This window comes from Alligator mississippiensis, chromosome 1 (genome assembly GCF_030867095.1).
Source record: "Alligator mississippiensis isolate rAllMis1 chromosome 1, rAllMis1, whole genome shotgun sequence".
Classification (NCBI taxonomy): domain Eukaryota; kingdom Metazoa; phylum Chordata; order Crocodylia; family Alligatoridae; genus Alligator; species Alligator mississippiensis.
Window position 1 is genome coordinate 148281450 of NC_081824.1, and position 72089 is coordinate 148353538.

The window sequence follows — 72089 nt, forward strand, 5'->3', positions numbered from 1 at the left end:
AAAAAATAAATAAATAAATAAAAAGGCTCCACACTCACCAGCTGCAGCAGTGGCGATTGGGGCCTCTTGGCGCTTGTGGCACAGCCCCCCTGTACAGTGTGGGGCAGTGGGGATCACCCCCCGTGTCTAGCACCTGCGCAGCAGCTGTCTCATGGCACAGATGCAGTGTGGCTTGACAGGGTGCTGTGCACTGTCTGGGAGTTTGGCCCGTGGGGCTGAGCGCTGCCCGGCTCTGGGCGACTGCTCCAGCTAGTGAGTGTGAGGTTTTTTGTTTTTTTGGGGTTTTGTTTTGTTTTTTAAGTGCTGGGAGGCCGAGGCCAGGCAGGGCAGCCATGGGGGCTTCACCCGCAGTTCCCCCAGCCCGGGGAGAGGCAGACACAGCTGGAGGAGCTGTGGGAGAAACTGTAGCCGCCTGGCTGTGTCTGCCTCTCCCTGGCTGATCTGAACCTCCAAATCTTTTCCGAACCAATTCAGAGCTTTAAAGAGTCTCCCGATTCAATTCGGAGATCTGGCCCGATTTGGAGGCCAAATCTCCAAATCCGAATTGAATCGGTGACCACAGCCCTACTTTCTACCACCACACAAATGCCATTTATAGCGACCTCTTTCTCTGTCCCCTCCCTACAAAATATATTGTATCCCAAGCAAAAATTTCTGTAATCAAAAAAGAACACAGGAAACTCCACAACAAAAAGTCCACTAAGGCTTTTAAAACTACCAATTATTTAACTCAGAAGATGCTTACAAACCCTACAATAGGGCAAGAAGCAAGCATAGTCTGGATCCCTTATAACTGCACATGGTCTCGGGGGGGGGGGGGGGAAGATTTGAAAGGAATTGTAAATTGAAATTGTAATTTGAAAGGAATTGAAGTTTTGAAAGGAATAGTAAATAGCCTACAGTATTTGGAAACTGTTCTGCTAAACCTGCTTTCAAAGAGGAGGCCATTTCATGTCTCAGCTGTCCCATGTTAAGATGACATCTTATGGAGAAGTTCTGTAAATTTCTTCTGGTTTCACCATAAGATAATGGAATGTCATTCTTCAATCAAAAAGAGAACAGATAATAAAAATGTAGACAACAACATTGCATAATATTCCTATGGCTGCTGTTTACCCTATGTTATGCTGGTCTTTGGTAGAAAAAGAGCTAAATTGAATTTTGTAAGTGTAGCAGCTTGAGGTTATAGAAATCAAGGTTTGGCAAAGCAAAGCAAAAAGCCACAAGGTACCAGTCTCACCTTACTATTCCCTTTATAGATTATTCCAGCCTCCCTGATTTTGGAAGATGTAGAGAAACAAACTAAAATACTCCTCCATCAGCACTCAGTAGCGCACACATAGGGTGACCACAAGGAAATCTGGGACACCCAGGACACTGCATCCCCCCCACCCCACTCGGTGGCACTGCTGCAGACAGTGACAGAGGTTGGCAGGCAGAGGCATAGGTGCAGTCTGGTTGGGAGGTGGAGCTGCCTGGTGCACCATGAGGCTCCACCTCTCTGCCAACCTGCACCCCTGTGATTGTGGGACTCATAATTTTTTGCCAGCCAACTAGGACTGGCCTTCAAAATCCGAGACTGTCCTGGGCAAACCAGGATGCACGTTCACCCTACACATACAGGCTTTGGGATTCACTATTCCTTCAGTAATATAGTTGGAAGATTTAAATCCATATAAATCCTCACAGAAAAATATTAGCGGGATGAACCACGAGCTTGTGGCAGAGATCACCTACGGTTCTAAACTATTTGAACTCTGGCAAGTGGCTTAACTTCTGTACCCATCATTATGTCTGTAAACTGAGATAACTTTCTCAACTTCGTAAAGTGCTATAATATGATCATCAGATGGGTGGTGCTATACAATTAACAAAAGCCAACTTCTGCTTGGTTATACATATGCAACTCCAAAACGAATTCAACACATTACAAGCTAGAATAACAATATAATAGTGCAACAGCTGGAAAACTATCATTTTAAGAGTTAAATTTTATGAAGAGTCACCAAGATCATTTAATCTTACTGAATTCAATGTACTATAATCAGGAAATCATACTTCTAGCTAACACACATGGCCACTCTCACGGCACTAAGGTGACAATTGCTCAATTTTTGGAAGATTTGCAGACTGCAATTTAAATGGCAATCAGAGGATAGTAGACACACAAGACTGTCCACTATTTCACTGGCATTGAGATGATAATATTTTAATCCAGGTCCTATCAAGTTTCATTTTAAAAAGTGTTTGCAGGGGAATAGCACAAGCCATTACAACTGCCAAAATAAACCAGCATATTCTTTTGTTCTTTTAGAGTGTTGTGCACTGTATTTCAAACTCAGTGGGAAGCTGACAGTTATAACTGGGGAATGGAAAAATTAAAGTGATATTTTATTTAAAACAAACAAACAAACAAACCCCACCCCCCTCAACTGTATTTGAAAAGAGCAACCTAGGGAAGCAGTCATGCACAGCCCACTTTAAACACAAAATCCAATTTTAGCATAATGCAAAGGCACATCAAATTGTCTTCAACCAGCACAGTAAAGATCATATATGTTTGAGTTAACAACAAGGTAAGTACCACAGTGTTACTTCTTTTGGCATCATTCAGTGTATAAGAGTTGCACTAACCAAACTGCTGCTTCTACTACAACATGAAGGCCAGATCTCTTTAGGGTCTTCTATAATTTGTGAAGAGGAGCTGGACCTAAGTCAGTCTTCTAGACCTTTCCAAAAACTTTTAAATGTTCATATATTTGTAATAATACAATTTGTTAAAAATTTCCACTTTAAAACCTCTCCCACAGAAAATTAGACACCACCCACTCGCATCGTAAGATACCTAGAACACGTCACTTTTTCATTTGTATGTGTCTAGTCTTCCCAAATGCCTATTAAGAGAAGTGGGTTTTGCAGTTTTCCTGGAAGTATCAACAACCCATTATGGGAAAGAAAACATACTCCCTTCATTTACAATGAGACAGATCTCACTCAAATGTTGCTGATCTCGGTTATGCATTTCTCCCGACTGTACTTCCAGTCTTTCATATGACCCGATCCCAAAACTATTCTCAGATCTTCACAGGTTAAACCGAAATCTGAACTCCACTCAGCAATTTTTTATTTCTTTCTTCAATTTTCAGTCAGAGTTCCTAAAAACACAGTAATTTGTTCCACTGAAATAGCCAGATCTGATGTGTTCAGATTGTCTTCAGCGTGCTATGGCACTAACTTTTTGTCAGTTTAATATTTCTAAATAGATTTAAATTTCAACTACAATTTCAAGCCAACCTATACACCCCTTGCAAAACTGAAAATTAGTCATTTTACTGGCAAATGAAGCTATCTTATGATCTGTGAAGTGCCCTAGGATCCTTCTGGATAATAAGAATCTACTCCATATACAAGATGTGAAGACAAATCCAGCTAAAGGGACAATAAGAGCTTTCGATCCTTTCATCTTTTATTCTGGTACCTGGCACATGTTACACTTAAGATGCGAATAACCTTGTAATCATGTCTCAAGAAGTTACCCGACTACATGTTAATACAGTTAATGGTGTGACAGAACAAGGAATAAGCCACAAAGTTATTACACAAACCAGCTAATGTCCTCCAGCCTCAGAGGTGCATGGTGTCCCCACATAGCTGGGAGCCCAGCAGCTGATGAGGATCCCAGCCATGGGAGCCTGGTACTTGCTGGTTCAAGAGGAGCTCCAGATCCATATCCTGGGCTCCCCCTATACCAGCAATAAGGTGTGATGGGATCTGATGCTTGATCCCACAATCATACCTCCTGCCATGTCCATTTGGCATGGCTGGAAATATAACTGGATCACGCATCAGACCCCATCACAGCTTTATCTGCATGCCTGCCAAGGGCCCTTAACTGAAAAAACCCTAGAGCCACAGAGTCCATTGCACCAACCCTCCTCCCACTCAAATGATACAATCAGAAAGACAGAATTCATTACATATTTATTTTAATCATGTTAAATCAATTCTTCCATATTGTAAGATTTATAATAAAAATAAAGACATTTTCTTTGTTTTTATTCTACAATAAAACATTTAGAACTCTTCAAATCATCTTCCATACAATGGAAGGACTGGTATATGCTCTCTTAGGTGGTGTTTTTGGTCAAACAAGTCTGTATCTTGACAAAAGGTGCATTGACTTGTTGCAGGAGATACGTCAGGAAGCACTTTGTTGCTATATAGCATTTGAGAGAGAACAGTAAAACAATTCTCCCGTCTTTTGGAGACATGGTTCCTCTTCATATGTTTTCCAAAATATTTAAGGCTATTCCACAGCAGCCTGATCCTTGGCAGCTTGAACAAGCTCTGTGAGAGCTGAAAAACTTTTTATGTCACTCGTCTGCAATCCCATCTTTTGCATCTAAAAAAGCCATAGGAAAAAATATTAAAATGTTGTCCTTTTTCTGCTTTTGTGGGATAAGCAAATGACACCTTGCTAACTGGCATCATATTACTAGAAAAAACATTTAGAAAAGACCATATGAAACTTTGCCTTATGCTGACCTGAAGCAAATGCCATCCCAGCAAATGCTGCTCTCCATAAAAAGGCTCCTCTCCAACTTTGTTCTGTTATCTCTTTTCAGTTAACACACACACATTTTTCAGGCAAACATTTACATTTTCCAGGCAATCCATAGCTAGAGCCAGTGGGGATTTTTCCAGTCAAATGCTTTCGTTATGAAATGCTGATGACACTGATTTTAAGGAAGCGTGCAACGATTTTTAATACAGCTTCCTCAGCTGAAATTTCTGGATAGAGCATGAAAGACAGAGACACCCATCCAGCCCAGAACAGGCAAGCAAAGGTGGGGTTTGAACCTGGGAACTCTGGTACTCAGGGGACTGCCATAACCACTGGCTGTTCTGGGAACAGTCTCTTACTCTGGACTTTCAGAAAAGTATTTTGACTGGCCTCAGGTTTGCCCCCACTGGAACAGGAACATTTATGATAAATCTGACAAATTTCTGCAGAACAGGAAAAGCTCAAAGGTTTAAAGGAGAAACCTCATCCAGCACAGACATCTCTACTGAAAGCTCTTTCTAGTCAATTTGAATAAAACTGAACAATTAAGTTAGGCCACAAAATACTCAGTAATGGTAATTCCATAACAATGAAACTTGCTACTATTGCACCTTACCTGGTCCCCAAAGTACTCAACATCCAGGGCTAACTGTAGTCTGATTTTGTTATCATCGCTCATGCCCCCATTTGAACCAACACTGTTTGAAGTTACAGTTTTTCTGGCCTGTTTTAGCCTTTTCAAGCTCTCTTCCATTTTCTTTACAGAGCTCAAAACATCTGATACAGTTTCATAATACCTGAGTAAAGACAGGGTAATGAGAAAGAGAGTTAAGCTCCTACATAAATGTGTACGTCATACAACACACCATATATACAACAGTGCAAAACAAAAACTCCCACCAATATCATTCCTAGACTTCAAACATTTTGAGATGGCTGATACCTGAATCCTTTTCCATTTTCAACTATGAAATACTTAATGAAACACTAAAAATATTAAGAGCTTCATTCCCAAATCTCAAAGCCATTTTAAAAAAGTGGGTAACCATTGCATCCAGTTTAAGATGAAGAGAAAGGCAACACAGAAAGGTTAAGGCACAGATTTTTAAAGGTACTTCAGTGCTGTCTGCTAACAGTCAGTGAGGGGTTCCAGAGCACTTCATTTACTTCTGAAAATGAGACAGGTTCTTGTGTCAGCTCAGCACTGCAACACTAAGGCTCCCTCCAAACATGCAGGTAAAGGTGCAACTGGAACTAATGTGTGAACCACACAATTGTTCCTCCTGCCATGCTACATATCTGCCAAGCCATGTGATTGTGGATTGTATATTGGACCTGATTCATGCCTTATTGGCAGTGTAGGGGGAGTCTGGTTCTGGGCTCCCCCTGCATGGGCAAAAAGCAGCCACCCATAGCTGGGAGGCCCCTTTGCTGAAGTGGGTTCAAGCTATGAGGGGCCATGTAGACCAAGACCCAGAGACCCTGTAGTTGATACGGCTTCAGGTCCTCACTGTGTGTGAGGTGCAGCCAGGAACTGGGACCCTGTCAGCTGTGGGGTTTCTGGGTCCCAGCCACGCAGGAAGCAGAGCCAAGACCCAGAGCCCTGTGTGTGCCTAAGGGGCTTTACACACCCCTGAGCCCTGGGAATTGCAGCAGCTGTGGTCCCCAGGGCTCCAGGTTTGCACCCCTGAGGCTGGGAGCCCCACCAGCTGATGGGGCTCCCAACACATGGGAGAGAGCTCTACATGTGCAAATTAAAGCTCGGTAGCAACCAGCTATAAAGTTAGTATGCGTTTTTGAGGTCTAACTTTAAAGCTGGTTGGAGATGTTTATTGTATGATAGTTATTTTGTACCTATAACTGGTCTCCATGTAATTATGAAATTAACCAATTAATTGCGCTAAACCTGTAACATGTAGAGAGGGCCTAAGCAACGCGTTCGTGCTTAAGCCCAGGTTGCGCAGCTTGCTGGAAGCAAAGCTGTGAACAAGAATCCAATCTGCCGACTCTCAGGCCTGCATCCTGTTTATATAGACTACACAATGTTTGCAGAGATATACTATTATGACAGAGCAATATATTCTTGCCTTATTTTTACAACTACACTAAATTATAGATCATTTTTCAGACATGACAAACCAAAACGCATCAGAATTTCAGCTAATAATGTGATTGCTCTATATACGACTACTTCTTTTTTACTTACTTCTGTGTACTTTCAGAGAGGGCACCTTCCAACCACTGACGAACCATGGGCTGTTTCAATATATCTTTGTACTCACTCTGCAGCCGATAAAAAGGTTTCAGAGCACTGTCTACGTACGGTGAAGCTTTAGTTGGTACCTCCTGGTAGATGATGTGGAAAGCAAGGTGGGGAAAAGAGGAGATAAATATTCTGTTATTTAAAAACTCTAGTGCCAAGTATTACCGCGTGATGCAAATGCAAGACATATAAGCCCAAAGGCAGACTTTGTTGATGACAATCTGGCAGACAAGATTCCATGCTCAGGAAAGGGAAAGAGTCACAAAATTACTCAACAAACCAGAAAATCTTGAGTGACATTAAGTAGCAGCAAACATGGAACCTGCTGGTCATAGTGATATGGCAAACTACTGTCTGAAGAGCAGTGCCCCCTCCAACTAATATTTGCTTTCCACCCACTCTTGGAAAATGTGATATTCCCTAAATCTGGCCTGTCAAAGATACAACCTGTGGACAGATCAGTCATAGAAACCATCTGACCCTTTGTGCTGTCTCTGGGTCTGGAGTTGACCCACACACAGCACGTGGTATATGCAGGGCCAGGGCACATGGTGCCCATTCCAGCTGACCTGGAACCCATGCTGCACATGGTACACCACCCCCCAGGATACGCTAGTGGAAGACATGTACAGTGGGGGGTCCTGGATTATCTGGAGCAGGCACCATGTGGCACGTGGCCGACCGGCCACAGCAAGTACCACATGTGCTGGGTCTGGCTTGTGAGGGAAGCGGGGGGAGGGGAAAGAGGGGGTAAGGGAGGAATAAGGGAAGGACCATGAGCTTGACACTCCTGCACCAAATGAACAGGCTTGACAGCTCCACAGTTTAAAGTTTCTCATTTGTTCACAGAAGAGGGAGAACAGTGGTAGAGCAGATGCACTTTCACCTTCAGCTCTGGAGAAGTTTGACTGGGAAGATGAGAACCAAATCTGAGGAGGAGATGGGAGGTCACTTTCTATGACCACGACAATCTCCCCTCTTAGCAAAAAATATCTACAGGTATACAGATGGCTGCAGTACATTGGACAAAACTATACATCTGGTTCTGAAAAATAATAGTTCTTGAAGGTTCCCACCCATTGGTGGCTTAAACACAATTATTACAGAATATATAACATCACATTTTACTATTTACTAAGTTTATTCCATAGTAAGGAAAAGATACATGACCAGTCCTCCTAAGCACAGTGCCTGGCAGGGGAGCAAGTTTGCAGTGACCAGAAGGTTGGGTTACCTGAAAACGATTAGCAGAGTGGATATGTGACTATATACCAGTGTACAGTTACTCCTAACTTTCTGCAGGGTAACTCTACCCCAGGAGTGGAGTGACTTACACTAGTGTAAGGCTGTGCATTGGGTGTCCACTTCACTTTTCTTACAGAATGGAGCCAATTTACTCCGTGACAGATGTATTGTACTCCATGGGTGACAGTAGGTTTTAACTATTTTAATAATTGAGCCAGCTGATAAATATTAAGTACTTATAGAAGGGGGTTATTGCAAGCTCTTATAAATACGTTTGATAGGAACTCTGAATCATCGTCTGATTACATTCACAGTCTAAATTTTTCATGAAAGCATTCTTTTCACAAGCATTGTTGTTACCTTATTGGTTCTCCTGTAGAGCCTTGGAACTTCTAAGGCACTTTTCAGGTAACTGAAACAGTTCTCACTTAAATCCTGAATAATCCTATCATTCAAAGTGGGCGTGCAGGCTGATAAAGAAGCCTTCGAGTCTTCTAAGGCTCCTGTTGAAGTACAAAGACTGAGGTGTAAACTAAGCTACCCTGCTCAACCACAAAAATTAGCAAACTGATGCAACCTTTCCCATTCCCAATGTCCCAGAACAAGATGTAACACCTTCAACACACAACCCTGGTATTACTGCAGTTGATATCTATATACAGCATTACACAATTTAGGAGAAATATCTACTAACAGCTCATTTCATAGCCAGTTCGGTTCCAACACCCGACCTTCCTCCCCAGATTAGTGGAAACTTTTCTGAAGCTGAAGGTTCCAACCAGGACCATTAACAGCTATGGCTAAAAAAAATTAGCAATGGCTAAAAGTCAAACCCACACCTTTACCTGTGATACAGGATAGATTCTTGAAGCCAATCATTTCAAGTTTTGGTTTGATTATTTCTAAGAGTTCAGGAAGCTGAACAAAAACACACATACAACCACCTGTTATGAATGCATTTGGATCTGTTTCTTTAAGTTCTGCAAATATGTCATAAATTAAAAAGAAGAGAGGGCTATGTTAATCAATGTCTATATTTTAATTACTATTAGATGGGAATTAACATGATCAAAGTGTGATGACAATAAAGTATTACATATTCAGTGCCCTCTCCCATTTCCATCCCCAATGCAAAACATCTCAAGCTAATAAAACAACATTATTCCAAAGCAAGTCTGTTCATTCAAGGGTTTGGGAAACTTCTGCTGAATCAACTGAAAGTACAGCGGATCTGCAAAATGTAAGCTAGCTGTAAGACTTGTAAAACAGTAAATGTCTGTCTAAACTACTAACGTGTTGGAACATGGAACCCAATTGTGTATGGTGTCCCTGTATACCAGTCTTTCTGATAATCGATGTCACACAGGGAGAGGTGAGAGCCTGGCTCGTTCATACCAAAAAGGAACAAAATTCCTGGTTTCAGCAGCTGGTATAGTAACTATCAAAACAGTGTTATACTGAGAAGCTAGAACCCTTAAAATTATCTGTACCTGAACTAGTTTCTCTGAGACAGGTAAGATCCAAATTAAATAAGACAGTCTCCGTAAGGCTTCAGTCCTTTTAATATCTCCTAAACATAGACTGTGCTAGTTTCAGCACTGGTAAATATTTAATAAGTTATGAACACTGCCAAACAGTATGAACATGCGGTCAAATAAAGCTTTCATGTACGTACAGTAACACACAAACCTGCTCTGGAAGTTTCTCCAGATCTGCAGCTACATACACCAGCTGAATATTGGATATAGAAGGTAACGGCTGTGTTTCTGGAGAAGGGACACTTCCCTGATCCTCACTTGAGTTCAGGTTTACAGCAGATTCCTTGCTAATGGTTGCCACAGATTTTTTGTTGTCCTTTGTACTTTCATTAGAGATAGGCCTGAGCAAAAGCTGTGATATCAGAATGAACAATGAGCATCCTTCTTAGAAAAGGTTTCACAAGCTGGATATGCAACTCTGATGTGGGCAGACCTCCCATCTTTTCCCCCATCCCAATAACACACACAAGTTATTAGCAATCAACACAAAGCTTATTCCTGTTTTCTCAGGATCATGTTTTTTAAACACAAACTTAAGACCTCAAAGAGTCTGACCCTTCACAGCATCACCCAAGAGTTGCATTACATAAAACTCAAATATACCTTCTTTTAAAAAGACGCATGTAAAAATTTGGTATTGGAGTCAAGTCAATAAAATGGGATGTTCAAAGTTATATAAGTGCTCGAGTTCAGACTACTGGAAGAAGGCATGAGGGTCATGAATTCGATTATGTTTTTTTCCATTTTGTAAAGAAATGCAACAGTTACTTTACTTTCACCTTTGTAAAAACATATCGTATCCCTCTAACCCAGTGGTTCTCAACCTTACGCTCATGGCACCCATCAGAAAATGTAAGCCCTTAGCTTTCACTCATCTTTGGCTCTGAGGAAATAATAGAGCAATTCTTCTGTTGCAGAGCACTCAGAAAGACCACAACAGGTCAGAATGATTCACAGAGATTTCATACAGGAGTCCATGGTGTTGAAAACACATATTGGTATTTGCACACCTAACAGTGCACCCTTAAAAGGATCTCACAACACCCTGATTGAGAATCATTGCTCTAAACACTACAGGCTATAATAAATAATTTCCCAGCAATAAAGTGACAGGGTCAGCAGTTTAGATGTTTCAGCTATAACACAGAACTGAAGTGAATACTATAGTGAACAACAGAACTTTTTTTTTTAAGATGACCAGCTGGTGAACAGGCTGTCAAGAACTTCCTTGAAACAGTACTGACACAACAGCAACACGGAACATGTTTTGCAGTGGTACCTTTTTTAGTGTCATGGACCTAAGTAAAAATGCAACAATAAGGATTTCTTCACCTAAAAAGGTACTATTTTCTTACCTCATTAATGAACACAGAGTAGCGTGCTAAGATTTGCAGGGTAAGTTTCCACAAACGGTGTGTTAGTAATGGTAGAAAAATCTGATCTGACCAACACTTCAAAAGACTCACCCACACCATGTGAGTGGCTAACAGACAGTATGAACTTTCAGCTAAAGACAAGAAGAGAGTAAAGGTTAAGTTACTAATCACGAGTCAAGATTTTGTTTTTTAAAAGCCTATAATAATTTATTTAAACTGTTTTATTATAGACTTTTAAAAACTGAAACATTCTAAACTTCAGCAGTCACAAATTATTCTGAAGGTGGCAAAAACTGAGTAAGATTGTTTAAAGGGAACTATTTAAGTTCAGATCCACATTCCTCTAGATCAGCTGTCCAACTGGTAGCCCGTGAGGGGCCAGCATGTGGCCCATGGGCCCCTGCAACTGTCTTTCTCACTGCTGTGTGGCAGGAGAGGGCCCTGGAGGTCTGTGTGTCACCCTTGCAGCAAGAGGCTGTGCACCACCTGTGTAGCTGGTGGGTCAAGGGACCACATACCACCAGCTCTGCCCATGTGGCAGTGGGCTGATTGAGGGGTGGGAAGGGAGAAATCCCAGGAGCCCAGGATATAACTCATGTAGCACATGGCCAGCCCAAATTGGACAGCCCTGATGTAAATCTCAAAGATCCACTATTTTGTGTATGAAAGTGCAACATAAAGGCAACAGATAAGAGTACCGCCCTTGGCAAATGTGGTGAGAATGCAAATCAGGTCCCTGATGATCTGATGGAATAACAAAAACCAGTTCTGGAAATGTTATCTAATCCCAGGTTTCACAAGGGACATTATAACAAACCCCCAAAAACTACAATGTTGACCAAGTGCATACAAGTTGCCAATCAAAACAGTAATCCTTCCCTGTACTGACAACTGCAACAAGCTATGGTGTTGTAACTGCCAGTACTAGGAGCCTACTTCAAATATTTATTGATGACTCATAAAAGTAACATCCATAATGTAATACTTTTTAAGTAGCTTTGATACAACTGTTCAATAGTTTACTATTTGGGGGCTAAGTACTTCTCATTTAGTTTCTAGATTAATGCATAAATACTTGAAACAAAAGCAGCGTGTTCCATCCACAGCCTGGCTGTCTGATTTTCAACTCAGTCATACACTTAGAACATCTAGTTCATTTTATAAAAGTGCTGATTTTAGCTGGCTCTTCTTCATACTCTTTCCACTGCATGAAGGAACAGCTTCTCTAGCTTTAATGCTTTATTCTAAAAGCGCATTAAGTCCTACTCTTATACCACCAGCCAGTTTCCTTCAATCCTATTTAATATTATTCATCCTCCCAGGGGCATATCCAAGGAGGTGCACTGGAGCACTTGAACCCCTCTTTGATTCCTGGTCCACCCAAGGTTTAAAACCAATTACCTGGCAGTGCCAGGAGCATTTCTAGTCAGGCAGTGCTGAGGGAGTCTCCTGACTTCTTGGCTCTCTATCTGGCCCCTTCTAAACTCTTCATTTCACAAATGGTTACGCTCCTCTCTTCTTTTTAATGATTCTGATGTTCCACCAATCAAGCTAGCCTTTGTACTGCAATGCTGCTGTCTGTTAGTTGTTTCTAGTAATGTAACTCCTATTTCACAGCCCTGCAGACAATTTTTAGCTCATTCCAAATAAATTATACTTGTTTTTGCTTCAATCTTAAACTAAATAATACAGACCTATGCCCTAGCATATTAGTAAAGCTTCTATTTTATTCCTAACTGGAAAAAATGTGTCGTTTTATATGGGATGACGCACCTCACCATCTGCACACTCCTTTTCAAAATTCTAGATCTGCCCATGCACTGTCCTAAATTCACTCCACAGATATGAATTTACTGTTACTTCCCAATTTACAGCCAATGTGGCATACAAATAATTCCTTGGTATGACACCAACATTACCAATTGTAACAAGTACAAATGCTGCATAGAATCTGCTATTTCCTCGTTTCCTACTTAAAAACTTACAGCTGCTAAAGCAAGAGGTACACACAGATGGCATAACCTTTTCATTTCCCCCATAGGAGACCTACACTAATTTAGAAAGGTCAGCTGAATTTTATAAAGAAAGATCATGCTGCACATTTTACTGACTTAATTTAGCTTTTTCATCTGACTTACTAGGAACAAATGTGATTTTAAATATTTAAGATTTGGTCATTAACAAGCAGTCTTCATCATTACCTGGTAACAATTTATAGACACTATAAAAATTGGTAGGCGCTGCAGGAAATTTACCTGGTGCTTCTTCTAAGCTATCAGAAAGTGCTGCTTCTAAGGCCCCTGCTATTTCTCTAAACCTGATGGAAAGAAAAATATTCAATGTTCAATGATAAAAAACAATTTAAACTGGTATCTAAACATATCTTACATGTCAGCTACATAAAAAACCAAAATGTTGTTTGTGGTTTGGAAAAGATTTGAAAGAGAAACAGTGGTATTTCGCAGGCTGAGATATAGCTTATACAGTATAAATGGGAAGTGATAAAAGTTATAATTTTAACCGTGCTGAGAAAAAAATGGCATCTTACAGACATTGCCAAGTCCCCAGCTTCAGTGAGAAAAAAAAATGTTTAGTCTGAAGTGTTTTCACATTGAAAAAGTCAACACATCTCACATTTGCTTTAGCTGACCTTCAGGTGCATCACATGATTATGGTGCCTGTAGCTTTCTACATGTTTGCTAATGAACAGTGGCACAAGGTTCTGCAAACAGGTCTGTACCTGAGAAAAATCAATAGTTCCTTCCAGGATGCCTTGACCTCTTTTTCCAAGAAGATATATTTTTGGGTTATAAGAGGAAAAGTTGGGATTAAAACCTTCAGTTCCTTCCTGCAGTCCAAGATGTGTTACCTCAACAGGATGCACAGGCACAAGGTACTTATCTGTCTAATGCATTATGCAGCTCCAGCATCCTATTTTTCAGTGTGTTGGTTCTTACCAAGATTTTCTTTAATTACCATGAAGCAAAGCTGCTCTTTTATATTTGTCTATTAGGAGAATTTCTCTTTTGTATCATTTGTGATTTGCCTTTTTTTTTTTTGCTTCAATTTCCACAGTATAGACTTTTCCATGCAACTTTCACCAAAAAAGTTCATTATTACCCAATACAAAGTTTGCAGTAACTTTTGAAGTGTCATCTATGTGCCAGTATCATCTATGACAAATGTGGGATACTGGACTGGACCACAGCCCTGATCAGAAAGAGCAATTCCCATCTTCTCACAATAAGCTGTATAAGCTAATATTCTCTCTTGTCATAACCAATTAAATACTGCATTCCCAACACTGCATTATTTTTATGAACTACCAAGTTGTGACAGGCATGTTCACTTTTTCCAAAAGCAAGAAACATAATTTAATAATGCTAGACAACCACTAAGACCTACTATTGTCAAATGTGCCATGAGGCAGAAGCTCCCTAACGACATCTTAAGCGTTTATCTCAGCCCCAGCAACTCCTCTGTGCAGTTTTCTCTCAGCTTATACAGTCAACAGAAATCTTAACTTAAAGAACACATAGTGGTTTCCACCAAAAAGCCTGTTCAATTTAAGTGTGTCAATGAATTTCAACGCTTAATCTAAAGCTAAAATCATGCTTAAACCAATAGTTTCCCTGATGTCCACTCATGACTTGAAATTAATGTATCAGTATTTTCAGAATCTGTGCAAAAGAAATGTTCAATAAATATTCAACGATCTTCCTGAATCATATCACAAAATTCAGAAGTGATATGAATAACTTTATAACTTTCACAAATGACTTCCATCATTTTATCATCTTTTACAAAAAAGGATGCTGAATGGCTAAGTAGCAACCTTGAACAAAAGCACAAAGGTCTAAAAGGAATTATTTTTTATATTTGTTTTAACCAGTGGAAAAAAGTTCATCTGATCTCAGGTGTCCTACAGGCAAAGCATTTTCAGACAAAGGGATATGCCAAAGCTCCTTCCCTGTTTTATTGAAACAATGCTGAAAAAACCTCAATTTTGCTTAAAGAACATTTAATCAAAATTACATTTTAAAGTTTACGAAGGAAATGGAGCTGCTCTGTAAATTTTATATATCTCATAAGCAAGAAGGCAAACAAAGTTTTTAGCTAGCTATCTATAGGTGGATATTACAACAGACAATGCAGAAACCATGCATATCTGCTAAGCTCATGGCACTAGCTTGGGTAGCTTGGGTTAAGCACCTGAGCTCCCTCTTCACAGGAGAACCAGAGTCCAGGAAACCAGAGACGAAGGACTTCAGGGGTAAGAGAAAAGATGCTGCTAAGAAAGGGCACACAAGTGTTTGAAGGGAGTAAAGTGAGAACAACCCACCTACAATTCTTGTCAAAGGATGACAAGCTGCTAGACAGCAAAGTCATGAGTGTGCACCTGTTTTAAAAATCCTCTCTTAGACATGCTTTGGAGAGAGGCACGGATTTCTTCGCTATCTTTTATTAAACCAACTGGGTAGTTGGGATAGAGCTGGACAAGCGTTTGAACGCAAAACATTCTTTATCAACCTATGACCTGACAAAGGATGTCTCGAATTCAAAAGCTTGTCTAACTTTATCCCAGCTATATAGTTGGCCCAATAAAAGATATCACCCTAAGAAATACTTGCCTCTTAGATTACTGACATCACTCTTACAGTACCTATGTTTTGGACTAATTGTTAAGATGAAAACACAACTTCTGTTTTTTAAGAAGGCTGCTTTGGGTCACTAGTCCCAAGCTCTCTGAGTAAAGGACCACAGGAGTCCAATTAGACCTGCTGAATGAATAGCATTGGTACACAATTGATACAAGGTTCTGTAAGCCCAGGATTCAGCCTAAAAGTGGGAGAACAGCAAGACTCCACTCTGGAAAAAGCAAGGGCATAGCACTACACCTCAGGAAGTGCCCAGATGTGATCAGAGCAGGAGGCAGAGATGCACTGGGATACAGAACTGTGACAAAGCTCTCAATGTCATATTCAACCCTTCACATCTTCAAAGCCCTGCTGACAGCAAATTTATTGTCTTCCATGAACTTTGCTCAATCAAACACTCTATTTCCAGAAATACTAGAGAAGCAAAGGTTGACATGCATAAGGTAAACAAAAGGTCTGAAAGCTAGTCTAGACCAGCACCTGGCAGTCTTATCGGCCGTGTACCAATGTAACTAAAGCACAGTATAAACTTGGCCGGTTCTGACTGGTTTAACTCAGTGACACATATGCAAGATAACTACCATACACTGGTGAGCAGTGCAGTAGACAAGTTCTTCTCCAAGTTTCAATACAGCTCTTTTTAACTGACAAGTGTAAATTCCAAGAGTAAAAGAGCTTTGACCTAGGACTGGGCTCTTTAGCTAGAGTTCAACTTTGCTTCTTCTCCCTCCTTAAGAGTAAAGAATAAATACTAACCTTATTTGGAAATAAACGGGCAGATTCCACTTATTGTTAAAGCTATGGTAGGTAGGGTGAGATCTCAACCTTTTCACACTGGCCTGCGAGCCGCACTGTCGTTCAAATTTCCGCACAAAATCCATGCTTGTGGTGTATTTCTGTCAGAAGGAAAAACAAGTTCTGACAATTGCAATTCATAAATCTCCTATTAAATAATGAAACCCATAAGCATATCAAGTTACAGTTGCACCCATTGCTCAAAGTGGTCATTTGGTCTCCCTGCCACCAGATCCCTGGAGTACAGAACTGAAGGACACATTCAGTACTTTCTTTTACATTGAAAAGCAGATGTGTCAAACATATGGCCCATGTACCACATCTGGTCCAAGGAGCCCCATTATCTGGCCCGAGGTGCTGCCCCGTGGCTGACCTGACCTGAACTGAACTGGCCCCACAGAGAGGGCTTAGAATATGTACTGCAGGTGGTACCTGTTCCAGCCACTCCAGGGACCGCACTGCATGTGGCACCTGTGCTGGACGCTCTGGGATGTGCACGCCACCCGGTGCCTGCTCCAGCTGGTCTCACATGCCTGCATGCAGCACATGTCCCAGACTAGCTAGAACAGGAGCTCCATGGGGCACAGTCCCAGATTAGCCACTGGGGATGCTGTGTGTGTTATGGATCCTGGAATGAGGGTTGTGTGTGGCATGATGCCTGTTCCAGCTGGTTTTGGATCTGTGATACAAGTGACACCTTCCCCAGCAGGACTACACCAGCCACTCTGGGGTCTACACCACATGGGGCACCCACAGCATACAGTGGGTGCTGGATCTGGCTTGGAGGTGGAGCGAGGGGAGGCTCCTGGTCCATGGACCAGTCCAGTGTTACTTATCCAGCCCACGGGCCACCGTGAGTTTGACACTACTGGTGAAGAGAAATGAAAAAATGACCATAGTGAAAAAAAAAAAAAAAATCACTAGCATGAAAGTTCCCTTTTGTTAGAGCACTACTCTGTATACTCTGTTTGAGCTGGTACACTGAAAGATAAGAAGTGAAGAATTTACGAGTCACTTCAGTAGCTGGCTACCACACTGCACAGTCCTGAGAAGAGAGGAAAGTGGAAGCAGGTGGTAACAGAACAAGATCAGTGCCAGACAACTGCAGTGAAGTTCAAAAGGAAAGAACAAGGATAGAAATGTAAGACGACAAGAAACTGACAGATTTGGAGGGGAGGATGCAGTTCCTGCTTTGCTTTGTCCCTTATTTTCTCAAGGTTTAAAGATATTTCTGGTTCCACACACACACATTTTACAAAATAGTTATACAAATTATTTAGACTACCTCCCTTGCATACCTCAAGGGGGATGTTTAGAAATACTATACTTTCCTTTGCTTCCATTCTGTACTCAGTCTCAGGAACAGATCATTAAATGACCCAAAACCAATAAAAATAATGATCATGGACATGTGTTCATTTCTACCAGTAAGAATTTCTCTGAAATTCTTATCAGTAGGAAATACCCAAGAAGCTGGAGTCCCACATTTACTCAAATATAAGATGAGGATTCACCCATCCACAATTAACATGGTGGAAAAAAGCCCCTCATCTTACATTTGCATAAAAGAAAACCTCACTAAAGACATGGTCTATCACTAAACTGCTGCCAAAAGCACCATGAGCTCAGTAATGGAAACCAAATATAAAGCTGACTGAATGCAGCCAGCACTGAGTATGATTATAAAACACATAGATCATATTGGGCAAACATACTTATGGAAACCTTTTTTTTTTTTTTTTTTTTTGTATGTGGCCCTTAAAAAAAAAAAACACACACAAAAAAGGACAGTTGCTTCCCTAGGAGGGAACGAGCACTGGGCCTGGTGGTGCTGTAATACCGGGTCAGCACTTGGAGAGGCCAAAGCAAGCTGTGACACTCTCCCCTGGTGCCAAATATACAGATGGAAACCTGCTCTCTTCCCTGCCCCGCTTAAAAAAAAAAGGAGGTTGTTCCAGTTGCAGGGAAGTTGCACTGGGCCTAGAGGCACACCACCACCAGGCTGGCACTGGGAGGGCCAGAGCCCGCCCTGACACCCTCCCCCTGGTGCCAAAAATTTGATTTAGTAGAAAATGTTAAAGTTCTAATAAAAAAATTCAAAGCACAAAGGAATACAGAGGCCTGAGTGGAGGGCTACATAGTAGAGGATGGAGGCAGTGGTAGGAATGCAACTAAGTTGCATCTGAGACATATAGCCAACTCAGCCTGGAAGTAGGAAGGGAGAAAGGGAAGAAGGGGGTGTGACAAAGCAGAGAATACAAGGATATCCCGCGCAACAATATTGCATCCTAAAAGAGAGATGGTTCAGAAAATGCACACAGTTACAAACAACAACATGGGGGGTACAACTGAGGGGGCGAGGAAGTTTAGGATTCAAAGTCCTTGAAGGCTGCATTTGATCTTAGCCAAAGAAGCCAAGATACTGAATTTTTTAAAATTTTAATTTCGTATCTTATGCCAAATCAGTTCTGAATTCTATTAAATGAGTGGGGGTTTAGGTTGTAGCCGTGTTGGTCTAAGGACATAGGCAGACAAGGTTCCTTGGGTGAATTTGATATCTTTTATTAGACCAACCCAAATGGTTGGAGAATAGTTATTAAGCAAGCTTTCAGGTTCAAAAACCCTTCGTCAGGCTAAGGAGGCTGCAGCAGTTGCTGCATGCTCTTCCTGGATGGGATGAAAAGTAAACAAGCCAGGGGCTGGGCTGGGCTGGGGAGTCAGTTGCCAGGCAGATTGTCATGTAATGAGTGAAGCTCAGATGTTTAAGTGTGTGTGAGGGTACCACCAACAAGTATCCTACTTCCTAGACTCTTCAGTCTGGGGCTTCAGATACTCCTAAATCCATGGCAAGCATCCTATGTGCAAGCCCCAAACCTTAGAGGCCTTGGAGTTCAGATGCTCCTAGTCTCACTTGCCCCTAGACAAAAACAACAAGCTAAAGGAAAAAACAGAGCATGGGAACCTACCACAAGAATTTTTTTTTGAAAAAAAATAAAAATGAAATAATAATAATAAAAAAATGTATGTATACACACACACGCATACAGGCACACACGCACATCCCAAACCGCATTAAGAAACCTATTCACCCGTTACAATAAATGGACCTGCTCCCCCACACCCCCTACCTGTTTCCCTTCCCTTACCCAAATCACCATAAGAATAGCTTAGTGTGATCTATCTGAAAAAAACAAACAAACTTGGTGGTAGCCACTGTGCTCAGTCTCCCTCAACACTGAATCTTGTAAAGTCATGGCAAGCCACTACACTGAATTACTTTGCCTTCCTCTTCATTCCCACAGCTGAGCTGTGCCTTTCTTTCTCATTTCCAATGATTCCTGTTTGTTCTCTAACCTTAAATTTATGGCAAACATCTCCAAACAGGGCTCCAATCAGCTTACTCAGTATCCCTCCACCATCCCCTCTCTCAGCCTGTCGCATATCATTAGTATGGCCCCAATCTCTATGAGATGGAGCTACTTGCCCTGCACCTCAGGATCCCAGGACTTGTGACAAAAAACCCTGGTTCTAGTCATGAATGCGGGCTAATTAGCATATGGCTCCTTTGTTGAGTATGCACACATACTGAGCCATGCTGAGCTGTGGGGTCACCATGACTTGAAAAGCTGTCGTCGCTGCTGGGGCCCAGCCCAATTAACTATATAGCAAATCAGGAGTTTTTTGACTTTAGATTAATACAAGAGCAGGCAATTATTTGGGCCTATAGGTCACATAGGCATAGAAATGTGAAGGCCCAGAAAAAAAGAAAACTGAAAAGTTTAGAGGGGAAAAATGATTTTTCTGTTTGTTTCTGAGGACTTTTTGTAATTTTTTCTGAAGAGTTAAAAGTTTCTGGAAAAACTTAAAAAATCTCTTAATATTTTCTTTTAGAATGATGAATAAAGTGTTTAAAGACAAGGTGTTTGTATATTGCTACCCTTTACTCCACAAAAATGTTTTCTAATAACTATGTAATACAAAGACTTATGTAAGACGATCTACAGTATCAGATCATTGCAATTCCTGTACATCGAGGACAAGCAGTACAGTACAACTCTCAAATGCAAGAGCAAGATGCATTTCTGCCCCCATGGGGCACTGCCATTTTCACAAGAGAAGGAAGAAGGATTCAGTGCCTTCTTTGTTTGTGGACTTCCTCTATTGTTGACTTTTGATCTAGAGGCTGGTGGATCTGCAATTTGTGCGGGCCGGGCCCTGATCCCGCCCTCGTCGCCATGCGCGGCGGTGATTCCGATCCCATTCTGGCCGCCATGGGCAAGCCGGGGGCGAACCAGGGTCGTACCGGACCCGTCTCCGGTGCACGCGGGCTGTGGCCAGCAGCCCGGGCACGCGGGGTGGGAGAGAACCGCGGGGCGGTTTAGCGCACGCAAGTTAGAATTAGTTACGGAGGCGTAATGGCTGATTGAAAAGATTGTTTACTTACACCCAAAGATGGCATTGGTGTAGGCTGGACAAGTTTCCAGGCACAGCTCCCGCTTGAACCCTCGTTGGAGGACTCTGACAAATTGATTGCTCCCACGGAGTTTGCTAGGCTCCGCGGGTCCGGTTAAGTTGGGTTCGAAAAGTTTCCCCAGAGTTATTCAGGCTCCGCGAGTCCGATAAGTTTTCCCCGGAGTTTGCTAGGCTCCGCGGGGTCCGAAATTACAGGAAAGGGATACGTCTAGGATTGAGCTCGGCGACGGGGAGAGGCGAGAAGCGAAAGCTCCGTAGGCTCGGTTCTATTGCCTCTATTGCCTGCTTAGGGGAGGCGCGCCGGGTCCACGAGGGTCCGCAGCGCTTGGAGATCTTCACACAGAATCTCTCTTGTCCTCCCTCCTCCGGCTTGGGCGGAAACTACCCAAGCCTTTTGTACGGCTAGCAAGCCAATCGCTAGCCGCCACGTGTGCCTGCATTAGGAATCGGCCAATAACATGGCGCGGATCCTAATACAAATGGCGGAAACTTCTTTACAACGTGTATCACTATGGTGCAAGAAAGAGATGCACACTGCAAAGAAGCTGCAATCCGGCGGGAAATCCCCCGCTGCACCAGAGTTCTCTAGCAGCAGAGAACTCTACCGTGCAAAGAAAGCGACAAATTTGGCGGGAAATCATTTAGTGGTGCCGAAGCGCGCGCACACAGACAAAAAATCACAACTTTGGGTTGTGACACTCTTGTCCTCCTGACGAGGCCTCAGAGGACTGGGAGTGGACACTGACAGCAGCATCCATTTGTTCCTGTAGAGCAGGGGTGGGCAAAAAGTGGCCCACGGGCCAGATGCAGCCCACCAGGCCATTCTATCCAGCCCGCGAGGCTACTAAAAAATTTAGAAAATTAATAGTTATCTACCACTGGCTGCCTGTCATGCAGCCCTTGATGGCTTGCCAAAACTCAGTAAGTGACCCTCCACCCAAAATAATTGCCTGCCCCTGCTGTAGAGACTAGAAACAAGGAGCTTATTGCCCTGTTTGCTCAAAACCCTCAGGAGAGGAGACAGAGCGAGTCTAAAGGTTTTGGAGTCAGAAGGAACCTGCCTTCTCCTGGCCCTGTGACCTTGAGATTCACAGAAATACAGAAGCAGCACAAAGGAGCCAAAAGGAAGTACAGTTCTTTATTGAAAAGGTAAGAGTTTAAACTTCTCTGAATTCAGTATATTAAACTATTTTTTAGCTGCATTAGTATATTTTTCATAGCCTATGTAATTCATAATTGAATTCCTACTAATCTGATGTTTTGTGACAAATCACCCAACCTTAGCAGTGAGGTGAGGCCTGCAGGGCAGGGAAGTTATTCACACTTAACTCTGAGGAGGCCTCTCCTCCATCCATTACTAAACTTGTACATGCTGTAGCTTAGTGTTTATACATGCAAGCTAGCCACTAAATTAAATTTCTTTTTTCTCCCTCAGCAGAATGGGGCGACCAACTTCTAGCATATGGATGCATTTCCACACTGCAAGTTATTCTGAGAAAAAAAACCCTGTGATTTGCAAATACTGTCAAATGAAATATGCATTTCCAAATGCTACTAGGTAGACTAAACACATCATTGTATGTAAGAAGTGTCCTGCAGACATTAAAAAAAATCTTTCATGGGTGTAAGTGAGGAGGAGGTAGATCATGATGATGAAAGTGCAAGTAGCTCTTTCCAAAAGTCTTGATCCAGAAGTCCTCCTACTTCTGCTGCGGCTGCTTCTTCTAGAACATCAGCATCACAAAGTGTTGCCCAATCAAAAACCTCAAGTAACCAAATATTGCAACCAACTGCATACAAAACACTCTCAATAGCTTAATTTGTAGACAAGATGACACCTGAAGATCAGGAAAAAATTGACTAAGCTCTTGAAAGAGCACTGTATTCTTCTGGGACGCCATTGTCAATAACTGAAAAAGCATACTGGCAGGAAGCTTTTAAATACCATCATACTCTTTGCCCAGCAGACATTCTTTGAGCAAGCCTCTTTTAGAGGCAGAATATGCAACACGTAATGCAATCTGTGGAGGGGAAAAAAAAAAAAAGGAAAAAAAAAATCAACAAAGCACTGTTTTGCAGTACTTACAGATGGATGGACGAATGTGCGGGGAGAGGAATCAAACTTTGTGATAAAAACACCTCAACCAGTTTTTTACAGAAGCACTGAAACAGGAAAGAACACGTATACTGCAGAGTATATCAGTAATAAAATATGTGAAGTCCTACAGAAGATTGGGAGTGGTAAAATATTGCATTGTCAGTCAGCAAAGCAAAGTAACATGAAAGCATCATGGGAGATCATAATGGATAAATATCCACATATTACTGCAATAGGATGTGCATCCCATGGGCTAAACTTGCTTCTTAATGACATCATGAAGTTGGACACTGCAAAAAAATCTATAGAAGAGCAAAATAAGTTATAAAACATGTAAAATCTACTCATACTGTAGCTGCAGTCTTTAAAAAGAAGCAGGAAGAAAAGAATGGAAAAATAGTGACACTCAAACTGCAGTAAAACTAGATGAGGTGGAGTGGTGATCTCATTTGAAAGTTTACTAAAAAGCAAAGAAGCTTTTCAAGAAACAGTAATAACTGAGGGTCTTAAAGTACCCAGAAGTGTAAGGAACGCTGTATTTGATGAGGATGTCTTCTGGGTTCAGCTGCAGAACTCCCTGAAGATTCTAAAGCCAATTACTTGAGCAGTCACTGCACCTGAATCAGACAGTGCACTTCTGTCAGACATTCCTTAACAAGTGGCCAAGACAGATTCTCAAAAACAGTTGATTTTAAGTGTATCTCTGCTTACAAGTACAGAAGAAAGAAAAGTGAAAGACTTTATTAACAGATGGGAAGAATTTTGTTGCCGATCAATTCATGCTGCTGCATTCATTCATTTGTTTGGTCCAGGAATGCAGTAAGGGACTCTGCCAAGCATATCCCTCATGCAAAATGGTGGCAAGGCCTTTGCACGACACAGCCTGACTCCTTTTGCTTCTCGCCTGCTTCAGATTCCTCCCTCTTCTGTAGCACGTGAAAGAAACTGGTCTATGTCTGGAAATACTCACATCAAATCAAGAAATAAACTAACATGTGAAAGAGTAGAGACGCTTGTCTCAATCCGGGCAAACCTTGAGTTTTCATAAGTCCATGAAGATGATAAAAATGAAGGATCAGAAGAATCAGAAGCAGCAGAAACTGCTGACAGTGATAGATCAGAAAATGAGACTGATTAGACAAAGTTTCATGTAGCAAAATCCATATACAATGAGTCTTGGCTTTTTTCCCTTTTTTTTCAAAAATTAAAAACATTTGAAATTAAATTCAATTAGTAATTTTGTAATTGTCTGAAACAAACTATACTTTAACATTTAATAAATATATCAAACTCAATAATTTTATGAGCAAACCAAGTTATACATAATACATTTTATGTTTTAAAAGTAGCAAAGTGACTTTAATCTGTAAAAAGTGCTAAAAAAACCAAGTATTGCATATATTTCAATTTTCCCAAAAATTTCCAGGTTTTTTTTTCCCCACGGCTTCAAAATTTCTGGAAATGTTACATCTCTACATAGGCAGTTCTGGGGAGTTATCGCAAGCCTGTCTATAGTTCCCATCCCTGCAACAGCCCAGAGCCCATGCATTCTGTGGCTCTTTCCTGCCACTGTCAACAGCGCACGACCCCACCCCCAACCCTGGCCCACCCCATACCCCCTGCCCCGGCCTGAGAGGACCAGCTGGAACCCACATGCATGGGCCTGAACCTGACCCATCCCATGCCTGCTCTGGACCACCTGCCTATGCTGAGCAGCAGTGGCAGCAGCCAGGCAGAAGCTGATGCTTGGCATGGGGTAAAAGCAGTCCCCTTCCCCTCTCTGTTGCCAGGCCCTTCTTGCTGCAGCTGCTCAGATTCCATGCTCAGGCTGCTCTGCTGCTCCTCTCCTCCACCATCACCACCATCTCTGGGCTGCCCAGTGGGGCAGTGGTGGCACTGCAGAGGAGCTGCAGGGCAGCCTGGGTGCAGGCTCCAGGCAGCTGCAAGAAGGGTCCACTTCTCCCCTGCGCCGAGCAGCACCTTCTGCCTGGATGCCGCTGCTCAGTGTGGTCAGGCAAATCCAAAGCAGGCACATGCCAGGCTGGGGTAAAGGCTGTGCCTGCGAGTTCTGGCTGGTCCACTCCTCCAGGCCGAGTCTAAAGCAGGCAGGGGGCAGGGCTGTGCATATGGGTCTCCACCAGTACCATCGGGCTGGGACCAGTGGTGGTGGCAGCCGAAAGGAGCAACTGCTGCCTTGGTGGCCTAGAAAGGCAGGCCAGCTGCGGAGCTGCCCCAGCCCTGCTGCATGCCCAGGTGAAAGAAATTGGGGGGGAGGGCGCAAAGGGCAAGGCTATCTGACCCCTCAGATTTATTTTCCCTCTGTAGCAGTGGGAAGGGTTAACAAATTCAAGGCAAACTTCCAATAATTCAATTCTATACCTGAAAAATTATAACAAATTTGTAATTTTTTCATATATAGAAGCTAAGTATGGGGAGGGTCATTTTACGTTCAAGTAAATATGGTATATATGTATGCCAGCTCCCTGCCTGGAGAGCTACACAGGCAAGCTCTTCTGCCAGGAGGCACTGGAGGGCTACTCCCTGGACCACCCCTGCCCTTAGGGGAGCCCATTACTCAACAGCCTGTCCTCTCTCCTCCCTGGGAAGGGGGCAAGGTGTCAATAGGCAGCCCCTCAGTTTTAAACTGCCTCATGTGAGATGGGGTTTGGAAGGCATTCTTCTGGGGCTGCAGGAAGGCTCCAGCCTCAGGAGTACCTGCCTCCTACAGAGTGCACCAACTGAGGCTTGTTCTGAATTAAAATAGAAGTAATGAATTAAAGAATACAGGTGATCCAGAGAAGGCATTTATTAGGCTACTGTATGGCCAAGCATAGCAGTTGCTGTTACAGACTTGGTATACTGCCATAATGGAATCTGAACTGCTCCAGTATTTCCTTCAAAATGGAAATAAATTAATTCTCAGATTATGATTACCATGGAAAGTGCTGCCTTGAGAATAAACACCACCAAGCAAGTAACACTGTACATTCCCTCACTGACTCTAGCAAGAATCTCTTCAAAGTATTTAGCCAATCTCATGGGCAAGCTATTTGCCAGATCTATTTAGTAAGCAGACACTGGCTTTATGGAATAGACCAGAAGGAACAGAACCATCACCTTCAACAGAATATCTTTACTGCAGTGAAGTGCATTTGTAGCAGTTGGCCCTTACCATCTACGGCAGCACACTGTGTACCACTGTGATGAGAATTTCTTATGAAGCACTAAAACAACCACAAGCAAAGTCTCAGAGCTGCTATTAAGTATACTGCTTTTGAAAATTCACTTGGGTCTAAAGACCTACCGATATTCAAGTAGGCTTCTTAGGCAGCCTGCAACAGAAGCACTGTTTTTCTTGAAATTTAGATCTAGTCACACAGTCAATATCACTGAGTTGGGGATAAAAATTATATCATGGTTAAACTACATGAAGGAAAGATATTTTAAAAATTGTGCTGAAGCATTTATGAAACTACCCCCTTCCTCCATTATAGCTGTATGTAAACTAGAATGAAACCATAAGAGCAATGGAAATAACATCCAGAAGAATGATAGAAATTATAGATAGCTTTTTCAAGGCTTCTTTCTTATTAAATCCAGCACTCCAAAGAAGATGAACAGTACATGTTATTGCTTTAAGCAATGGAGTGCTTTAAGTAATAATGTTCTAGCTACAAATGCAAGCTGTGTACTCAGAACGGTCCCTTATTCCAGTTTTACAACAGGAAAAAGCACAGAAGCACTCATCCAGTTTTTTTTTAAATAATGACACTGTCTAGCATAGCAGGGGACTCAAAGTTCCAAGTCCATTTTCACTACTTAATAATGTGTTTGCTGACCATGGACAAAGAGCTTAATGGAGACAGTATCTTTGAAACTACCATCAAGATATTAAAGCAAGGGGCTCTAGAATTAGATTCCTAAAACTGCATTTAGGTACTCAAATGTAAGTGCCCTTAATTTCTGAAGTGTGAGCATCCACAAATCTTGCTGAACTCAACCAAGGCCAGAGGTGCTGAAGCTGTAGTCAATTTAAAAATAGGTTCCTGTACTACACTTGTTCATGAGACCGTTGCAATTAAGAATACTTTCCTAGGGTTTTTCTACCCCCTTATGTTTATGTTCTGTTTACAAACCCAAAACCTTCAAGCCAGAAAAGATAACTTTGTTATTTTCCAGCTCTCAATTTTTCACACACTTGTTTATAAAATACTAAACCGGGAAGAGAAAGTAAATAGGGATTTATTATTTACTCTCTCTCCCAGTACAAGAACTAAGGGTCACAAAATGGATCTAGCAAGTTTAAAACTAATAAAAGGAAGTTCTTTTTCACACAGCTTATAAGTGTGGAACTCATTGCCACCAGATGTTGTGGAAGCTGACAGTTTAGCCAGATTCAAAAAAGGACTGGACAAATTCTTGGAGGAAAGGGGCATCAATAACTAGTGAGCAGGGGAGTTAGGAATACAGCCTCTTAATCAGAACCTGCAAGACCTTAAATGCTGGAGGCTGCAAATGAAAGAGGAACAATGGGAAAAAAAACCCATGGTCATACCCAGTTCACTCTCCCTTTGCAGCATCTACTCTGCCACTGTGTGACACAAGAGACTGGGCAAGATGGACCTATTGTCTGACCCAGTAAATAGCAATTCTTGTTATGTCCTTACTTGCCAGTGAGAACCATTTCATGCTGAGATTCTTAGCGTTGCAATATCTGAATTAGGAAAAAATATAGAGAATTATTTAAAAACATTAAATGGGACGTTTTAATGTCACAGAAATAATTCTATTTGATTTTTAATGAACACAGACATAACAGCATCTTGAAATTTGAAATTTAAAGTTCTGGGTTTTAGATAACAGTATGTTTGTTAAATGACACCAATTCCAATTGCTAGGTTCTCAACAATTAGCCTTGGAGTAACTCTAGAATGGATGCATGATATAAATGAAAGTAAAATTATTTTCAACTAAATGATGGGTCAATACTATCGTAATATAAAAAGACAATCACAAAAAATTATTCATTTAAACGTGATGTCACCCTTTCATTAACGATATAAGACATTCCAATTAAAACCAAGCAGCATGCAGAACAAAAGCACAAGGGAACTTATGATTCGTCACACAGGATATTTTAATGGAACGTGAAAAGTAAATGATGTCTTACAGAAAATTAAAGTACATTCTCATTAGAAACAAATGTGCACGCCTCTGCTTATGTGGGGAAAAAAGAAGGGCCTTTCTTCTTTAATTTTCTTATGATACTTGTTCCTCATTAAATCCCAAATCAGAAACCCTTGTGCTCATGCTTAACTTAAATAATGCAGTTATTCTCATACTAAACATCTATGTGCATGAATTTTAAGGGAAACCAATCTATTTTTATTATGGATAATTTTGCACAAAAGCAGGAAGAACACCTGTGCCACATCATTATATGGGCAAAGCATTCAGCATTTTCTTAAACAGTCTGACCTATCCTGTATGCTTTTCCTGCCCCTCTAGGATAATTTGTTATTCTCACCAACATCTTGATAGTATTAATAAAATCCCTTATAAACAAAACTAATTTGAGGTGAAGTGGGGAGGGGTGGGGCAGATTTATCCCTGGATTAAGAGCGCTCTAAGAAAGAAAAGTAAAATCCAAAGGAAGAAAAAGATAATTTTGATAACTGTGTTTAGATCAGGATAAAGAGAGCTCACCATCTGACATGACACAGCAGAAAGCTTATCTCTCCTACTCTATCATGGACTTAAGTGACCAATTGCATTCTCAGCACCCTACTTTACATCAGACAAAAAGTTTTCTGTTGGCAAGTATCAGTAAAATGTCATCTCCCAGATGCACACAGCAGCATTGCTCACAGTGAAGAAAATATTACAGTGCAACAGGTTCTTCCACACTCTTGAGTATTCATTTTTAATAAACACTTTTTTAATAAACATTTATAGAAAAGAAGCACTCTTTCAAGCTGCCATTTCTCTCCCCCCAAGCCCCAGTTCATCTATAAATTTCCTCAAACAGAGAAGATGCAAAAGTTGCTAAAATTAAGTCACAGCATTGTCTGTGGAAACAATAAGACGTAAAGGTTAAAAGAGTAGGATGGGACACCAGACACCAAAGGATGCTTTTTATCTTCTACAGCACAGGGCGTGTCATTTTGAATACCACACATTACTTCCCAGAAGTTTAACAAATATAATAGATATCCTTTTATGGCAGTTGCAGCCTTAGACAAACATTGGGTCTCTTTTTACCCCTTTCACTTTTGTGCATTACTTCTTTAGCACAAAAACATCTACTGCAAAATTGAATGGTAAGGCCAAATTCCAAAGACTGCACATCTCTCACTAATATTTGTATGTAGGGGTGCACCAATTAAGATTCTGTTGGCCAATACTGATGGCCGATTGTTAAGCAGCCATGTCGGCCGATACCAATCTGACAGCCATTATGTAGGCCAACAGCAGCATCTGGCGTTAAGTTTGGGGGGGGGGGGGAAGGGTCATGGGTGGGGTGTGCAGATCGAGGCCGCCCCCCAGTGAGGGAAGGAATGGGGCCAGGGCAGGTGCTGCCCAGCCCGGGCATGGTGCAGGACAGAGTTGTGGGCGGCGGAGAAGGGGAATGGCTTCCCACTGCTCCACACACCCCCAGGGCAGGGGGGGGCAAGGGCAGGCTGCCCACTGCGGGCTCAGGGCCAGAGGCTGTGCTAGCTTCTTCCCTATGTGGGGGCTGGGCCAGGGATGTGCTCGAGGTGGGTGGGGGCAGGGTGGGTGGTGGCACTGGGAGGAGGGGCTACAGTGAGTTTTTGGGTGGCTGTAGCCTACCCTGTAGCCCAACCACCAGTGCCATGTGCCCCACCCCGGCCCAGCCCCCCTGACTGGAAGAGGCCAGTGCAGCCCCAAGCCCAGAGACAGCAGCCTGCCCTCGCCCCGTGCATAAGTCCAGGGGGGAGGGGGCAGGGGGCGGCAGCACATGCCCCCCATGCCTCCCCCAGGGGTGCTTGCAGTGAACCCCCTTCCCCCCCAGCTCCGTCTTGTGCCTCACCCCAGCAATGCCTGCCCCTGCCCCACTCCCTCCCTCATTGTGGGCGCCTTAATGTCACCGATAAATACCACGTGCATGCGGGGCAGATCATCAGCTACACTGGTCAAAAAAGCTGATTGCAGATCATGTCAATTTTCCTTTTATCAGTGCCAATCTAATCTGGACTGATATATTGGTGCACCTCTATTTGTATGTTCCCTGCCCATGTATTTGAAAGTAAAATCTGTTCCCATGAAAGTTCATCAAATGATCTCTAAAACAGCATGTCATGAAGCAATAAGGATCTTCACAATAAGATTCAGAAAACCCAAGCTAGGAACCATGACTCGGTCAATTCTTCCTTGTATCAAAGGCTTCCCACTGAAATCATTTAAATTTAAATACCTCATGAAACACTTCTGGATTTCCAGGGTTAAAAAGCGTTGGCAACTTTTCTTCTAAACCACGTACTATTTCCGGCCACACTGAATTCACTAAAAAGTCATATCCGGGAACAGTATTTGCTTTTTCACTGCAATAAAAGTTTCAATTATTCCAAAGATTTTTGCAAAGGTATGTTTCCCTAGCAAGTTCAAGCTTGATGGTAATAATAGTAAAAAAAACAAACTCTGTGTTGTGTACAGTGGTTTTGGATTAAACAAATATTTACATAAGTATGTTCCACTCAACTAAAAATAGTTCTTTCCTTTACAATTTTTCATGTCTGCCTATCCTCACAGCACTCCTATTCAAAGGAGCCAATCAGTTCCAATTTAATATACATTCTAGAAAATCAACCAGGACTAATGTACATTTTTAGTAATTCTGGAAAACAAGTACTTCTCTGAGCTAAAAAAAAAAAAAATAAATCCTAGTCTAAAACACCAGAAATGGGGTGGTGGCGGCAAGTAAAAGGAACTCCTCTTTGGAATTCTTCTGAGTCAGACTTCTATATGCAGCATTTTTATTAAGATTAAAAAGTTACCTAGAGTTTGGATCAGACATTGAGAACAGGAAGAACATGAACATCTATTGCTCTGATTTACTAAAGTAGAATGATAACAGAATGTTTCTAGTATTTAACAAGAAGGATTAAAATCTGCTGAGGGATTAACCCAATTGAAATGTTAGTAAAATGTGTGAAGACGTAAAAAGCACAGCAATGGATGGCTAATTAGAAAAGCAGTTCTGTAGTCTCTAGAGGCTAAATCCTAAACATTCACTAATTGCAACAGTCTACTGAGTTAGCCAACCTGTGAACAGCTTAATAAATGGATACAATTTAGTAAACTAAAATAATGGGGACTACAAAACAGGCAATTTAATTGCAACAGGAATTAAGTGCGTTTGAGAAGACAGCAAAGAGAGGTGCCTGGGGTGGGGGGACAATACAATAACTTGAAATTTGCAATCTCCAGCAACTGCCCTGTGCCTTCTTTGAATGAAGGACACAAACAAGTTCCTTTATTTCAAAGGTAAGTGGCACATTATACTGTGAACAGTACTTGGTACTCTGCTTCATTATTCCAGGCACATGGTTTCTCTTCCTTCTTGCTTCACTACAGGGCCAGAACAACTTGTTCACAGCCTTTATGTTTTTTCCATGTGCACATATAAAAGAAAAACTGCACTGACTTTAATCTTTAGGGAAAATCCTTTGAGTGCTATAGTTAAGTCATGCAAACCACTGCAGGAGTGTCCAATAATCAAAACAGCTTTGAGGACAATAGCTGAAAGGTTGTTACCTTGAAATAGCTCCCCCTGTTACTTCACGCAGGAGACGGCAATGATGAGGAACAAACTCCAGCAGCTTATTGTACATGGTCTGAAGGCCATTAGGATGAGATTGAACATACTGTTCCACGATCACCTGCCACGAAGCATTTAGCATGAAATATCAGAAAGGCGAACATAAAGAAAAATAAACTGATGTAAAATAATACACCTTACAGTCAATAAATATTATAGCTGCTACAGAGTACTGTAACATACAGGATAATGTTTATATACCAGACTTCTCTTCTAAGTCTAACCTAAAACCAGTTTTTAATGTTACTTGTCATTTTGAGCTATATATTTTCTTTATCTTATGCAGCACTCCTCTTGCAATTCCAGTGGCTCGTTATTCTTCTAATAAGAGTTTATTGAAACACTTAAATACAATATGCTAATAACAACGCAAGACTGAACTAGACCAAGCAGCTGGCAAAATACTGGCAGTTCCTGCACTTCAGTCATGTGAAATCTATCCACTCCTGTTTTATTACTAAGTCTCAAGGCTCCCCCACTCCCTCCTCCAGTTTCTATTACATGTCCCCTGTCCCAGAGGGCAAGGTGGGCCATCATGGTGCTCCCACAGTACTGATGGAGCCAGCATCCCAGAGTGCTCAGGAGGCACAGTACCGCAGGGGAGCTTAAAGACAAGCTGCTGAAGGTAAGATGGGGCTCTGTGAATGGTGCAGCAGAGGGTGGGACACTCACCCTTTTGGTGCAACAGTGCACATACAAGTGGTACAAAAAGGGGGAGGGGAGGAGAGGAGTGCTCTCATGCACATACGGTGTGCAGCCTGGGGGCCTGTGGCCCCCACTGCTGTCACTAGTGGCGTGCGGTTGCTGCTGGTGTGGCCCGCGGGATGGGCAGAGCCCCAGCTGCTGACAAGGTGGACAGTCCTGTACTAAACTATTCATAAATGATCTGGAAAAGGAGGCAAGTTGTCAGGTAGCCATAATTATTCAAATGGGTCAAGATCAAGGCAAAGTACAAAGAACTACTGAAGGATCTGGCACTATTGAGCAACAGGCCAACCCAATGTCAGATCAAATTCAATGTATATAAGTGTAGAGTGGGATTATTTATTTAACTCTCTCAAAATACATGAACTGTATGTCAAGAAATGAAAGTAGTGGGTAGTAAGTTTCAAACTAACAAAAAGAAGTTCTTTTTCACACAGCATGCAATTAAAAGGTGGAACTCACTGCCACAAGATGTTGTAGAAACTGGCATTTTACCCAGATTCCAAAACAGATTGAAAGAATTTTTGGAGGAAGAAAGGGCACCAGTAGCTACTGAGGGGGAGTTACGGATATAGCCTCTGACTCAGAACTTCCTAGATCTTAAATGCTGGAGGCTCCGAGAGGGAGAAGAAAGAAGGGGAAAAAATCCTCTGGTCATACCCTGTTCACTCTCCCTTTCAGCATCCACTCTCTGCCACATGGCACAGGATGCTGGGCTAGATGTACATACAGTCTGACCTAGTAAATGGCAGTTATTTTCTTCTTAAACTAAATTAACTGTTGAACAGTCCATCTCCAGTCACTTAGGATTTTCAAGATTGCCATATACTGATGACTGGATTTTAAATGCTACAGGAAAGTGTGTGTGGGGTTTTTTTATTTGTTAATTTGTTTGCTTTAATTTCCAAGGGGAAAAGTAACAACCATGAAAGTTGCTTTAACAGTTTTAAGTTTGTGAAGAAAAAAAAAAATCTTTCCAAAACCTACACCCAGCCTAATCAAAAATCCACAGTAGTCACCTGAAAACCTTCTGATTTTAATGGACAATGGATTAGGTCCACAGTCTCTTTAAAAGTGTTTGCTACATTCAGTTTTCAAAATGAACCCTTAAACTAGTTCTGGTGAGTTACTAGACAATCTGTGAATGCTAAAACATAAGATACAGTAGGCTCTTTATGCTTAGGTATTTTATTTAAGTGAATTACTATTTGTATTACATAGCACCTGTAAAAATCTTATCACAGGATTGGGATCCAAAACGACTACTGTTTTTTTCCTTCTCTGAGCAGAAAAGAAACTGTTAACACTAGTGATAGGGGCCACGGATCACCTGATACAAGTAAAGGCTGTCAATGCTTCACAGTAAGAGCATAAGGTGAAAATGAGGCCGGTTATCAAGCTTCTAGATACAGATCTCTCTCATTACTCAAGGAAGAAATGGTAGTAGGTGCAACAGAGTCAGATCACCTCTTGCAATTAATGTACAGATCAGCCAGCCTAAGACTAATGGGAACTGCAGATATGGCAACCAGTAGCTAAAGGGGTTTTGCAATGAGACCACCTGCAGCAAGTTTATGGTCACTTCAACCTATGTGTTCAAGCATGCAGGCCAAGCTGAGAAAGACTAGAGACTGAGGAACACAGGTCAAAACATGAGAATGTGCTCAAGCATTTAAGAAACAAAATCCCTTTGCTACTTGCACTGGTTCTGATAAAGATGCTATTGATTCTCTACTTTAAAATGTTTGCCATCTTTTGCAAGATAGCAGCACAACAAATGTGGTATAGTTAGAAAAACAGCTTACTTCTGAGAGTAGGGAAAGAAGATGCAGTACCACCCACTGCTTGATTACATTGCCTCAGAGGGACAGAGTACAAGAGCTTGATTAAATCCCTCCCAACTCAAAGAGCAGTGGCCATAATAGAAAGTCTCAAAGGTAAAGGACACTGAAAATAAGCAATTAAAGAAACCTGTAACCCAAAGCCATGAAATGAGGATGAAAATTATGCAATACTGAAAACATGAGAGGAAGAAAACATTGCTACTCTTTTGCACTTTGGGGCATACATTTTACAAACATTTTGCTCTTTAGTAGAAAAAGTTATGTGTGTCATCACCAAGGCAATGACACAGGTATTATACACATTTTCCCCTCCCAGTACAGACATTGTATGAATGGGTCATGTCTTTCAGAAATATATTGTTGAAAGTTTTAAGATACTAATTTTAGGAAAGAAATGTTACAGCCTCTAGCTGACAGCCTAATGTGATGCATTTGTTTTAAGAGGAGAGTGAATTTACCTTCTATGAATAATTCCGATTTATAATTCAGTGAAACAACAACAAGACGACCACCTGGAGTAAGATAAATTAGATAACATCCTTGCAGAAGATATTCTAAAAAGGATGTTTATTTAGATCCCAGCAAGGAGCAGATATCCTTCAAAACGCTACTGTAATGTTATCTATATGTGGACAGAATTTCTAACTTAAAAAAATGAATCCCCTTACATACTTTCACCACTTGATCTACACTAATAGTTACAAAAGGCTCATTAATAATGAGCCAATGCCACTCAAGAGACTAATTAAAATTATTACACAATTGTTTTGTGTGACCATTTCAGCATGCAATGACCTACTAACTGACACACCAATGACAGGTTTTAAGCACCTTAACATGAAATCCTAGAAAGAGCCTGAAGCCTGACTTACTATAGCCATTTTTGTAAAAATAATTTATGCAGCCTTCAAGTTGAACCTGTAGTAACAACTAGCTTAGAGCAAGTGATGAAAGTGCTAGTGACAAGGTGTTGTTTATTCTACAACCATCATCTACTGCTATTGCTAGTTCACTTTCACTGTTGGGATGGTTTGGGGAAAGCATGGGAAAAAAGTGCCCAGAATTGAGAGATCTAATAAGATTCTCTCTACGCTTAAGACTAAAACCTCATCTAGACAGGTTTTGTTCTACAACAATAATTTTAGGGAAATCTCTCACTGTTCAATTAGAATTAGTGCTAGCTGCCACAGGAATATCAGGGATACTACCCACCCACAATTTCAACCATCATGTTGCCAAACTGTAACCAGAGCAGGTCTTGATGCTGCTGTAGAAAAAACTCTTGCAGCTGGTTCCTACACCAGTGGGTGCAATGATGGAAAGATTCGGTAAACCTGGCAGCACTGATGAGGTCAGAGATTGTTTATTTTTCCTCACAACACATTCTCTTTCGGCCCAATATTTCTGGATAAGCTAATCAATCTGAAATAAGATTTTTTGCTTCTTTAACAAGTATTTTGTAATTGAAAGGTTTGGTTTACTTAATTACACTTGTTGAAGTTTATATAGTCATTATATTTTGTATGGCTTCGGCTTTTTGATTTTCACCACTGTCAGTGTCAACTATATTTTAAGGTAAGTTAAAAACTTATACAGGAGGGAATACTATTATGGAAGATGAGATGTTAATTATTTATTCCCCCTATGGAGGTGGGAATAGAAGCAGCATAACTACATAGGAAGTATTGAGACCACTACCCAAAAAGGTATTAAGGTGCTAACTGCTATATGAACAGAAAAGGTAGGCATGTTTACAAAGAATTTTCCCCAAGCATTTGCCTCTTACCTTACCTCATCTACATATGGTTTTACAAGCACCTGACCAACTAAAGCCTCTGCATCTCGTGTTTTGTCAATTGTTGCATACGTCCGTAAGCAATGTCGTATTATGTCGACATCTGAAGTCTGAAGGCCTTCTAAGAGCAACCCTTCCAAAGACTGCTGCAACATGGCTGTTATTCCAGCTATACGCTATAAAAAAGAAGAGACAGTACAAACATAAATGCCATCCTACTAATAGGAGCTATTTGCAAAGATGTTTCAACCTTAGCATTCAATTCTAAATTGAAAATTGAACAGTAAAAGTTGTGATAACAGTCAATATCAATTTAGCATAAAATCCAATTAAAACCTTATAACTTATATTTATCAGTTATTGCTGCATATTTAGCGCCATATCATAAAGTAGCTACATTTAACAAAGTTACATTACAGAAAGAAAATTGCTTCCATGTAATGAGAAGTCTATCTAGTAAACGGTTTAGGATTTCACCTACACTAGAGAAGTAAGTCAAATCAAGCTACTTCCTACCCCTTTTCCCCTAGAAATACCACTCTGATCCAGGCAGAAAAGTGGGAGCATTACTCTCGGCTGGTAACTGAACTGCACATCACCAGCTACAAGTGGTGGCCTTACGAACCACCTAAGAATCAAAAACTATTACATGCAGTCCACGATCCACAGCTAGTTTAGGACATTAAAGTACATTAACTGAGTAGACTGGGCACACCATAATTTATGCTTCAGTCTACAAGATAAGCAAATGAAGTACAAGCAATTCCAGCCTCTAAATCTAGGCCTTGTTATTGTGTAGACTTCAAAGACAGTAGGATGATATGCTGACATTTTAACTTTCATTTTCTACTCTTATTCTGAACTCTTCTTCAAGTGTTGGAAAATAAAATCATGAATGCTCACAGAAAAAGTACTAGAAAAACAGCCTTAAAATTGGTCAAAAATTTCCCCCCTAAACAAACTCATTAAAACAACAGTTAGACTGGCAGACCTGTTTGCAATAGGTAGAGGGAGACATGCCAATACTTCTGTACACAATTTATTGGGTTCAATTTTTGAAGGTTACTTACTGGTCTCACTTTGTCCAAAAGAGGCATTCCTTTGCTTTGTACTGCATGGAACTGTAACTGGTTAAATTCTGTGGCAATCCTCTCTAAAACCTGTCCAGTCAGAAGGGGGCTGGAAAAGAATTGACATATGCAAAAATAACAACCACTAGTTTAACATGCAGGAAGGTCTCCCCAAAGTTCACTTCCACCTAACAGACAGACATATAATGGTCCGCCTCCTAAAATGTCTCTATCCATCTATAATAAAAATCATAATGCTAAAAATAAGAGATGTATTGTTTATAACTATGCACCAATAATGTCTTGTGTTCAAGGGGCAAGGTATGAGGTTCAGGGACCAAGTATGGTGCGTCTTCCATAACAGTATGACAAAGATAAAAAGGGAAGCAGCAGCTGTCACAAGATTCTGCCTCAACAGCATGCAGCAGTGTTCCTTGTATTGATGTTTCCGCTGGTCAAGGGGAAAGCCAGTTTTACGGAGCTCAGCATCTCTGGCAAAGAGTGAGCCTGGCTGGTGAAGAATGCTTATTCTTTCATACACCTGAAGCACAGGAACATTAAAGATGGCAATCTCTGGGGACATAATTGTTCCTTCCTGACCCCAGCATAGTCCCACTAACCTCCTCAGTTTCTTACCATTCAATTGCTACTCCACTCTTGAACTCAAGTTTCTACTGCATCCCCCTGTATGTGGAAGATAAATGGAATGTACATGGCCTTCTTACATCCATTTTCCCCTCATGGCCCATCCCTGCCAGCCTGGTTGCCTGTCCTCAGTTAGGCTCCCTTCCGCAAAACTGAAGATTAGCAAAATAAGTCTCCTGCACCAAAAGGCTCATGAAACCTGCATTTTCTCTGCTTACCAACAACAGCAGAAGGGTGGGTTGTGAGAGGCAGAAGGCTGGCACTTCAGCTGTAAGACAGCTGAAAAGAGAAGCCCTCCATCCCCAAATAAAGATTGGAGGGGAGGGGGGGAGGGTAACTTGGGTCCCTGAAGTTGTTAGAGCAGTCTAGGTGCCAGTCTCATTTCTCATGAAAAGTTTCCCTCTCCCATAGATGTTATGAAGTCAATCTTCAGATGCCCCAGCCTGCCTTCAAGTTACGTGAAAGTGAGGAAAACAGGAAAAGTTATTCCATGTTTTTACTCCCAAACTGTATTGGAGCTTGTGGCACATTTACAGGATTTTGTAAGGAAGGCGTTAGACATTTTTTACAAACAGGTTCAAAATGAAACAGGACATTTTGGGAAGGTGCATCCACTTTTACTGAAAATGCCATCAAAAAGTAGGAGGCATTGAAACCTCTGAGTTCCATATTTAGCTAACTGTCACTTTGCAGAAGAATAAAACTGACAACCACAGCAAAGTACAGTCCTGATGTTTATCCTGCCCCAGTGTTCAAAACTGCAAAGATATGCACTGGTGTTCAGAAATTCCAGTACACTATAATATAATGAAACAGAAGCTGAACTAGTTGATTAGGAATAAACCTCAACCATATTTATACATCCCTTACCTGTTTGCCTCTAGTGAAGACAATTCTTTTGAATTTTGGGAATGCAGAATCTTCTCTATCTTCTCAACTGACTGAATAACATGGATAAGTCTCAAGACACACATCTGTTTAAAAAAAAAAAAGCAATATTTAGCATTGTGTTTAATCTCATTCACCATTTCCTCATTAACAAGTCTGAAAATGTTTTGTGGGGAATTCTTTACATTTTTTATTGGAAGTCTTTATCATATTAAGAAACTCGGTTGGTTTAATACTTCGCTATACTATCACGATACGTATCAATACAAATATTTTAATGCATTTCCAAATAAGTGTTCTTGACCCAAAGCCCACAAGATGTCATGTTATTTCTTGATATCAACATTTTAAAAGCTCTCTCCCTGCATGTCTGTTAAACTTCAGTTAATTTTGTTATGTGGAAATCTACACACCAGTACAAAATTAAAAGAATGAAGAAAAGTAATGCAATCATTTAAAAATAAAAAGTAAAGATGTTAACATGAATGGTCTGACTTAAAAAGGAAATTCTGGACTTCTACTCAATCTAGCAGTGCACTTATACCCTATCTTATGATTGTAGGGGCCTCCAAATAAGGTATGAAATATATGAAGCCTATACATAGTGGAATACAAACATTCAGTTCCCCCTATGAATTTCTTGTTTTAAGAAAATGTCTTGAATTTTCCAGTTAGTGGGAAAAAACACACAGAATTATTCGAAGTGAGGTCTTCTCTAGTCAAGGTCTGCTGTACCTTTTTTCTTCTAATGTCCTCTTGTTTAGACATATGCTCGTCTACTGCTTGAATTCCTTCACTGACACATGATCTAAGACTCTAAAACAAACAAGTGAATTTGAAAGTCTGACTTCAGGAAGTGAAGAAACAAATCTTAAATGACACCAACTTAAAATCTAGTCAACTAAGAGACAATACTGTCTGCCTGATGAGCACTATCAATATCTGTGGATTTATAACCATTTTCCAATTTTTAAAAAATGTTTCCACTACAGCATTAAAGACCTAAACAACAGGAAAAGCTAATTATTGACATAAATGGAAAATTAAAATATAGCGTACAAACTGCTCACAAATGCAAAACAACAACAAAAATCCACCCCCCCCCAAAAAAAACTCCAAATGAAAAATAAGATAAATATAACTGAAAATTCTCCCTTATGCTACCTGTTACAACCAATGGGTAACAAGTTTTTAGCCAAACCACATCCACTTAACCAATACATTTTTAAAGGCAATATGGTGTACATATTAAATTTCCAAGCCTTATACAAGCACCCTCAATGCAATTTGGTTTCTTGACACTGAAAGTAACATGTGGATTTACACAATGCTGTCTATCTAAGAGACTGATGAGATACTAGCATGCAAGCAGTTTTCACCTGAAAAAGTAAATGGTTTGAAGATTTTTCCCCCCCCAAACAAATCCTTTTGGATCAGCTGCAAAGAAAAATTTTGCTAATATACTCTAGATACTAAATTAGAGTCATATTTGATTACTTTGAAAAGGAAAGAAAGTTGCCTGTGATTAAATCAAAGGACAAGGAGGGGGAGGAGCAGGGAAAGGTGTTTTTTATTGCTTGTTCTGCTATACAGATCTGTAAATCACTTTGTGCCTTTTCCCCTGTAAAATATAATGTTAGTATCTCACCACAGAATGTGGCTGCTCTTTAACACACACTTTAGGTCTTTCAAAAAAAAAGTACTAAAAAATGCAAGACTACTACTTGATACTAGGCTCCTTACATCATGCTGCATTGTCCAAAAAGGTAAATGTGAAAAGATAGCTCAGTTTCAGTTTTCAGTCTGAAACCTCCACTAATGAATTATAAATCTGGGTAATTTAAAAAAAACAATTAATATTCATAAGATAAAGCATTTAAGTTTACCAAACTATTTTAACATAACAATTGGTATGAACATACCATGACCTCTTCTCGTAACTGTCCCAATGGCACTGAAAGCTGGTTAAGGGCTTTATCCATGCCCACCTAAAGAAGTTACCAAAACATGCATTACTATAATCAAATGACTTCCAAATTATTTCAGTTAACGCATGAATTTTTTTTTTTTTTTATACAATCCACTAGTACAGCACTGAACTATAAGCATGTTGGAAATTAAATACATACTATCCTCACAAAAAAGTCATCTTAATTCATTTGAAATGATTATATGCTAATGTGATTGTCTGTTACTGTAATACAGGGGTGTCAAACTCACCTCATGCCCTGGGCTGGATCTGAACCAACAGGGCTCCTCATAGCCTGCATCCAGCCCAGGACATGGGGTGGCTCTGGCCCAGGGCACACAGCGATAGCTGCAGCTCTAGCTTTGGCATGGGGCATGCACTGGTGGTGGCAACTCCAGCACAGGGTGACAGCATGGCCAGCAACCAAGGAGATAAGGCCAAAGTGGTGTCAACAGGCAAAGTGGCTGAAAGACAAATAGGGTGGCATCAGCCCTTGTTTGTCCTCCTGTTGCCAATCACCACATCCAAGGGCCCCAGATTCTGCAGCAAGCCAGCTCCCCAGTCATGACTCTAGTTTCCAGCTCTGGATAGACTGTTTCCATATGTTTGACAACCCTGCTATAATGGAGGCATCCAAAAAGATCAATGAGACTACTGGTGACAAAAAGCACAGAAAAATTAAGAAAAATAAGGATCTATGCACATTGTGCATTTGTATGTTGTATTCTGTTATATACCATAAACATAAGAACAAACAAAATATAATAAATTACACTTAAGGGCAATTTATTTGTTAATCACCAGTATGGAAGGCAAAAAGAATAGAAGATGCAGGAGAGAAGACATTTTCTTTTGACAACAATCTGTGGTGATCTGTCAGCTGGATTAAGTTATTACACAGTCTGCGTGCTTATAAGCATTCATAGTGGAATTTCAGACCTTTACCACTCGAGGTAAATACTTTATTCCAGAAGTGTTCTATGTACTTGCTCTTCACATCAAGTATTTGGGGAAATTCATTACCTTCATATGAACATATCTTTTAAGAATAAACCAGGGTTGTTGTTTTGCATCTTGCTACAGATGTGTAGTAGCTATATCTACAGGATATACCTTTTATACTTTCTATAAAGAAAATAAATACTTTCTAATATCTCATAATTTGAGGTTCAACAAGTTAAGGGTTCTTTACCTATAAGTGAATGCCTTCTTTTCTTGGGCTATGTGGAGGCACAATTAAGATCACGTTGAAAAGCGGAACACAAAAGTACATAACCCAATTTGAAAACCTACCAGATTTGTTGAAAGATTAACAAAGTCTGCATAGTCCTTGTTTATGAGCTCTACCATAGCAGTTTTTAGGAGTTTATAATAGAGTTCCAGGTCATCTCTGAGCTCTTCCAGCTGGACACGTTTCCTGCAGTCGGACACAAAGCGATCGACATCGAAGTCTGGCTGAAAAGGAAATAGGTAACAAGGTACAGGGATGTTAATAAATAGTCCAGACTAAAGAAAAAAGCCCACTTCCTATAATAAAGCTTTTTTGGTTGAGTTTAAAACAGAAGTACAAGCCCCTTCCTGGAAGGCGCAGAGAGTCTGCTGTAAGGCTTTAGTGAGTACTGAAAGTGGTAAGAATTCTCCCAGATGCAAAGATGTAGCTATTTTGTGAAAATATTGTTACTGTTCACCTAATATAAAAACTTTTCAAATGAGGGATTTGGGGATTTGGAAGAACATTATAACAAAAGGGCGAGCAATTATTTGGGCCTGAGAGCCACTTAGGGAACTTTGGTGAGTTGTTTGAGGGGGTGAAGGAGCTGACCCAGCCTGTGTGACAGCTCACTGAAATTCCCAAAGTGGCTCTGCTCTGCCCTGGAGCAGATGGCTGGGACAGGGCTGCAGGTATATGGAGAGTGGCATCCCAGAGCAGAATGGGCAGAAGGGGATGGGGCTGGGATCGCAGGGCTGTGATAACGCATGGCTAGGACCAAGCCATGATCTGCCCCCTACATGTCTCTGCAACAGGTGCCAGCTCTGCAGCAGGGGTGTGCAGGGAGTGGACTGCGGCTCTGCCCTGGGCCCCAACCCCCATAACATTGCTGCCTGACAATCTTGGGACCTATGTGTGCAGGGCATGTGGCCAGGGTGATGGGATAGGGCCATGGATGGGCAGGGAGCCGTGTCCAGGAGGGGGATAGGTGGGTGGGGACAGGATCTTGAGGCAGGGACAGCATGTGGCCAGGGCCCAGAGCAGAGCCACAATCTGCTCCCTACATGCCACTGCCCACAGAACCGGCGTCCATTGCGGGGACACATGGCCAGCAGATCGCAGCTGTGCCCTGGCCCCGTGCTGTCACCGCCCCATCATCCTGGCCCCTCCTACCTGCCCCACTCCCAGATGCTGCTCCCTGCTTGCCCACGACCCCATCCCATCTGCCCAGCCACACGCCCTGCCTATGCAGCTCCCACCCTGGTGGTGGATGTGGGGTGCCTGGGCAGCGGGGCCAAGTCTGGTGGTGGCAGCCAGATGGAGCCACTGCCACTGTTGGGAAGCAAGTCCAGGTGTCCCACCATCTCAGCCCCACTGCATGCCTGGGGGTGGTGGGACCAAGGGACTCACCGCGGGCTGGATAAATACCCTTGGCGGGCTGGATTTGGCTCGCGGGCCGTATTTTGCCCACCGCCGTTATAAAAGGTCATGGAATAACAGTGTCCTAGCAGACAGCCTGACTTAGCAGCATCTGTAGCACAGGTAAGCATTTGGGGGTTGTTGACAGATCTTATTAGACATGGGTTTCTAGTTTTCTTTGAAAACTTATAACCAGACTGCATAAGATAATAAGTGAATAAGATTTACGCAGACCGGATTCGAATCTACTTCATGAGTTTGACATAGAGGAGAGCTTGAGCAGGATTCTGCCAAAAACTACCCACTGAGAAACAAACCATAACCCCCCCCCCCCCCAAGCTTTCATTTCTAATTAAAATTCTAGCCTATTCTTTAGCAGAGACAACTTTGCTGTTGCTAGGAGTACGTATTTAACAAAGGCAAAAAATACAGATATTCAAACCCTGTCTAGAAAATGCCTAGGAAAGAGATTTTATTACTTTAATAAGCATTACATTTTTTTGAATGCACATTCAACTTTTGGAGACATTGTGCTTGGATGAGGACAGAGCACAACCGGCAGCAAAAGTCAATGTAGTCAAAGTTTCTATTTTTGTTATCTAATGACCTTTCACTGGAAACAATTTAAAGGCACCAAAAAGATATTAAAATAATACCATATTTTTGGTGTATACTACAGTGCACATTTAAGAAAGAGATAGACCATTTAAAATCCCCTGGAGAATGTTAATGCAATCCAGTTTCCTTCTCATTGAATTGGAAACTATACTTACTGAAAAAATTAGGTAAATTTGGTCGAGCCAGCAAGACAATAGATAGCACCTTAGTTAAAGCTTTGGGTCTACTTTGAGTAGAATGCAAAACTTGTCCCAGACAAATCGCTTTTCTCATTTCTACATCCTATCAACAAAACTTGTGTTCTATAAGGAAATAGTAGTGTGTATTATTTTGATTTACATGAACACTAGCAATCAGCTTTTATATACAATTCATGAGGATACAGACATAGAATTATAGAGTTCTAAAGCATGTGTGAGTGCAGTATTTTTGGTTCTACATATCTCCAGGAGAATACCAAACCAGATTGGAAAAAAAAAAAAAAAAAAAAAAAATCAGATCTATGTTTTGGAGGTAATGCAATCAAAATGTAGTAGTACCAGAAAAGCTACTGGATAAGTTTCATTTATAACTACACAGGCATTGAAATAGGACAAACATTTACCCAAATGAGCATTTAGCCAGAAACCAAGATTAGCATACCAGCAGAAAGCTGTCCTAGGAAACATTGATCACAAATGATCAAGTACTTAGTTTTATATCTCATCTAGAAAAAAGCCATCCCAACGGAAGAATGCTTCCTAGTACCATATTGGAACATTTGTTCAGAACTGACCCCAAGGCAAGAGATAGATGTTTCTTGCATTTCCTTTGGAGATCTGCCAAGCCACTGTAACTAGAATCAACCTAGCTTTATGTAGGGCATCTTATGAAAAAAGGCAAATCAAAGTTCTGGTATGAAGATACAAAAAAATCAAGGGTCTCTCAATGGTTTAAATCTCGTTTAAAAAGCACCTGATTAGTCATTTAATGCAATCTGTGAAATACATACAGCTGAAACTAGTTTAAAAAAAAAAATAAACACACCAAAATCAAGCTCAATTTGTTTATTTAATCTCACCCCCCAATAAAAAAGAAAACACCTCTGTATACTACCCTTGAAGATTGCCGTATTATCCAGAGGAACAATTATGAAAATGTCTAAGATGCTAAATACACAAAGTGAGAGAGAGATAGAAGCCTATATATTCTAAAGATGACTCAACTCTTCAAGGCAAAAGATATCTGATCTTACGTTCATTTTCACACTGCATTCCCATTATCCAAATAACATTTTCTAAATAAATAGGAACAACAAAACTGTCAAAGCATTGATTCTTTAGAGTGACTACCTCCCAACTTTACTACCAGAAAAGCAATCAGTTGGGACTCTGTCCACAAATTAGTGGGATTAAAGGATGAGATTTTTACCTAACAGGTAGCAGAACCTAAATTCAGCTGACAGGTTGGTTATATACCTGCAATAACCACTACTAGAAACAGCTGCCATGCCCAACCTAAAGTTTACAAGACTGATACTGTACTCTCAGATTATCCTTTTCAGACACACTATCAGGCCATTAAACACCAACAGTTCTGTGTAACTGTGATCCCAGCTACTATATTTGCAATTTAAAGTATTATGAAATTTACATGAATAGCATACAACTTTGTAGCACACTATAAAACAGTTATTCAAAAAAAAGTTTACAATGTATTTTAATTAAATTTGAAATTAAATTTTTCAATAAGTCTTACTAGAAAATGTAACATTAACTACTATCTGGAGTTTTTCTTAACTAAATTTCTGCATTATGTCACTTGTATTTCCATTCACTTCCCCCTATTTTCATGATTTTTGTATAAAGGAACACTGGATTTTATACACAAGTACAGCGCCTTGACATGGTGGCAGTTATCCTGTGAGCCAAGTCAATTTACTAATACAACTAACTTAACTAACACTGCATTTAAGTCAATTCTGCTCCACATAGATGTGTACGCTCTGACAGTTAAGTCAACTTAACTTTTTTAAAGTTGACTTACCTGTCAGAAAGTTAGTACATGTGTACGCACCCCTCGAAAGGATCTCAAAACACTCCAGGGTGCTCCAGCACTATGGCTGACAATCACTGCCCTAGACAATGGTGACAGGCCCAAATTGAAAAATAGAATATATAAATAAAAATAAAGGCACTCATCTAATCTAAATATCCTCAATCTAAATAAGACCATGCCAAAAACATTTCTCAGAGCAAAAAAGAAAGAGGAAAAAAATTCAACATACATTTATCAAGAGTGGTGCTTTTCTGCCTGATGACTAGAGTGAATTATTTTCTGATTAAATAATTTTCTATGGAGAATGCTGATTCCTCAAGAGCAAAACATTTTGCAAATGTTACTTTTGACAAATCTCCCTAACAACCACAGGTGGGTTTCTGACAAAGCACTGCCTGCCAACTCACTTGCTCAACTCCTCAGCAGCAAGCATGGCTCCAGCACCACCCTGCAATGCCAAAGGACTCAGTCCAGTGGCACTTCTGGCCAGCCTGACAGCCCTGGGATCCCTAGCCATGGCCCGAAGGATATCTGCTCTTGAAGCCCATCACAGGACTTCTAGACTCCTGACTGAGGCAGCCAGCTTGGGAGCCATGAACCTTGGTCAAGTGAAGAAGATACACAGAGGCTGACCTTTCCAAGGACACGCACATTGTGACTTTCTACCAGCCCTAATGATGATTACAACTGAAATAGGAACTTTACCACCTGCAATACTGACCCATGACAAGGAGGCTTATTTTATTTTATTTTTTGCACAGGCAAAGCCATCATCAAGCACTTTTATAAAAGTGCCAGAGGCTCAATTTACTAACTTTTTAAACTCAGCTTCCAGCAGCAGTAACATTTTTACCCAAATCTGATACAGAAACAGTTGAAGTCCCTACCCTCGGAAACTGAGTCTGCTACTACTGCTATGAACCTAACCCACCTCCAGTGGCAGTAAACCCACTAGAAAAAGTCCTATTAAAGTCCCAAGTTGGACATGAACAAACAAAGTATCAAATTCATCCATTCTCTTTTGTGACCATCTCATTTAAAGGTTAGCCTTTTTTCTTTTACTTCCTACATCTCAGTTCTCGCTGTAATATAGTTTTCTAGCTTTTTCAGTCTGCAGATTACTTCATAAGAGAGCCTCACCCAGTCCCAGTCTCTCTGTATTGCTACTGCTTGAGGTTTTCAAAGTTATTGTAGCCATGACTGTTCCAGGAAATCCCCAAGCAGCAAGGATCTTTTGAGATACCTTTTTCCTGAACCAACCATACAGTTGGGACAAGCTTTCGGACATCAAGTGCCTCTCTCTCAGGTGTTTCTAAAGTCATTTTTCAGATTGCCAGAAAATGCTTTACAGAGCAGCAACAGCTGCCGCAACCCACCAACCAGGAGGGAACTAGCAAGGGCCTGTTCTGTGACACTGGCTCTACTGGCTACAGCATTCACCCTGTCTGGGACTAACAATGAACTCTGAATGGCTCAGAGTGGGTTTAGGTGGGCTACGGATTATTAAGGGTTTCCTAGATCTGTGTGATGCCCCATTTCCCTCCTCCCTCATCAATAAACCCTGTTATAGGGCAATACTGCTTGTGCATGGGGAAGTTCATTCACATGGGAACACCCAAGCAGAAATCATTTCCCCAGGTTTCGGGGTAGGAGTTTGGGCCAAGGTAAGAGTTATGTAGTACCCCCTCAACTGAACTGGGTGCCTCCTACTGCCTGGCAAGTGGCAGCACTAGCAACGCTGCGAGATAACAACCCATCTGGCACATGAACTATCACAGCTTCAGCGTTAGTGATGCCACAGGGGTCACTGTGTCTTCAGGGCCTCTGAGCTGCATGCAGTTCACTGGAGGGGAGAGAGGTCAGGCTTGCCCTCCCAGCCAGGGCTCCACAAACCCCCTTCTTGCCCTGTAACCAGAAGCAAGTCCCCCTAGGCTAGGGCCTCCAGGAGCAGGCACATGTTTCATTACATGGCATTTACAAGATGCAAAAGGGCGAAAAGAAAGTAAACGGGGGTTTATGATGGGCCTTATCTCTCAATACCACGAAACAAAAGGGGCAGGTGCTCAGTTTAAATGGAAGTTCTTCTTCAGACATGGGGTGGCTTCAGCTGGGAACACACTGCCACTGGAGGCAGCAGCTGCTAACCGACTGTGCAGCCAGATCCCAAAAGCGCTCGCACCCGTTCCCTTGGAGGAACAGGGCATCGATAGCTACTGAGCGCAGGAGTCAGGAACATGGCCTCGGTCTGGAAACTTTCCAGCCTGGAGGCTGCAAGCAAGAGATGAAGTACGGAAAACCCTCCTTAGACCTGGGTCACTCTCCCTTGCAGCATCCACTCTCTGCCCCGACCCAATGCAAGCCTGCCCCGCTGTTAACAGAGTGTGCGCAATGCCTGATTCTTGGGACAACTAGTAAGAAAAGCAGAGAAAGCAGCATGGGTCACAGGCTCAGCACAAGGAAGGGCACCAAGAGGTGCAGCAGGCCTATTTGTCCCCTTTTAATCAAGGAGCATGGCAGGAGACTGGGCAAGATGCATCTATGGCCTGACCTGCTCACTGGCAGCTCCTACTTCTGTTACCACCTTGGGGCAAAGCTCTTGAGGCAGGGCAGGGCAGGGCAGGACAGTGCCAGAGGAGCTTGGGAGCTCTCCCCCTCTTCCCCCAGCCAGCCCCTCCCCCTCAGACCTTTTCCCAGCCCCATCTCTCCTCTCCTCACTTCCCCCAGCCCCAAGGCACAACAAAGCGCGCATGCGCACCGCATCCTCATCGACCGCCTAACCAACACCCCCCAACCAGCGTTCGACGGCACTCATGCGCACCACGTCCCCTCTCCCCCCCGCACACCCACCAGCGTTCAACGCGGCGCGCATGTACACACACACACGCACGCACGCCGCCAGTCCCCGGGCGCCGCCCTGCCCCCTAGCACCTTCATGAACTCGTCTTTGTCAAAGCAGAGGTTGTCGGGGCCGTGAGGCAGGTTCATCCTGCGGTGCTCCATCCCGGCCGCCGCGGCCGGACGCGATCGTTCCCCTCCCCCTCTGCCCGGCCGCGGCACTTCCGCCAGCGCGGCAACGGGGCGGTGCCTGGGCGCGGGGAGCGGCGCCGCTCGCCACAGCGGCCCCCGGCGGGCGCCGGCGGTACTGCAGACGGGTACTCAGCCGCATGGGCATGGGCATGGGAATGGGGCTCCCCACAGTGGGAAGCGCAGCCCGGGGGCGAGGACTCAGCCCCCCCCAAAAGACCCCCTTTAAATAGGTTGGAAAGAGCAGATGAGCAGGATCTTTCCACTGCCCTGGGGGGGTGCACCTCAGCTTAGCCCAGTGTGCCTGGCCGCTGCTGCAGGAGATGCTGGGACAAGAGCCCCAGCGCAGCAGAATGAAGTGGATAGAGGGGTTGGGAAATTGGGTGCAGGCGGTGAGGGGCATCGTCACCTGGAGCCAGCCCCCTTCACCAGAGATAATGATGATAATACTAATAAAAATTACCATTTTCAGGTCCCATTTCTGTCCGGGCCCTGGGCAGATACTCGGTTCGCCCATGCCTGTGTCTGGCTTTGCCTGGAGCACAGCCCGAATTTTTTTCTCCAAGTAAAAAGGAAGTAGAAGCTTTGCTTGTGGGCCAGGGGTGCAGGCCCTGCGATTTCCCTGCGATTTCCTTTAAGTTCGGAGCAAAACTCAATAGAGCTTCATTGGACTGTGTTCAAGACAGGCTGTGAAATAGGAGCTGTGCAACCAGAAGCAGCGCAGCAGTGAGACTCCAGCCATAGGGCTTGAGCCCAGGCCCTTGGACTCAGGAGCCCAGTTAGCTAGGTACCATGCTGCAGAGGCAGGCCCTGTGAGTAGGGGTAGGAGGAAGCCAACTTGATGGGTGGGATATCACCACCATTACCAAGACAAGATGGTCATTAACACCTGTGGAATGAAGGGTTTTAGAAGAGATCAGGTAGATGGTACCTTGTCAAGCCAGGCCTCTCTTGGTCTGCTATTTGGTACCATGTAAACCAGTACAGCCTGTTCTAAGGTCGGGTTGTCAGCAACTAAATCAGCACCTCCCCCTGGGCCATTCAGGGTGAGGAGAGTGTGTGGACACCCAGCAGGACTTAAAACAAGGCCTGTCAAGGTGTAGATGAGGTCCCTGCAAGCCAACAGCCATCCATACCTGGAGAGGAGATGGGTGCCACCAGGTCAGTCTGCCTGAAGAATCACAAATGATGCAAAGCAACTCAACTAGGAGAGCTGACATAGCATCTAAAGTGCCCCAACAGTTGCAGCAGCCTCAGAACTGACTTGACTTGAGGTAGATGATAATGAGCCATGAAGTCAGTTGCCTCCCTCAGCCCTGCCTGACTAGAAATGCTGCTGCTATTGCCAGGAAGTTGGTTTGGTGGACCAGGAACCAAAGCAGGGGGGTGCAAGTGCACCAGTGCACCTTCTCTGGATCTGCCCCTGATTGCATCCAAAGCCTATTTGGCAAGCAATACGCCTGATGAGGATGAGGTACTAGGGGAGGGAAGGGTGATCCTATACATTACCAGTGGTGTGAAGGGGATTGATGGCCCCATGTTTTTCACAGTTGCCTCGTTATGCTTGCAATCTGTTTGTGGTCACTCCGCTCATCCTTTTATCCCACCAAACACAGCTGGCATAGTCATAACTGATTCAGCCAAACAATACCATGAGGAGCTGCTTAGATTAGTAACTAATAGACCAGGCTAATCTCCCATGTTAGTTTGGAGGGCCGCAGCAGAGAAAGTTAGAGTGTAATAGTAACTAACTGCAATTTTTTAACATTCACTAATTAAGTTTTTACCCCTCTCATCATTCCACCCTTCAGCAGCTTGAGGCCTTCCATATCAACCAGACAGCCTAGATTTCACCAGAATTAACCATGTGAGTCCCAACCCATCTCAACAAATATATCCACTTTAGGGTTTGGCTTGATCTGTTCTGGGTCCAGTGATCTTTAATATTTTTATTAATGACTTGGATGCAGGAACAGAAAGTTTCCTGATCAAGCTTGTAGATGCCCAAAAACTGTATGGGGTTACAGGTGTTTAGAGAATAGGATTAGAATTCACATGGATTTTAGTAAATTAGAGAAGTCGGCCACAGACAACAGAATGAAAGTCAATAAAGGTCAGGTACTATGCCTCGGGAAGAAAAAACAAATGTAGTCACAGTTGGAGATAACTGGCTAGGCAGTAGCATTCCTGAAAAAGATCCAAGGATTTTGGCAGATAACAGACTCAACATGGGCCAGAAATGTGATGCAGTTGCAAACCAAGTAAATGTAATTTTGGGATGCATCAATAGACACATGACATGTAAGTTATGGGAGGTAATGGTATCCACTCTACTCAGCACAAATTAGGCCTCCGTTGAAATATTGTGTGCAGTTCTGGCTTTGTATTATAGGCAGGATGTAAAGAAACTTGAGAGGGTCCAGAAACAAGCAACAAACGTGATAAAGGGGTTGAAATGCAAGCTATACAAGGAAAGATTGAAAAAGCTAGGTGCGTTTAGCTTGCAGAAAAGGAAACTTTGAGGGGACAACATGGTACCAGTTTTCAAATATTTGAAAGATTGCCATGAAAAAGAGGGGAGAACAACTGCTCTTTCATACCACAGAGCAAGACACAAAGCAATGGCTATAAACTGCCACAGAGCAGATTTAGATCAAATCTAGGAAGACATTCCTTACTATCAGAGCAGCAGAACAGTGGAATCTCCTTCATAAGAGCTTTTCAAGAGGGGGCCAGAGAGCTGAGATGGCTTAGGAACAGCACATCCTGACCTGTAAAGGGAGTTAGACTAGATGATTCTTGAAGTCCCTTCCAACCCAGTGATCCTATACAATATCTGGGCTGCCCACATATGGGTTGCTACCCATTGCCCAGGGGTACTGTACATGCTGCTTCTGCTGTGCAAACATCAATGCTGGAAATGAGGTGGTGGAGCCACTGTAGGGGATCCCCTACCTCTCTCAAGTTTCCCAACAACAGAAATCTAAAGAACAGCTGCAAGATGGACTTTTACCACCTCACGTCCAAGACTGATATGTGAAAGCATGCTTCCAAGCAGCACAGAACTACACATAGATAGATTTAGGTAATTCATGGCCGCCATCCATTCACAACTGCTACTGTTCTGCATATGATAGCCCCTCAAAACTTCATAGCAGCAGGGGTCTAAGAACTCAGATCTCCTAATGCAAAAGCATTAGCCTCCACCACTGAGTACATGGAAGTGAGCACGTAACAATACCCAGCTCACTATGCTATTATATATATGCTACATTTTATTTACAAGGGACCGCCTATCTATTTTAGCAAAATATTCATTTTCACACTCTCTCTTCAGAAAACTTTTTTCTAAGCTGATGTATTTCAAGGGCCAGGCTTCTTACAGATGTCAGCTTTTGGCAGGCATGTTTTATAGGTGTCATATGTTGGCAGTCAATTTCCTGGATCCTCCGTTGAGCCCTACTCTTTCAGTCAAGGAGGGTTTGGATCTCAGTGTCACTGTCATCAAACCAGTCTTGGTGTCAAGGGGTGGTCTAGCTAACGGATTTAGCACAGGCCATATGGATGATGGTTTTAAACCCCTTCAAGAGTTCTGAAATGTTGTCTTCATTTTGTGGACAGGGCAGAGAGCTTTACATGGAGACGTTGGAAATAAAAAAAAAAAAAGCAAGAATCAGTGGTGGCAAGATAAAAGCCAAGGAGATCCAGCTCTCTCTATACTGACAAACACAACTTTCATAGCTTTTCCAGGCAATGAAAGTCATCTATGGCCTAACTTCTCATGGGCCTACTTTCCTGCCATCACAGGATGGCTCAACACTCCTCAAAGAAAAAGAATTTATCCAAGCTAGAGGGAAAGAACACTTTGAGGCACTCCAGAACCGTGAGTCAACTATGATGGATACCACCATTGAGTCCATCCCCCTACACCCTGAAAAGGAACCCTCACTAACCCTCTTATCCTGGAATAAGCTTTGCATGCCATCAAGAAAACCAAGAACAACAAGGCTACTGGACCAGTTGGCATACCTGCTGAAATATACATGGCTGGTGGTGAGGAACTGGTACTGAGACTCCACAAATTTATTCTTTAAATTTGGAACAACAAAGAACTCCCTGGAGACCCAAGGAATGTCAACATCAGATTATCTTCAAGAAAGGAGTTAAGTCTGTATGTGGGAACTATTGAAGTGTTGCCCTCCTTTCCAAGCAGGGAAAATCCTCTCTTGTATCCTCCTGAACCATCTCCTACCTCTTGCTGAGGAAATCCTGCCAGAATCTCATTGTGGTTTCAGACCATCGCATAGGGCAAGTGACATGATCTTTGTTGCCCACCAAGTCCAAGAAAAGTTTTAGGAACAACATCAGGACCTGTATATGGCCATCATTGACTTTCCTGCGACCTTTGATTCATCAATTGCAAAGCCTTATGGAAAGTACTGGTCAGGTTTGGATGCTCTGAAAAGTACAGCAAGATCCTGAGGCCTCTCCAGAACCAGTTGACTGTGACTGTTCTCTGTAGCAGATCAGAGATAGATCCATTTGTCATCTGAACTGATGTCAAGCAAGAATGCCTCGTTGCCTCAACTTTATTATCAATTTTTTTGACAAGTCATCCTGGTTCTCATTAAGAGAACCGCCTTCCTTCTGGAACTAACACTAAATACCAAACAGATGGAGGGCTCTTTAGTCTGGGATGTTTGTGCTTAAAGCCCAAAGTACTCAAAACAACCATCATTGACCTTCGATATGCTAATGACTGCATCATCCTTGCGCATATTGAGGAAAGCCTCCAGATTGCGTTGGATCTCTTCAGAGAAACCTTCCAAACTTTGAGTCTCTCTCACTCAACATTGAGAAGACTAAAGTGCTCTATTAGCCTTCCCCAGGCCATGAATGTGATTCCCCTCCCTAAATTACATTGAGGAAAAGACCCCGGAGGTAATCGATCACTTCCCCTACCTTGGTAGCCACCTCTCTCAGAACACCAATGAGGAGATCCAACACAGGCTTTGGTGTGCAAATACCTCCTTTGAGAAATTGCTTTGGTGTACAATCATTGCAATCTTCAGGAAGGCAACAAGATTCAGGTCTACAATGCAGTCCCCACTCTCCTTTGTGATTGTGAAACATGGATGACCTACCATCATCATCTGAAGAGCCTGGAGAGATGTCATCAATGATGTGTCCAGAAAATCCTCCACATCAAGTGGAAAGATTACTGCACAAATGCCAGCATCGTTGCTGAAGTCAACGTTGCCAGCATTGAGTCAGTGATCCTGAAGCACCAAGTTCACTGGACTAGACATTGTGTGTGGATACTTGACTCCCAAAACAAGTGCTCTAGTCCTAGCTTAGTCATGGCCTAAGATCTTGTGGTGGCCAAAGGAAACGCTACAAGGACACATTGAAGGTATACCTCAAGACAATGGATACTGATATCAAGAGTTGGGAGGAGCTGGCTGCAGTGGTGATGCATAGGGAGTGCACGGGGGTGCATGTGGACCCCCTGAGAGCGCCAGTGCACCCCCTGACTGGCCACACTTGCCACTTAGGTGATGGGCAGGGAGGCAGGTGGGACCACTGATGCCCCCCTTGTGAGTGCCAGCCAGGGAGAGGTGCTCCTGGAAGCAGCTGCAGCGATCGGCCACCTTGCGATCAGCTGCAAGGGACCCTCCTCCCCCTTGCGGTCAGTGAGATTGGCCCTCCAGTCGCTGACTGGTCACTGGGGGGGCGGGGGAGGGGCACGTGCCCCACCCTGACTAAGGTGGCACCAGTCGCCCATGGCTGGCTGCCAACCAACTGACTCCAATGGTACTGCAACCTCAACCAAGTGGCAACCAATTATGAGGTAAAGCATCTTGCCCCTCAAAACAGAGAAGAGAAAGCAGAGGAAGGAAATGGAAATAAATCCCAGCCTATTCTTCCTTGTAGAAAGACCTGCAACTTCTGGGGACGTATCTGTGGCTCAAGGATTGGACTCTTAAATCACCTCAAGACCCATCAATGAGTCATGGTAGAGATCAACTTCAAATCGAGGGACTGCCAACAATGACATTGACAGTTACGAAGTGGTCAGAAAATAAAAGATTCACCCTCCTGCATCAATTCATGTTGGCATTTTTTGCAGTAAGTATGATTCTGTTAACACAAAAAGCCTTTCTTACATTCTGTTCTTAACACGTTTAAATTGGGTAACAGTAAACAGACACTTTAATAATACATCTTTCTTGAATTTAAAAATGAAAAATCTAGTAGACCTGAAGAATGATACATCATTTCTAAGTTATACATTATAGGATTTGTAGAGGGGTTGCATCTATGTTTTCATTTGGAGATCTTTTAAATATGAACTGGGACAAGAACCACTTGAAAAAGATCTGCTTTCAGTCTGTGTTTGTGTTTCTCTCCTGCGTGCCTTCCACCTAGTCCTTTGTGAGCCTCCTCTGCTTTGCTCCCCATTATATGCTCGATGTTGCCCCGTCATTATGTAATTTCCTTCTGTGTACTTTTATCACACATCACCTCCATCATTATTATCAGTTCCCAATTCTAGCTTCTCATTGTATCTAGCAATAAGCTGGCCATTTCTTCTTATCTTCCAAGTGTCTTACTGCTGTAATTTTCTCCCAGGAATCAGTCTTTGTAATCAAGTCCTTCTACATTTCATCTTCCTATCTTTTCCATGGTCTTCCCCATGGCCTCATGGCCTCAATACACATCCTCAGCATTCCACTCAGTTTTCTATCCTCATGCATTCTTTTAACATGTCCAAGCCACATAAGCCATATATTGCATCATTAAATCCATTATTAATGCATTGGCCTTGATGGAAGCATCAGTGTTGGCTATTGTCAAATTCAAGATACCAGAGCAATGGGTTACTTAGCTAGTTTTGTGTCTCTAGTGGGTTATGGAATAGAGAAAATCCCACACAATTTACTGATTCGTTTTGATGCACTGGGTGGGGGAGTAGTTAACTGATTGCACGATTTCACAGTGATTACACACTTAATTTATACAACACAATTTTATTTTAAAACTCTTTGTTACGTATATAACACTGCTTAGCTTTAAGAAACACCACAAACATTAAAAATACAATAATTACATATATCAGAAACAATGCTCCGAATGCACTTCCTTCCCAAACAATACTATAAGAATTAGTGTTACAAAAACAATTACAATTACAACTAAAAGTTAAATTTGAATCAATACTATTATTTTTCATATTATACTTACAATCCTAGAATTCCGAGAAGCCAGATACCAAAATATGGTTTCATTCCTCAGTAGTACAATTTAATGGGTTGGCCTCAGTAGTACGGTTCAATGAAATGGGCTCGCCTCAGCAATACGATTCAATAGGCTGGCTTCAGCAGTGATAGGACTAAGTCCCCTTCCTTCAGTCCCTTTCAGGTGCTCTGCGGCTTCAGCGTGAACTAAGAGATTCGTGTTCACGGAGAGGGTGTTTCAGGTGATCAGTCTGACCCGGGCTATACTTGCGATTTTTCCTTCGTTGTTCTACAAGTATAGTCACCTCCAAATTGGGACAGTAAGTTACAGTTTTTATTGAGTGAGCTGCCGTCAGTGGTCTCCTCCTACTCAATCTGTCATTACCCCCAAATTTGGGCTCGGATCTTACTCAACAGATTCTTTTGCCTTTGTTGAGCATTTTAAATTACCTTTGGGAAACTTCCATATCACTGCAAATGCCCTTTTCTTACCAATCTGGTTAAAAGGCCTTAGGGTTTGATCTCTCGGAATTCAGGATATTTGCTCGCTTTGTAAAAGGTTTCTAAAGATGAAATTTAAATTAAGACTTTAAGCAAAGTCAGGACCTTTTGCACGTAGTCCCCAAAACAATGAACTAGATAAGGAGATAAATCTTATCTTCTTCCTGAAACTGGCTAATGGGCAACCTTTACAAACATTCAAACTATTTCATTCAATATGACATTTTGATATGTAATTCTACATTCTTACTAACATTTCGCAGCATTGGTCATTGCCAACAAAGATTGTTTTGGTTACTTCATTTGGCCACTTCTAGGAAGCTAGGGCTACCGCCATATTTATTTAGTATTACATTTCATTAAAAAGAATGGCTCTCAAATGCCCATGCATGTATGTACTGTATTAGATAGAAGTCGACCCTCACAAAGTGGACATAGAAATACTTTTGGGCATTTAAAAATCTTCCTCAAGCTAATGCAGTACAGAGATTTTGGAGAACTTTGAGATGAGAACCAAAACGCAACATGACTGCAGTGGTCTAGAGCAAGACAAGTGCAGACATAGGGCAAAATTGCAACAGGACTGACTCAGAACAGCAGGGCTAGGGTGAACCTTCTACACTATTTGCACTTACACTGGCACTATCACACTGATTCAGCTCCCTAATATAGATGAGGCTTCTTATCTCAGAGAGTTCAGTATTTTTTTAACCTATTCTCTCAGAGCATGTCAAATGCAGACTTTTTTTATTGTCTTGCTATGATATGACAACAGTCCAACTTCAGAATTATTTATCCAGCTGTTAGTATGTGAATATGGATACCCACTTCTTCTGAAAGTTATGCCTAATACTAGCATGAGTGTCATGTGCCTCCCAAGGCTGAGGGGGCATGGCAACCGCCTGCAGGCGGTGGCGGCAGTGGCAGCAGCAGGGGCATGGCAGTGGTGAGCAGGGAGCTTCTGCAGGTGGCTGTAGTGGTATCAAGGGCTGGCCAAGTGGGGAGCTCCCACAGATGGTCTCAGCAGTGTCAGTGGGGGAGGAGGGGGGCAGGTGGCAAGCACCCCCTATGCATCGCCCATGAATCCCAGACTTTCCAAGTTGGTGCAGCATACCAAAGGCAGATTCTAGATTCAAACTAGCTTTGTTAGACTGGAATTTACACAGGGTGGTACAGGCACCTGCCAGGCCTGGCACCACCCAGGGCCACCTGCAGCCAGCTTGCCAGCTGGTCCCATAGCAGCTGGCTGCAGATGACTTCCAGCAGCCTTCCTGGACACTGCAGCTGCTGGCTGGCATTGCCTCACCATGTGCTTGGCAGTCCTGAGCTGTGCCCCTATGCTGGGCACTGTCTGCAGCTTCCTAGGCCTAGCTAGCAACACTGGGAGTGCCATGCAGAGGCCCACTGATCCATCGAGGGAGCCATGTTGGCACCCTCCTCAATGCTGCATACTGCCACCCAGGGCTGCAACTTGTCTCAGGAGGAGACTCTGGACCTGAGTGTGCTGTGGGGTGAGGCTGAGCTCCTTATGCAGTTTGCATGGGGCAGGCGCTCCAATGCCCACATTTACGAGGGACTGTCAGGCCACATGTGGGAGTGCGGGCATGACCAGTCAGTTCACTGGTGCTGCATAAAGGTCAAGGCCTTGTGGACACAGTGGGTCACCATCACTGACCACAACCACCAGTCAGGGGCTGTCTGCAAGTCCATGCCCTTTATACGACAACTGGACCACAACCTTGTGCCCCAGGAATCTGGCTGCAGCCATGCTATCTATTCAAGCACAGGTGGCCTGCCTGAGCCTCCTCTGTGGCCTGGCACCTGCAGTGACACATCACCGAGGGAGGGCCCTTTGATCAACCAGGAGCCCATCCCACTGAGCTCCCCATCCCCAATGTTGTCCGGCAGCTCTGGCCAGTGCCTGCCCCACCAGCTCCATGGGCTCAGCTCTGCCCATGAGGCCAGGCCGGCCATGCCACCACCAGCAGCTCCAGGTCCTCCCTGGAGGGGGTCCATGCCCAAGCAGCCAGATGCCGTGCCCCTGTGCCCCAGGACTCCACCAGCAGCTGTATGCCCTCACCACCAGAGACCACCAACCCAGGCTGCTGGGCACGCCAGCCTTTCTTACATAGTAAGCTCCACACAGCGGGGGAAAGAGGGGGCCCTTCCTGGCCCCAGCCCTGAAAGAAAAAAAAAATATATATATATAGCAGAAGAGAAAAGGAGCTACTCTAACTGATGGCAGCTAACTCCCATGCCTAAGAGACTGCAAGCAAGCTGAAACAGCTGAAAGTATCTTGCCTCTTTGTTCTTCTTTCCAGTCCTGACATGAACCATATGCCAGAGTGAGGCAGACTGACATGGAAACTTGGTCTATTCATTTAAAGTTATTTGAAAATTTACTTTTGTTGCAGGACTTCTTAACTGGCCAATTGTGGCCACATGATGTCCTCCAGCAGTGCAAGGGCTAAGAAATGTACTGTCTGATATAGCATAGTCTTACTCCCACTTGATCTAAACTTAGGATCCTGCAGGTTGCTTCCATGAGGAACAGAAATGTCTTTTATGCAGTCTTGTTTACAAAATATTTACAATTAGGTTTCCTTAAACACTGTGCAAATCAGATAACAGACCACAGTTTGTTTCTTCATAGTTCCAAACCTCCATCTCCAGCACTTAGTCCAAAAAGCTTGCTCTCAGGTTTTATAGTCATACTACTAGTGGGGTACACTTTTGTGGCTGAGTCCAGAGCTTCTTTGCTGCCTTATCTGTGTCCTTCTGTGGTGTTTCTCCTGATCTCTCTCACACAAGTGCACCCCTACCTCCCCCACTAAAATTACACTTGGTGAAAACTCATGTCACATACATTCCTGAGCAGCCTCACACATGCCCATTTTGGAGGCTGCTTTTGTTTCAGCAACCTGGTTCTATGAAGAAGCCTTCTTACAGCTGTCTTAAAGAAAGAGTGGTAGTTACAGATCCTAGTTTCAAACAGCTTTAACCAAACCTGTAATAATACTGAATAGTGCAGGCCCAAGGATATCAGAATTGTTGCTGTGTTCCACCTGCAGAAAACAGGAGGAAGTAAATGTACCCTGTAGCAAACATTCAGGAAGGGAGTATAGAATAACAGCATCTACACACATAGCCACTGGATGTCACTGATGCCTCATAGAAACACAAGGATACATGCACATTTTTGTAAATAAATTTGCTTGCAAGACTAAAGTCTAGAAGAGAAGTATTTCTAGGTGCTGGGGATGGCTACAGGGGAGCAGGGTTAAAGTAATGTGCAGTAAACATTGATCAAGTTGGGACTGGTGAGTTGTTCTGAACTCTGGTACCTCAGACATACCAAAAACTCAAGTAAGTAAGTCTAGGGCACTCCTGCCAATGCTAAACTGCAAAGAGCTTTCATGCAACCTCTGGTTATTAGGTATGTACATAACCCAGTTGGGAATTAAAAACCAGAAGTTCTGTATATAGTTACACATGATGTGTGCATAATATCTATCCCACTACCACCACCATGGGAACAGAAGTAATGGATGTGACTCATTTGTTCCATTGTTGTCTAAACTGGTTAAAAGAGAAAAATGCACACTGAAGGCTCTTAGCTATATTTGCAGTCTAAAAGGGTAATGTATACTTCAGAAGCAGTTAACTTACTCCTTGCTGGGAATATTGATCTGTATTTACGCTGTCTCTGAGGATGGTTCAAGGAGCCAGTATTCTAAATGGCTACTCCTTAAAGATGGCTCATATTGTAAATAGCATTATTACTGTACTATTGTTATTATTTTTGTATTACAGCAGCGTCCACAACATGGTAGATGTTCTGCAGGCAGACAGTAAGGAGTAGTTTTGTCCCAAAGAACTTAGAATCAATCAACACAGACATAAGGGATTATATAACCAAGATGCTCTGGGTGATTAGTCCACATTTTGTAAAATATATTTGCCTACCCACACCCATACATGCAAACCCTGCCTCTACTATACCTAGCTATTAATTATTTTTTTGTTCTGCCACTATTTGGATTATTAATGTATTCTTTCTGTTTTGTAATAAGTGCCAATTCTCATTTCTTTTCTTTGCCTTTCTTTTTGCTTTTAGATTAATTTTTGTCTATTCATTAAATCTCAGACACAAATCTAGGCAAAAACTAGTATATAGGCAATTTATCTACTAGTGCTCTTTCATGGGATTCAGAGAAAATATTTTAAAATTATCCCATATTAACAAAATTATTATATCAACACATTTACTATGACAGACCAATTTAACTATCAGTTGTAGTGGCATACCCCTGTTGACTTCAAATAGACTGTACTAATTTAACAAGCAATATTTTGATAACTAATATGCATTACAGGACAGAAAGGCACAGCTGAACCTAATATAAAACAATTGAGGCAAAGGCAGACAAATAGAAAGATAAATGTTTTTAGGTTTAAAGAACGGAGAGGTTAGAGATATCATGCTATCATTTTGTTCAGTATTTATAGTGTTCAGTATATTCGATGTGTTATCCTCCAAGCAGAGTAAGACTTGTATATTTAAAGTGAACTTCAAATCTGAAATTTAAAACTGGAAGCTGTTGCAAATATGCTGGATTCAGTTTTCCTGATCCCATGCATTCAAAGATCATAAACTAGGTTGGAAATATTATGAAATCACTCTAAACACTATAGGTGTGTCCACACGTGCTTGCAGCAGCTCAAATAGCAGCAGTACAAATTTGTGCCAGAGATTTGTGTCTCAGCCCATGTGCTTCCGGTTGCTTCAGGGCATGTTCCAGGAGCGCGACCTGCACCGCTTTTTTCCAGCGTGTTTTTTTTTTGGATACTGGGATTTCCTGGTATCAAACTTAGAGTACATGCTGCAAATATACAGTGCAGGGAACAATGTTTTTGTTCCTAGCATGCCTCCTGTGGTATCTCAAACTGCTTTGAGACGCCGCAACAGGTATGTGCTTGCTCATTTGGGCACGGCCCATGAAGTTGGGGGGAGGGGGTGTGGGGAGAAGAACAGTACATTTTGTGTATTTTCTATTTGCTTTCAGCTCTCTGAGCCTTGCTTGTGCTTTCCTCCACAACCACGAGAACTAGAAACTCTTAAAATAAATGAACACTGCAATTGTCACAAAATAATCCCCAGACTCCAGAAATCAGGGCTTCAAGTATCAGTCCACATATTATGCTACTCATGAAATGTAAAGAGCAGGCAACATTATGAATGCCTCCAAAGAGCAAGGCCAACAAGAGAGGTGGGACCCACTATGGATGCAGCGCCAGATTATAAGGCTGTTTCGGTGCTTAACTCACTCCAGTTGAAATAAATGAAAGTTAGGCATCTGGGGTATGTCTCTGGAGAGAGCCCAGGAGTGCTATTGAAAAATAGGCCATGCTCACTCCATGCGCACTCAAGTACACAATTAAGCAGTTTAGAAGCCAGTGGGCACGTCTACATGTGTATTAATGTACTGTAATTACTGCATATTGTTAGCACTTGTAATAACAGGTACAAACTTATTGTGCTGTAACCAAAGCAACTGCTCAACAGCACTGTTGTACATCTTTTATGTATGTGATTTTAATGCACACTAGACTAATTCTACTGTGCATTAGTGCATTTGCACGGCTTTTGCCATGATGAGCTAATGTGTAGTAGAATTAGTTTATTGCACTTCTAGCATCTCATATAGATGTGCCCAGTTTGGAGTAGCCCTGGGGATAAGCCCAGCTCCACACTCAGGCTCTCCTAACAGAGGCTATGCCTATGACCCCTCTGAGATGCTCAGGCCCAATCCCAGGCTGCTTACACTACCTAATTTACTGATGCTAATGAGCAGAGCTTATTCCTCAGCAGTGCTTGCATGACCATGCAGGAGATGATACAGATACAACCTAAATATCTTTAAAAAAACCCCCTGACCTTCAGGACTCCCCATTTTTTCCCCCTCTCTCTCAGGTTCTTTAGCTTTGTAGATTACTGACTCTTCAAGGAATAACTCAGCACATACTATGCTGGAGATGTTACCAGCACTTTGGAACCCCACAGTGGTCTGATGTTTAAATGCCAGCTCTGATGCTAACTTCCTCTGTGGTTTGAAACCATTTTATGAACCACTTTTTACCTGTTTCCCTAACTATAAATACAGACTGGATTAACTGAAAACTTAAAAAGACACAGAAAAAAATATTATCCATAACTCAATTTCGGTTTGGTTAAAGCTTCATCTGAAAGTTTGGGACAATTTGCATTTTGGTTTAGTAAATACTTGTATTTTATCTGAATTAATTTAACTGATTCATACTAGAAACCTGTACGCCTGCATTCAGTTTTCTTCTAAGAAGAGTTTTTCCTCCTTTTGCAGATGGAAAGTAACAATAAACACCATCTGTTGTAAATTAAGTTACTCTCTTAGCAACCAGTTAGACCAGGCTCCTGTTCAACCTCCTGTTTTCTGTGCTTAAGTACCCACTGGCAGTTCAGTCCACAGCAGAATGAGTGATCAGAAATGGAATGGAAATAAGGTTTGTACTGATAACAAAGGCTTTGCAAGTGTTTTACTCTTCCCATCTCCCAAAGCATTAGCAAACAACATTTTATATTCAACTGCAAGATTCAGAGGGTGTATCGCAGAGCTGTTGCCCACTCCCAATCCTCATCTAGGTTCTAAGTCTTCTCTGAGAACTGGAAGTGGCATTACAATGCATTTGCAACCACTGTCTGCTAAGAGGGGCTGGAAGTCAGCCCAGAAAGTAAATAGGTCAGCAGGGAATGGGGAACCCATCAGGTAAGATATAAATTAAGTGCCTGCCTCTGGCAGAACCCATGGGGGAAGAGGCAGCAGGGCACTCATTCACTTGCTGACCTTCCCCAACTGTGACCATTCCCTCTTGTGCAGTTTCCCCTGCAGGTGCAATTTTCTTCACTAGCCAGCCACCAGCCTTTTCATTTTGTGTTCCATTATGGCATTGCTTGTGATTACAGTGTCTCAAATTGTTTAGGACAGCAGGTGTCTGAGCAGACATTTGCTAGTAACTTAGCGTAGAATCTTTTTGTGCAAAGCTTTGACTGCTATATCAGGGCAAGATAATTTTTTTCAGGAGGCGGCCTATTTTTCCATTACTCTCTAAGGGGTCAGAAGTAAGACTGATAGATAAATAATAGTAAGTTATATTGCAGTAGTGCCAAAAGGCCCCAAGCAGACTCAAGCAGCCAGTACGTTAGGAACCATATAGATCTGTAGGAAGATATGATCCCTGCATCAAAAAAGCCAGATAAGTTTGTAAACCAAGGACCTATATTTGATTCCTTATCATTATAAAGCCTGTGCTATTCTTTATTCAAAATATTAAAGCAATATTCATAAAAAACAGTTCAAAATCTTAAACATTTTTAAGAATTCCTATTAGAAGTCTTTTATTTGTTATTCATCATTTGTCACACTTCTGTTTTAAATGTTTCTATTAAACTCTTATGCACATGATCGCTACTCAAGAAATAAAAGTTCTCCTCAGATCAGATCATTTTAGTGGCTCTGCATTGGATCCACTAAATTAATCCAACCAGAGAGAAGAGCCAGAACCACATGATCAGTCAAACACCATGAATGGTGCAAAGCAAACAATTGCAATGAGCGGTTCACAAATTACTGGTAAAGTTATTTCCCATCTGGCTTTCGCCCAGCCTAGCAATACAGGAATCGGGGTTCTATGTTCAAAGTCTGGTTGGACACCTGACCTGGACACCACAGGGCAAAGCCCTCTGCTGAAACAGAGAGGACGTGAGAGGGAGCACCTGCACTCTCTGCAAGTACCCCAACTCCCACCAGGCCTGGACACAGTGCAGAACCCAAGCCATGGGAAAGACAGCAGCATATGTGGAGGAGCCATGGGGAGGACAGTGAACAAGGTGCTGAGCCTAGGGTGAATAATTTAGTGGGAGTCTGGGAATGGTTTCAGGAAAAGGGGGCATCCCTAACTACCTGACTGCAGACTAACACAGCTTAACTACCACTCTGCACCCATCCTTTGTTAGCTCAGGTATTTCAGTCAATCACATCTGATTTGGGATAAGCAGGGCAACAACACGGTCTAATACTGGTTGAGTCTTCCCTGTTGCCAGTGAAAGGGAAGGGTGTAGATCTGGAGTGCAATAAGCCAACACCTCTTATTTGTTACACTAATTGCTGATATGTCCTTTAAGATTACTGTACTGAAAATGTACTTCTTCTAATGTCTCCTTTATGCTCTAAAGAGAACATCAATCACTTGTGGGGAAAAATTATAGCTTTTGTTAAGAGGCAGTTGAAGGTGTGAGCACAGAACATAGCCTCGTTCTCCTAATGCCTCTCCAGAATGTGGACAGGAACGTGAGACTTCAAAAAAGCATAAAATATTGGACACCACAAATATTAGAGTGAAAACAGCCCCACAAATATACAAAAACTAGAAAAATACATGGCTGAGGTGCTGCTTCCTACACAATCACAAACCCCTCCCCCCCAAGCCTGAGGCTTGCCAGCACCTGGAAGCAACAGGAAATGCACCTCAGTGTACCCTGTGTGACTCAACCTTTTGCAATTACTGGGTTCAGCCAGTTGCTTCTCCTCATTGCTGCAAAGCTTCACAATCACCAAGCCACAGGGGATAGAGTTTAGACTTAGTGCTTGAGTTAACCCAACAACCCATCACTCAAACTAGTAGTGTTGATATCTAAACCATATGCAGCATGCATACTCTGCATGACTCCTTGTCCAATGCAGTGGACTGTAGAAGATTTTCTAAGATGATTTGCATTCCCCATTCTGTCTCACTCTTTCAGGTTTGCACTCAGGTTGGTGACAAGAAATGGTCAGGCTCATATTTTCTGCTTGTCTTCTTCAGTCTAATTAATGGATCTTGCCAAGCCACTTACATTGTTGAGTAATTCTGCTTGAAAAAGAAAACAAAAAGACATTTTCAGAGCCCAGCCTTGGCAAAAGAAAATACTGTCACTTGGTCTTGGTTTCAAATGTGACTAATGATTTTGGGCACTGATCTTGGAACGCTTAAAAGAGGCCTGAATTTTACAGAGCAGGTGCCCAAAACTTTCTGAAAACTATCTCCTTTTGTGATGTCCCACATGGGGTGCACAAAAAAATTAGGCAGCACTTCAAAATGTAAACTGTTTATATGCTTTAAGGGAGGTTAATTACATATGCTGGTAAAAGAAATGTCTTTTATCAGAGAAACATTTGTGATATGCAACTTCCTAAATACAAGCAAACAGAATCACATGACTTAAAGATGGATCTGATCATTAAGGGCATGTCTGTAAAGCTATTCTCCTGACCTCGGGTCCACTACAGACAGCATAAACCCTGTTCACTTTTTTCCATTTGTCCCATTTTACCAGAGGCTGGCAATTAGGCAGAGTAGATGTCTCAGAGTGTTCCTGAGTGCTAACCCAAGGGCTGTGCTTAGGCCCTATGTCTTGGGAGAGCCCAAAAGCAGCACTAGAGCATGCCCTCATGGTTCTGAACTACTTAGGGCTACTTCTGAGTTGTATCCTCTGCCTGTTTTGATATCCTTGAGCAGGATAAGAGGGTAAAATCCAGGGTCAGGAAGGAATCCATATAGTCATGGCCTAAGCCTATCCCTCACAGGATTATTCCTGATAGCAGTGGTTCTCAACCTTCTTAGACCCCAGGCACCCCTTGGTAGACTTGAGGCTCTCATCAGAAAATGCCAGCTCTTAGTTTTCACTTGTTTTTTGACTACAGAAAAATACTAGAGCAATTCTTCTGTTGCAAAGAACTCAAAAAGACCACAGCAGGGCAGAATGTTTTTAACACTGTGCATTCCTATTTGAAATCTCTGGATTTATCTTGTGAATCATGATTGCACACCTAGCAGTGCTAACATTGTGTGGAGCTCTGTGACACCCTTGAAAGAATATTAAGGCACCCCAGGGGGCCAAGGCACCCAAATTGAGACTCACTGCCTCATAGATTATTTTGCTCAAAGGAATCTTAGAAGACCATGTTACTCATAGTGAAGTATGGAAGGTTGGAGACATGACCTGAGTTATTCCTACAGAGAGAAAAGACCTATTTTCCCCATTTTTTATACTGCACACCGATCAAAAGGACATTATGCCAGGAAAACCTTACAGTGCCCTGCAGAATCTGATAAGAAAAAAAAGCTGTTGATTATTTTCTTCTGATCTCTTTAAATATGCGTTTTATGAGAGTTATGCAAAGGTTACGGACATGTTCTACAGAGGGTGACTGGAGACTGGAATGCTGAATATTAATAAACTGTGAAGAAGTTCTTCATCTCCACCCTCAGACATGAATAATGGGTCATTTCCCATATTAAGAATAAAAATTTGTTTCTGTGTTCAGTGAAGCTTGGAAGAATGGCTTTCCACTTATGGTGTATTCGGTTTGTGTCCTCCAGTGCCACTTAAGACGCTCCATTTAAAGGGCTGTTTCTGGGGACAAAGAGACACTACTTTGGACCAAACATGCCACGCTGCACAAGGAAGTATGGTTCATAAAACTATCATAACTAGCCCTGGGTAAATCACTCCAGCAAAGGATAAATCTACTATTACACCATCTCTTCTGCATGCTCTCAGTAGTGTTGCCAGTTAGCTATCTTATTCCAAGTCCCATTGTATTTGGTTGGTTTCTCCAAGTTCCAGCTCCTGGAGTTATATGATTAAGCAAGACTCTCGGCTTTTATTTTAAGTAAAAATATATATTTCTAGCCCTCATGGATGTGGGAGAATCTGTAAAATATGGCTTGAGAGTTCTCTGAAGGCACAAAATCCCAGAGAGCAAATTGAAAACCCAGTTCCTACTTCATTTTCTTTCCACATAGTTATAAAAGGGGGTGACTACAGCTTTAGCTGTCCTTATTGAGGGTCACAGCTAAGCCATGAGGAGTCATCTATTCCTTGAGGGTCCTAACCATCAGATATATTGAATATGTAGATATGTTAGGAAGTGGGGATATAAGGAGTTTTGCTTAGTAGTTAGACACTGAAAGCATGAGTGCAATCCAGATTGGTTCCCCAGGGAGCTGAGCTATGGAGGGGTTTGGTGTCAGAACTGTAGTCAGGAACCATAGCCAAAGTCAGGACAGGCCAGAGTCAAAAACCATTGCCAGAGCCAGGGTAAGCCAAGGGTTAACCAGGATCAGAAGCCAAAGGCCAGAACCAAAGGTTGAACTAAAATCAAGAGCCAGGAATCAGAATAAGAGAATGCCAAGAATCTTACCAGAATTGAAGGCTGGAGTTGGAGCCAGGATTCAGAACCAGAAAACCAGCAAGGAAGTGCATGGAAGGCCAGGAGCAGAACTTTCACCTTTGCCCAGACAAGCATATTGCAGGCTGGGCCTGGCTTCTAGGGGCTGGAGTGGACTTCGGGGGATTGGCTGCCCAGATTGCCTCTCTCAGTCCAGTGGGGACCCAGCCTGGCTGCAGGTGGCACCTGTTCAGGAGATGACTTGGCCTGATCTCCTGACTGGGACTGGTTGGGTCCAGGGTTCAAAGCTGGCCTCATTACAAGATGTATTTTAGAGAATGAGGGAGCTCAGGCACATGTACAACTAACTGTACAATTGGAGGCCACCCTTTTTCCTCTGCACTTCCCCTCCAGTGGCTATAGGATGCAGCAGAGAGTTTAGTTGAGTTGGGTTTTTTGGAATAATTTCTATAAAATGATGGAGCTCATTTAAAATTCTATAGGACTTTCCACCAAGTCTGGGGAAGCCTCAGAGTATGCAAAATCCGGAAGTTCAGGGGCTGCACGGCCCAGTGGCAGCTCACATGGGCAAGCTCCACTGAGAAAAACAGAAGTGGTGAGGGGCCTGATCCTTTTTTTTTTTCCTTTTCCACAGAGCCTGATCACCTGTCCTGCAGCCAGGGGGTGAGCTGCCGGTGGGCTTGAGCTGCAGTGAGGGTCCCAGACCTTCTGTCCACAATGGCAATGCTCCCTGGACAGCACCTGCCCGCTAGCAACGGTTTGAAGGAACAGTGTTCCATTTCGAATTTCATTTAGATTCAAAACAGCTGTTCCATTCCATTCTGTCGAAACTGAAAGGCTGTTTCGATGTTTCGCTGGGGGTGGGGAATCAGCCCAGCTAAGCTGGTTTCCCACCCCCAGTGCTAGATTGCACAGGGGGCAGAGAGTCAGCCCAGCTGAGTTGACTCCCCATTCCTGGCGCTAGATCATCAGGGTGGAGTGGACAGTCAGCCCAGCTGGGTTCCCCGCCGCTCCCCCCCCCCCCCCCCCCCCCCCGGCTCTGCGATCAGGAGCGGGGCAGAGATTGGGGGTGGACTTCCTCCACTACCTTGCAGGCCCAGCCCAGCTCCCCCCAGTACCCCAGCTAGGGGGGTTGGGGAGGCCACAAGGCAGGGGGGTTGGGAGGGCGGCTCTGATCCACCCCCGCCTCCTCAGCTAAGCCTAGCTTGCAACTTGCTGCTGCTCACTCCCCACTTCCTCCCTGCTGGGGTGGGCCTGGGCTGCATCAACCTAGCCCCAAATGCATGAAGAATTAACCCTAGGGAACACAAGTTCCCTAAGGTGTTCTAAAGCAGAGTGCCTTCATCTGATACCTCGTTTGAAGAGGGTTAATTTTTTTCACAATCAGCCACTTTAAAAGTGGTCTACAGCTGTGCATGTATCATAGAATAGCTGTAGAGAGCTTTCAGAGGCCCAATCACAGAAAAAATTTAAGAGTCATAGGTAGATTACAGGCACTTTGATACAGGGACTCTGATATGAGCATAGTGCCAAGCACAGTGGGAACCTAATCTCTGACTGGGGGGCTCTAGGCACCACCATATGCAAATAAAAAATAATAATAATTAAAGAATTGATAATGAATTAAATATATTAAATAAATTTCCTGAAGCTTATCTAGAACAAATATTAAATACTTTAATATTTACTCATGACGAATAATATTTCATACTCTATGTTCTCCGTGGTACAAAAGCTGGGACAGGATAGGTCAAAAATGAGGGAAGGTACTTGCAATTCTGGTTGCTCAAGTTTTCAGGTGCCCAAGCCCTTAACTATCACAGCTGCATAAAGATCATGAGTTCCAGTGTAAATATACATGGAGTCACCTTGCTACCAACATAATTCACTCCCTACTTTTTCATTGTTTCAGAGAGCAGAGGTTTCAAATCCACTATGTCTATAGTCAGGGGAATTCTAGTTTTCTTCTGTTGTAAAATGCAGCTCCTCTAAAATACCTTCCTGTTCCTTCCTGAATGATTGTTTTTTTAGTTTCCTAGTAGACATTTTTTTCTAGAAACACAGGAATTATTTTTTTTTAAACCAGCCTAGTGGCTCAGTTAGTCCTATGTTCTGTCTCTGATAGTGACAGGTACTAGCAAAAATAGTATTTACTGAATGAATCTAAGGCATTTCATTTAAACATACTCCTAGCTAATGCTTATAAAGACTCCGCTACTGCAGGAGCAGACACCACTGAGAAAATATGCAACCTGAAAGGCTGCAATCATCCATACACATAACAGTTGCATTATCACCTAGAGGGCATGTCTATTTGACACAAGGCAGTGCAGTGCTTATAGCCAGAGCTTATTGGTATGCGTGCAGCACTGAACTAGCAGAGCTGTGCCGCTTCTGGCTCAGGACCAAGGATGCAAGGAGCAGACATGAAGTAACTCTGGCTATTACTATCTTAGGTTGTGTAAGGGAGGCAAAGATTTCTTAGAGTGATATCTTTTATTAGACCAACTGCATTGTTGCGATAGAGTTACACTGGATAGATATACCTGCGAGAGAAAAGGGATAGCTGCTTTTGCATACAGTACACACTTCAACAGATAAAGGAGGGGTTTCTTAGGAACACCCAGTGATGGAAGGTTGATTGGGGTGAGGTAAAGAAAAAAAAAGTGTTTGAACCATACTTAGTAAGACCTGTAGGTCATAACATGGCAATTTGTCTTACCACCTCAGAACTGCAGGCAGCTAAGTAGTGAGTGAGTGTCTCATCGAAGTTCCAATTTATTTGTGACTCTAGGCCAGTCATTTATACCATTTTTGCAATGGGTCTTAGAAATATTGCAGACAGAGCACAAAATATTCCACTCCTGCTGTAACAGCCTGTGCACTTTGTTGTCTTCCATCTCATTCGGATTATAGCTTGAAGCTTCCGCTTGCTGGAGCAGACTGCATAATTGTTTTAGTTCATTTGTTAACCATAATTGTTTTTCCCCAGCCACTTTTTCTTTGTTTTGATGTACGCTATATAACTTGGCCTGTAAAAGATGCGACTAGTAATTCCTGCAGTTTGGTCAGGGACAGGGCAATTGCATCATTACATTCAAGATAATTCTTTACTTTGTGTCTCAGGCACCGATCTCATGTTTTAGTCAGGCGAAAGAGAAATGCTAAGATATATGGGAGCTTCAAGAACTTTGCTCTAGCTATATCTGCCTTTCCACAACCCAATGGGACTATAGCAGTGATTGTCAACCTTTTAGATTCAAGGCACCTTTTGCTAGACTGCCCTATCTGCCACAGAAAATGCCATCTGTTAGCTTTCACTCATTTTTTGACTATGGAAAAATAACAGCAATTCTTCTTGCAAAGAACTGGAAAGAACACATCAGGTCAGAATGTTATAGATCCTATGGATTCCTCTTTGAAATCTCTGGGTTTATCTTGTGAATCATGTGCAGGTGTCTGCACACATAACGGTGCTAATATTGCTCAGCACCCTTAAAAGGATCGCACAGCACCTCACAGTGCCATAGCACCCTGCTTGACAATCACTGAACTAGGGTATGGAAAAAACCTGTTGCAGTGCATACAAAACGTTGTATTAACTAAATGGGAAATTAGAAGTAACGTGATCTGGAATGACTATCATGTGGAAGGAATGTAATATAATGATATAATTCCTTTTGGAAGGAAGAAATTTCTGGAAGTCTTACTTACTGAGCCAATGTCAGAATTGTACTCTGGACCTACAGGATCTGATACAAAGGCCTCTGAAGTCAAGGAGAACTTTTCCACTGCCCTCACTGTATCTTGGGTAAGGCCTATCCAGTGTTCACATTCTTATAGCTTTAAGTGAAAAGTTTCCACAATCAATTTACTACTGATACAGAACATGGCATATTATGATACAGAGCTTGAAAATGGTATACTAGAACAGGGGTGGCCAACCTGTGGCACATGTGCCTTAAGTGGCATGGGTAGCCTGCTCATGGCATATGACAGATCAGTGAGGG

At 42.4% G+C, this 72089-nt stretch overlaps 1 protein-coding gene across 2 annotated transcripts; it reads right to left on the reverse strand.

The window, feature by feature from the left end:
* Nucleotides 1-3969: 3969 nt before the first annotated feature.
* COG2 (component of oligomeric golgi complex 2) lies at nt 3970-49110 on the reverse strand. 2 transcript variants are annotated; one of them, XM_006267912.4, is made up of 18 exons: nt 48978-49110; nt 42059-42220; nt 40719-40784; nt 39532-39612; nt 38779-38882; nt 37264-37372; nt 36190-36369; nt 31786-31910; nt 30446-30572; nt 16401-16540; nt 13242-13303; nt 10966-11117; nt 9762-9962; nt 8918-8990; nt 8433-8575; nt 6771-6910; nt 5181-5361; nt 3970-4402 (listed from the first exon to the last, which is right to left on the reverse strand). In XM_006267912.4, exons 1-18 carry the CDS (start codon nt 49047-49049, stop codon nt 4307-4309), a joined length of 2214 nt encoding a protein of 737 aa, XP_006267974.1. In that variant the 5' UTR covers nt 49050-49110; the 3' UTR covers nt 3970-4306. The 2 variants fall into 2 exon arrangements, with proteins under 2 accessions (XP_006267974.1, XP_019335376.1); XM_019479831.2 differs by having other exon boundaries at nt 42059-42216; nt 48978-49064.
* Between the last annotated feature and the right edge of the window lie 22979 nt (nt 49111-72089).

What these genes read in the sequence shown, in the direction of transcription:
- COG2 (XM_006267912.4), bottom strand. Translation starts at nt 49,049, where the DNA reads ATGGAGCACCGCAGGATGAACCTGCCTCACGGCCCCGACAACCTCTGC. An exon ending in TAGCTTAGAAGAAGCACCAG is followed by an intron (nt 11,118 to 13,241) that starts GTAAATTTCCTG and finishes TCTTGTCTTTAG; the next exon opens with CTGAAAGTTCATACTGTCTG. An exon ending in TGGAGAAACTTCCAGAGCAG is followed by an intron (nt 8,991 to 9,761) that starts GTTTGTGTGTTA and finishes GTTTTTGTTCAG; the next exon opens with CTTCCTGAACTCTTAGAAAT.